This window comes from Salmo salar, chromosome ssa03, assembly GCF_905237065.1.
Source record: "Salmo salar chromosome ssa03, Ssal_v3.1, whole genome shotgun sequence".
Taxonomy (NCBI): domain Eukaryota; kingdom Metazoa; phylum Chordata; class Actinopteri; order Salmoniformes; family Salmonidae; genus Salmo; species Salmo salar.
The window spans coordinates 3,426,970-3,492,214 of record NC_059444.1 but is presented as its reverse complement, the minus strand read 5'-3'; the positions used below and the strand labels follow the sequence as shown (position 1 = coordinate 3,492,214).

The following is a 65,245-nucleotide window of genomic DNA, read 5'->3' as shown; positions in this document are numbered from 1 at the left end:
AGTCACACATAAGGAGCATGTTTTTCCTTTGGGTTTTGTGGGTAATTGTTTCTGTTTAGATATTTTCCTAACAGGACTGTTTTTGCTGTCGTGTTTTTGTTAATTTTTGTAGTGTTCTCTTTTGTTCTATTAAATTCCAAGATGAACACTAACTCCGCTGCACCTTGGTCAACTCTCTCTTCAGACAGCCGTTACACAGACATGGGTCAAATATCCTTGAAATCCTTGAGCTGTACTTGAGTTTGCCCGGTATAATAGAACCAATTGAATACTCCCAAAAAAGCACAACCTCCTAAATCAAGTATTCGGAAAGTATTGTGTATGTGATCTGTACAGTCATAGAATAACCATGCAGACTCTGTACCATGCAGGGGAAAAGGGGTTGCAAATCCTACATTGATGCTGCTCTAGTCAAACACTAAGTTCATGAGTCCAATAGCCCCATGTCAAGACGTCTGTCATATGGGACAGGTCAGTGGATTCGTCCTACGGGGGGAAAAAAATCTATGAAATGTCTGAAATGAAATTCACTACTGTAAGTCGCTCTGGATAAGAGCGTCTGCTAAATGACTAAAAATGTAAAAATGTTAAAAATGTCCTACAATGGCAAATCTGCTTTTTCCCCCCATCTGCTATTTGAACAGGTTATGATGCCTTCAGCTTGTAACATTATCCATATTGACATGTTCAATATTAATTCATGTAAATGACAGTAGCCTAAAGATAATACAATCTGACTTTTATTGTATTTCTGACCAGCCAACAGCCATGTGTACATATTACGCGCAGACCGATATGCCACCCTGACAACAGGGAAACATCTGCTTATTATCATAATTTATATGAATAAATAATAACGAGTGAAATGCTGTGGTCTCTTCAAACCAGTGTAGTTAAAATATCAATCTGTATGACTTGTATAATGGACAAGTCTATTACAACATGTTCTGTTGTTTGCTAAAGAATGGTGTGGATGAAATGACAAGAAACCCAGGCATTAATAAACATCTGAATGGGTGATATTATCCTACCTTCTTCTCCATACTGATCATATATCTCTCTTTTCTTCGGATCACTGAGGACATCATATGCCTCGGCGATCTCCTTGAATTTCTCCTCGGCGTTGGCCGCTTTGTTTTTGTCCGGGTGCCATTTCAGAGCCTGTTTTCTGTACGCTTTTTTAATATCCTCATCAGCCGCTCCTTTCACTATCCCCAGGATTTTATAATAATCTTTCCCCATAGTCCCCCCCCCCGCCAGAAGCGGTCCCTCGCAGTAGCTAGAGAGAAGCTGCAGCTGTTAGTCTGATGGGGGAAATGATATCCAGGAGAGGAGAGACAAGAGAGAAGTTAATATGGCGGAAAGAGAAAACCTGAACCTAACCTCTTCTCTCTGCCACTCTAAACAACAATAGCTAGTAGATAGACACGGAGACAGAGGAGGTTGAATCGTGAGAAGCTAGAGAAAGAGATGTGATGTAGCGATGTTTAGAGTGGTTACTCAGCGCTGTGGATCCTGGGTTATTTATCCACCACCCTCCCCCCCGGTTAGACCCCCTTTAAATAGCTGTGGCTCCCTGTCCTGCGTTCGACCCACCGGCTTGCGTTGCTCGCTGTAATCCAGGGGCTCTTCAACCTAAAATGCTGCTGAAGCACGTCATTTCCCATATTCAGCAAAGATTCCTTTTTTTTTTATTTCTGTTTAAACACCCATCCACATGGAATTGACATCTCAACTTGAGTGAAAAGAACATGGTAGCCTACATAAAACAGTAATTACACTGTAACAACCGTGACAGGTTATTATAGGTCCTGTAATTAAGGGCTGTGGTTTGGTTAGAGGAGGACATTTTACATTTAAATTCTTAGTCATTTTAGCAGACGCTCTTATCCAGAGCGACTTACAGTAGTGAATGCATACATTTCATTTCATGCATTCTTTTTTTTTTTTTTTTTTTGTACTGGCCCCCGTGGGAATCGAACCCACAACCCTGACGTTGCAAACACCATGCTCTACCAACTGAGCCACACAGAAGGCCAATTTGAATTGAGAAATAGCCTAAATTTGGTGCCTTCCTGGTCAAATGATCAGCTACGGCTCGGAGGGGATCCATAACCAGAGGATAGGCCTCCTGTCAAGGCTTATAGACCTCTGACCTGTACCTACTGAGACAGACACTAACCTCTGACCTGTACCTACTGAGACAGACACTAACCTCTGACCTGTACCTACTGAGACAGACGCTAACCTCTGACCTGTACCTACTGAGACAGACTCTAACCTCTGACCTGTACCTAGTGAGACAGACACTAACCTCTGACCTGTACCTACTGAGACAGACACTAACCTCTGACCTGTACCTACTGAGACAGACACTAACCTCTGACCTGTACCTACTGAGACAGACAGACACTAACCTCTGACCTGTACCTACTGAGACAGACACTAACCTCTGACCTGTACCTAGTGAGACAGACACTAACCTCTGACCTGTACCTACTGAGACAGACAGACACTAACCTCTGACCTGTACCTACTGAGACAGACACTGACCTCTGACCTGTACCTACTGAGACAGACACTAACCTCTGACCTGTACCTACTGAGACAGACACTAACCTCTGACCTGTACCTACTGAGACAGACACTAACCTCTGACCTGTACCTACTGAGACAGACAGACACTAACCTCTGACCTGTACCTACTGACAGACAGACACTAACCTCTGACCTGTACCTACTGAGACAGACACTGACCTCTGACCTGTACCTACTGAGACAGACAGACACTAACCTCTGACCTGTACCTACTGAGACAGACACTGACCTCTGACCTGTACCTACTGAGACAGACTCTAACCTCTGGGCCATAGGCCTACTAACCCTAAACTCTAACCCACACTGACCCACTGACTGTCCTTAAAATTATCAACTTGGATTAGCTAACACAACGTGCCAATGGAACACGGGACTGATGGTTGCTGATAATGGGCCTCTGTACGCCTATGTAGATATTCCATAAAAAAAATCAGCCGTTTCCAGCTACAATAGTCATTTAAAACATTAACAATGTCTACACTGTATTTCTGATCAATTTGATGTTATTTTAATGGACAAAAAAGTTGCTTTTCTTTCAAAAACAAAGGACATTTCTAAGTGACCCCAAACCTTTGAACGGAAGTGTATGTACTGTATTCTATCCTACTGTATTTAGTCTATGCCTCTCTGACATTGGTCATCCAAATATTTATATATACTTAATTCCATTCCTTTAGATTGTGTGTCTTGTTAGATATTACTGCACTGTCGGAGCTAGAAACACAAGCATTTCGCTACACCCACAATAACATCTGCTAAACACGTGTATGTGACAAATAAAATGGGATTTGATTTGATTTGATGGTAGCATCTGTTACAGAATGGGAGGCACTATCGAGGCACAGCACATTCTGGAAAGAAAAGATGTGTCAAATGTGGAGGGGAACATGATTACAGTGAATGTGGGAGCAATGTGAAGGTTAAGTGTTGTAATTGGTGGGGGGGGGAAACACAGCGCAGCATTTGGTGGATGCCAGGTGCAGAGAGAGAGAGAGACTGAGGAGAGGTTCACAGATATGAAACCAGTCATGATGTATCATATGCAGAGGCGGTAAGACAGATTGGTTGGCGCTACAGTGTGGAATGATGGGAGTTTACATGGACGCTCCTGTATAAAGTGGACCTTCTGTCTGACTGGTGCTTCTGCTGGTCCTGGTATTGTTTTCCGAGACCTGTTCCCGAAATCTTCAAGCTCAAGAACGTGAAGTGTCAAAGGAAACTTTGATAATGAAGTTGATAAGTTGACATCATAGCTTTTATTGGTAAGGTTATCAATTTGACTCGGGTTGTGAAAAGCAGAAATGTCAGGTTGAAGGTTATTGTGGAAACGACAAAAAAAAATATATATTGGGGGTAGCGTTTTTGGGGGGGGAGAGGGTGTGGTAGAAGTTAAGTAGGGATTTATTTTATTCATATTGTAGTATAGAATTGTGTAGATCATGATTAATCGTACATTCCAGCACAGTAGGTGGCGGCATGCACTTTAAACGTTTGTTTGCGGACCGCCGTGAAATCATCAAAGCTGTTCTACTGTGATATCAAGGTAGCAGCAAGCAGAATAATTCCGCCTTCTTCGTTTGACGGACGCATGACAGAGCCATTTCGGGAGATTTGTACGGCCTTTTTCTGCTGTGTCGCAGCACGCACAGCGACAGCAAATATAAGTCAACCAAGAGCACAGCCACAAGTCGTTTCCAACGGGAACACATGAGTCATAGTGGGCAGAACACGGAAGTGGGTGGGCAGAGCCAAGCACACGTTAGCGAGATCCTATTGGGCGCGTTCTAACATTGATCTGCATATTTCCGTTAGGGAACGCCTCCTTTGTGCAGTGCGCATGTGCGTTAACTCAATTCGCCTTTGCACTCCTTCTAAACAACGATTTAAAAATAAAACTTTTTTTTTTGCAATGGGTAAAGTCTACAAAACTTAATAAATTATGTTCATAACATATGATAGTTTTGAGAACAGAAAGCTATATTTAGATCAAATGTTTCATCGATGAGAAAATGTGTAGAATATCGGCCAAAATCAATCTTCTGCCACTACCGGCCAGTGGGCTTCCTCCCACTACCATATTTGGGAGTGGAAACGCTGAAGCCGGATGCTTCAAATTTATACATCCGGTGAAGAAAAAAAAAAGATCTGCATCCTTGTTCTATATATGTGACGTCAGGATCTTTTCCGTTGAGAACGGCCATTTTCTCTCTCCGGATTTAACAATTTGCTAACAGATATGGCTGACTATTCAAACGTGGCTCCGCCGTCGGGAAATGGCGCAGGAATGAACGACGCTTTTAAAGACGCACTTCAGCGAGCTAGACAGGTAAAACAAAAAATAAGATAAAATAATACATTTAACATTTGCTAGCTAAAAGGCGTCGAAATTGATAGTCGTCAAAGCAATCAACACTAGTCCAAAAACCTTTCAGCTCGGGAACTTACCAACGAACCCATATGCGGCCTTCTGGAAGTTGGTTGTCGGTACAAAGCCAAAGAAATGTAGCTAAGTGTATTTTAATCAGCTAATTAACCAGGTATTACTAACTAATTTAGCTATCTGGTTCAACGTGATTTCGTTCGTCTTTGAATTGATCAACTAACCACCTACTGTACATGTTGATAGCCTTTTCTATAAGGGGGAGGGGGGGGGGGGGGTTGTAAAATCTTATTAACAAAACTGTAAACCAAGTTAGCGTTAGCTAGCTACCATAACCATATTCCCTTTTTCAAAGTCTCCATTGTATTGGTAAGAAATGCTGTTGAAATCAGTGGAGTGTGATTTGTGTGTAAAATGAATCACAAAACTCATCCCATGCCCTCATAACTCTGCGTAGTTAGGTAAGTTGCGCGGAGTTAACTAATTAGTATATGCAGTTTATGCAAGTTTTGGCTAACCTAATTTGAAAACAGTTAACTAAAGAAGTTGTGGTGGTGTTGTCGAGGAGCCTAGTTAAGATTGGAACTGGAACTGAGTGTTTTTTTGTGTGTGTTTCCAGATTGCGGCTAAGATTGGGGGGGACGGCGTCCCCTCCGCGGCGCCCTCAGGCAATGAGTTTGGATATGGAGGCCAGAAGCGACCCCTTGAAGATGCCGGTGAGTACGGTAGGCTACCCCCCCCACTCATTTCATACGGTAGGCTACCCCCCCCCCCAACTCATTTCATACGGTAGGCTACCCCCCCCACTCATTTCATACGGTAGGCTACCCCCCCAACTCATTTCATACGGTAGGCTACCCCCCCTCCCAACTCATTTCATACGGTAGGCTACCCCCCCCAACTCATTTCATACGGTAGTCTACCCCCCAACTCATTTCATACGGTAGGCTACCCCCCCACTCATTTCATACGGTAGGCTACCCCCCCAACTCATTTCATACGGTAGGCTACCCCCCAACTCATTTCATACGGTAGGCTACCCCCCCACTCATTTCATACGGTAGGCTACCCCCCCAACTCATTTCATACGGTAGGCTACCCCCCTCCCAACTCATTTCATACGGTAGGCTACCCCCCCAACTCATTTCATACGGTAGTCTACCCCCCCAACTCATTTCATACGGTAGGCTACCCCCCACTCATTTCATACGGTAGGCTACCCCCCAACTCATTTCATACGGTAGGCTACCCCCCCAACTCATTTCATACGGTAGGCTACCCCCCCAACTCATTTCATACGGTAGGCTACCCCCCCAACTCATTTCATACGGTAGGCTACCCCCCCCAACTCATTTCATACAGTAGGCTACCCCCCCACTCATTTCATACGGTAGGCTACCCCCCCCACTCATTTCATACGGTAGGCTACCCCCCCCCACTCATTTCATACGGTAGGCTACCCCCCACTCATTTCATACGGTAGGCTACCCCCCAACTCATTTCATACGGTAGGCTACCCCCCAACTCATTTCATACGGTAGGCTACCCCCACACTCATTTCATACGGTAGGCTACCCCCCCACTCATTTCATACGGTAGGCTACCCCCCCACTCATTTCATACGGTAGGCTACCCCCCCACTCATTTCATACGGTAGGCTACCCCCCCACTCATTTCATACGGTAGGCTACCCCCCCACTCATTTCATACGGTAGGCTACCCCCCCCACTCATTTCATACGGTAGGCTACCCCCACACTCATTTCATACGGTAGGCTACCCCCCCACTCATTTCATACGGTAGGATACCCCCCCCACTCATTTCATACGGTAGGCTACCCCCCCACTCATTTCATACGGTAGACTACCCCCCCCACTCATTTCATACGGTAGGCTACCCCCCACTCATTTCATACGGTAGGCTACCCCCCCACTCATTTCATACGGTAGGCTACCCCCCCACTCATTTCATACGGTAGGCTACCCCCCCCACTCATTTCATACGGTAGGCTACCCCCACTCATTTCATACGGTAGGCTACCCCCCCACTCATTTCATACGGTAGGCTACCCCCCCACTCATTTCATACGGTAGTCTACCCCCCCACTCATTTCATACGGTAGTCTACCCCCCCACTCATTTCATACGGTAGGCTACCCCCCCACTCATTTCATACGGTAGGCTACCCCCCACTCATTTCATACGGTAGGCTACCCCCCCACTCATTTCATACGGTAGGCTACCCCCCCCACTCATTTCATACGGTAGGCTACCCCCCCACTCATTTCATACGGTAGGCTACCCCCCCCACTCATTTCATACGGTAGGCTACCCCCCCCACTCATTTCATACCTCCATATCTATATTGATCCATCACTTGCCTGTCTGATTGTGCTTTTGCCTACTCTATTGTCAAGACAGTTGGTGTGTAAAAGTAAACCAAACAAGTGGTTCAGTACCTATTGCTGTTTTGGGGTCTTTTGCTACAGAGGGGGAATATTTTGTTTAAGAAAATACAGTGTTAGTTATTCCCTTTTCCATATATGAGTCATATAATGTTTGATGAGAACACTATTCCTGAAAGACATACACAAGGGTCACTGCGAACAAGACAGTAATAAAGCCACTAATATACTGACAGACAAGGATTGTCACACAAATATGCATAGTTCATCTTTTTAAATGAGAAATCAAATCATTCTATTGGTCACATTCACATATTTTAGCAGATGTTATTGTAGGTGTAGGGAAATGCTTGTGTTCCTAGCTCAAACTGTTCAGTAATATCTAACAATTCATACCAATACACAAATCTAAAAGTAAAAAGAATGGAAAGAATAAGTATTAGGATGAACAATGTATGAGTGGCATTGACTAAATAGACTAGAATAGTGTTTATGTATGTGAACATTAAGTGACTACAGTTCCATTATTGAAGTGGCCAGTGATTCTGTGTATACAGGGCAGCAGCCTCTAATGTGCACGGTTGAGTAACCAGGTGGTGGCTGTTTAAGTCTGATGGCCTTGAGATAGAAGCTGTTTTTCACTCTCTCCCAGCTTTTATGCACCTGTACTGACCTCGCCTCCTGGATGGTAGCGGGGTGAACAGGCTGTGGCTCGGGTGGTTGTTGTCCTTGATGATCTTTTTGGCCTTCCTGTGATATCGGGTGGTGTATGTGCCCTGGAGGGCAGGTAGTTTGCCCCCGGTGAAGTGTTGGCCAGACCGCACCACCCTCTGGAGAGCCCTGCGGTTGCGGATGGTGCAATTGCTATTTCAGGCGGTGATACAGCCTGACAGGATGCTTGCAGTTGTGCATCTGTAAAAGTTTGTCAAGGTTTTAGGTGACAAGCCAAATTTCTTAGACCTCCTGAAGTCAACGATCAGTTTTGTTGAGGGAGAGGTTATTTTCCTGGCCCTACTCCAACAGGGCCCTCACCACCTCCCTGTAGGCACTCGTCATTGTTGGTAATCAGGCTGTTGTGTCGTCTGCAAACTTGATGATTGAGTTGGAGGCGTGCGTGGCCACGCAGTCATGGGTAAACAGGGAGTAAAGGAGGGGGCTGAGCACGCACCCTTGTGGGGCCCCAGTGTTGAGGATCAGCGGGGTGGAGATGTTGTTTCCTACCCTCACCACCTGGGGGCGGCACGTTAGGAAGTCCAGGAACCAATTGCAAAGGGCCGGGTTCAGACCTAGGGTCCCGAGCTTAATGATGACCTTGGAGGGCACTATGGTGTTGAATGCTGAGCTGTAGTCAATGAACCGCCTTCTGACGTAGGTATTCCTCTTGTCCGTTTGGGATAGGGCAGGGCAACGTCGGTTGCGTCGTCTGTGGATCTATTGAGGCGGTAAGCAAATTGAAGTGAGTCTAGGGTGTAAGGTAGAGGTGATATTAACTAGCCTCAACGCACTTCATGATGACAGAAGTGAGTGCCATGTGGCGATAGTCATTTAAGTTGAGTTACCTTCTGCTTTCTTGGGTACAGGAACAATAGTGGACGTTTTGAAGCATGTGGAGACAGCAGACTGGGATAAGGGAGAGATTGAATATGTCCGTAAACACTCCAGCCAGTCGGTCTGCACATGCTTTGAGGACGCGGCTTGGATTGCAGGCTGGGACAGCAGCCCTGCGAGGGTTAACACGCTTAAATGTCTTATTCACGTTGACCACGGAGAACGAGAGCCCACAATCCTTGGTAGCAGGCCGCGTTGGTGGCACTGTGTTATCCTCATAGCGGGCGCGTTCTGTTTTGGATTTTTTTATAATGGTTACTGTGGGAACAACATCCCCCTAAACACTTCCTGATGAACTCAGTCACTGTGTCCGTGTCAATGTTATTCTCAGAGGCTACCCGGAACACATCCTAGTCCGCGTGATCAAAACAATCTGGAAGCATGGATTCCGACCGGTCTGACCACCGTTGAATAGTCGTTTTTCCATAAAGCATACACTCCGCCTTCTTCCCGGAGAGTTCTTTATTCCTGTCTGTGCGACGTACTGAGAACCCAGCTGGCTGTATGGATGGGGACCGTATATCCCAAGAGCCATGTTTCCGTGAAACCGAGTATGTTACAGTCCCTGATGTCTCTCCGGAAGGAGATCCTCGCCCTGAGCTTGTCTACTTTATTATCCAGAGACTGAACATTTAGAGTGTAATATCTTCAGGAGCGGTGGATGGTGTGCGTGCCTCCTGAGTCGGACTAGAAGTCCACTCCGAATACCTCTCCTCCGCCAGCGGCGTCTTGGAGCAGCCTCTGGTTTAAGTTACATTTGCCCTCGGAGGTACGAACAAAGGATCCAATTCAGGACGGTTGTAATGCTGGTGCGTTACCGCCTCTCGAATATCCTGAAGTTATTTCCGGATGTATGTAATAACACAAACGTTCTGGGCTAATAATGTAAGAAATGCCACTTTTTAAAAACAAACGACAAAAAAACACTGCAAAGTTGCTTAGTAGCTCGAAGCAGCGCTGCCATCTTACCCAAAATCCAGAGACTTCGAAGGGATTCCTTACATTGAAACTAGTTCAGTGGAGTTCGCCCATCTCCGCTGTTGTGATAGTCGGATATATAAAATACTTATATATAAAAAATGTTTGCCTATGGGAAGGGATGAGCTCTGCTTTCTCAGGCCCTTTCTAGAAATAACCATTAGGCATTTAAGCCAAACTGAGTTGTTTAAACCTCGTGGTTCTGTATTTATATAGAATTGTGTATAGTAGGACGTGGGATATATACTGATGGTCGACAGGGCGATTATAGTCCGCTTAGCGGCGGGGAGATTGTAGTCCGCTTAGCGACGGGGAGATTGTAGTCCGGCGGGGAGATTGTAGTCCGGCGGGGAGATTGTAGTCCGGCGGGGAGATTGTAGTCCGCTTAGCGGCGGGGAGATTGTAGTCCGCTTAGCGGCGGGGAGATTGTAGTCCGCTTAGAAAGGATTTCCTGACTTTGCTTTAATTTCCTTCATTGTTATTCGTTGCTGTTAACAGACTTGGTTAAGTTCTATATTTCTTTTTTAGGCAGGATAAAATCCCATGTCGTTGTATTCAGATATGCCCCGTTTTGTTCTTCAGCAATGATCTGTTTAAATTCTATGGCTCGAAAGCTTTGCATTTAGCAGGGGGATTTTCACCTATGTCATAAACCGGGAACCCTTGCTTTTGCCCTTTAAAAAATATATATATATATATATATTTATTTATTTATTTTCAGTAGTTATGTTTCTAGAAAATACTATTTCTATACCATGTCGCACAGGTAGTGATGTCAAAAGGCTATTTTTCTTTCCAGAAGTATGAGCCCTCCCCAACTCTGCGGATGGTTGACAGGGCTTTAACTCTCTGTCTTCATCTCTATAAACGACAGTCTCCTCTTCTCCTTTCAGACCAACCGGAGACCAAGAAGGTGGCGCCTAACGACTGTGAGTAATCTGTTAAACCAGGGACCTACCACATTATCACCGTACTTCGCTACGCGATATCACATTTTATTCAGATTCACACAATTTCTGTATGTATCGCGATTCGATGTTCCAGACATCTTGTTCACCATGTGTCTGCAGCAGAGGGACAAAGGGAGAGACGATGAGAAAACAACAAGCTTTGACCAGTCATGGAACTAAAAGTGCTGAAATCAAACTGGCTTCCTATTTAAATAAAACAAGGAAAAATGTTAGTTTTCTGGTGCAGAAAACTAGCGACAAAATTATATTGTCAAAAATAATATCCTGTTAAGTGGCTATCGAATGTTGTCCCCTTATCTCTAGCTCGCTGTTAAAGGGCAGGTGTAGGGTGTCCTGTCTAGACTAACCATTAAGGACCAATGTATGGGTAAAGGAATCAGGACAGGTGTAGGGTGTCCTGTCTAGACTAACCATTTTTAAGTGTTTTTTAGTGTTTCAGTCTTTGGTAGCAGGATTACAAGATTGTGTTATATTTATCCACCAAATGGATGTTTTATTTAAGAGTAAAGTTCTTAGTAAAGTCCTGATGTCTGTGAGTTCTGTTATACTCTCAGACATCATTCAAACAGTTTTAGAAACTTTAGGGTGTTTTCTATCCAAATATACTAATAATATGCAAATATTTGACTCTGGGCCCGAGTATTAGGCAGTTTACTCTGGGCACGCTTTTCATCCGAAATCGAAAATACTGCCCCCTATACCCCAGAGGGTTTCTGTTGGTACACCTAGGCAGGGTCCTATTTTCAGCTTAGCTTCCTGTTCTACTTCCTGTCAGTTACGGTTATTTTACCTACAACACCAGGGTGTTTCTTCATCAGTGCGTCCTCTATCTGATTTTTAAAAAAATTTATTTTTGTCTTTTGGTTTCCTCATTGCAGCGTTCTCAGCAGCGATGGGTATGGGAGGAATGGGAGGTGGAGGAATGGGAGGTGGAGGAATGGGAGGTGGAGGAATGGGAGGTGGAGGAATGGGAGGTGGAGGAATGGGAGGTGGAGGAGGATCACGGTCGTCGTCAGAGGAGTTCAAGGTTCCTGATGGGATGGTTGGATTCAGTAAGTACAAACTAGAGTCTTGCATGAGTTTTAATTTGATTTTTTAATACCCAAACCCTACCCATTGCTCGCTATGTTATTTAAGCCCTACCCTGGTCTGATTCGCTTCTGCTAAATGTTAAGCTCGGAAAACCTGGAAATATTGGCATTTCCTTCCTTTAGTAAATCTATTAGCTGCTCATCTCTTATCATTTGCTCCCAGCTCGGCTCTGGGTCTGAGTATCCATAGCAACGGTTCCGGTTGGGCCTGCTCAGAACTCCCGACAAGAACATTTTACTTCTTCTGTGTTTTGACCTACCTTCCCCCTAAACCCAATGTAATTTAATATCAGGGTTCTGTTGGCTAGCAGAGCTTTTCTCACACACACACACACACACACACACACACACACACACACACACACACACCGTGCGGATGGACGTTGGGGGTTGACAAATCTTCTCTAACCCCAGTTATTGGAAGAGGAGGAGAACAGATATCGCGTATGCAACAGGAGTCAGGCTGCAAAATTCAGATCGCACCCGGTAAGGTTTCCTGTACATACTGATCTCATTTCCTGTAATAATGTTTACCATTTAGCAGGCACCTTTTTTCTCTTCCATATAACCTTGTGTTGTTTGTTACACCGACCTGTAAACTGAGTGTGTTTCCAGGTCGTTAGACTCGTGACCCCTTTGTCATAATTGGTTCATTTGAACTGTCCTGTTAATCTCTGTGTTGTAGACAGTGGAGGTATGCCTGATAGGTCGGTGACACTGACCGGATCCCCAGACTCCATACAGTACGTATAGTTCTCCTGCGGTCTCTCCTCTCCAGCCCCTCTGTTCTAGCCCCAGCCCCTCTGTTCTCCAGCCCCAGCCCCTCTGTTCTCCCAGCCCCTCTGTTCTCCAGCCCCCGCCCCTCTGTTCTCCAGCCCCAGCCCCTCTGTTCTCCCCAGCCCCTCTGTTCTCCAGCCCCAGCCCCTCTGTTCTCCAGCCCCAGCCCCTCTGTTCTCCCAGCCCCTCTGTTCTCCAGCCCCAGCCCCTCTGTTCTCCCCAGCCCCTCTGTTCTCAGCCCAGCCCCTCTGTTCTCCCAGCCCCTCTGTTCTCCAGCCCCAGCCCCTCTGTTCTCCAGCCCCAGCCCCTCTGTTCTCCAGCCCCCAGCCCCTCTGTTCTCCCAGCCCCCAGCCCCTCTGTTCTCCAGCCCCCGCCCCTCTGTTCTCAGCCCCAGCCCCTCTGTTCTCCAGCCCCAGCCCCTCTGTTCTCCAGCCCCAGCCCCTCTGTTCTCCAGCCCCAGCCCCTCTGTTCTCCAGCCCCAGCCCCTCTGTTCTCCAGCCCCAGCCCCTCTGTTCTCCAGCCCAGCCCCTCTGTTCTAGCCCAGCCCCTCTGTTCTCCAGCCCAGCCCCTCTGTTCTCCAGCCCCTCTGTTCTCCAGCCCCTCTGTTCTCCAGCCCCTCTGTTCTCCCAGCCCCTCTGTTCTCCAGCCCAGCCCCTCTGTTCTCCAGCCCCAGCCCCTCTGTTCTCAGCCCCAGCCCCTCTGTTCTCGCCCAGCCCCTCTGTTCTCCCAGCCCCTCTGTTCTGCCCCAGCCCCTCTGTTCTCCCAGCCCCTCTGTTCTCCCAGCCCCTCTGTTCTCCCAGCCCCTCTGTTCTCCCCGCCCCTCTGTTCTCCCCGCCCCTCTGTTCTCCCCGCCCCTCTGTTCCCCCGCCCCTCTGTTCCCCAGCCCCTCTGTTCTCCCCGCCCCTCTGTTCTCCCAGCCCCTCTGTTCCCCCGCCCGCCCCCCCGCCCCTCTGTTCTCCCCGCCCCCCCGCCCCTCTGTTCTCCCGCCCCCCCCCCGCCCCTCTGTTCTCCCCGCCCCCCCGCCCCTCTGTTCTCCCCCCCCCGCCCTCTGTTCTCCCCCGCCCCTCTGGTCCCCCCAGCCCCTCTGTTCCCCCCGCCCCTCTGTTCTCCCAGCCCCTCTGTTACCCCCGCCCCTCTGGTCCCCCCGCCCCTCTGGTCCCCCGCCCCCGCCTCTGTTCTCCCAGCCCCTCTGGTGACATTACATTAGTTGGTAGTTCCACTGCCGTAGTTGTGTCCCTCGTCAGACACCGTAGCTGACTGTCTTTGCCCCTGATGTGGTGTTACCCGGCTGTGTCTTTTCTAGTAGGGCCCATAGTCCCACTGTCCATGCAGATGGTTTTGTAGTAGGGCCCATAGTCCCACTGTCCATGCAGATGGTTTTGTAGTAGGGCCCATAGTCCCACTGTCCATGCAGATGGTTTTGTAGTAGGGCCCATAGTCCCACTGTCCATGCAGATGGTTTTGTAGTAAGGCCACCCACTGTCCATGCAGATGGTTTTGTAGTAAGGCCCATAGTCCCACTGTCCATGCAGATGGTTTTGTAGTAAGGCCCATAGTCCCACTGTCCATGCAGATGGTTTTCTAGTAGGGCCCATAGTCCCACTGTCCATGCAGATGGTTTTGTAGTAAGGCCCATAGTCCCACTGTCCATGCAGATGGTTTTGTAGTAAGGCCCATAGTCCCACTGTCCATGCAGATGGTTTTGTAGTAGGGCCCATAGTCCCACTGTCCATGCAGATGGTTTTGTAGTAGGGCCCATAGTCCCACTGTCCATGCAGATGGTTTTGTAGTAAGGCCCATAGTCCCACTGTCCATGCAGATGGTTTTGTAGTAGGGCTCATAGTCCCACTGTCCATGCAGATGGTTTTGTAGTAAGGCCCATAGTCCCACTGTCCATGCAGATGGTTTTGTAGTAAGGCCCATAGTCCCACTGTCCATGCAGATGGTTTTGTAGTAAGGCCCATAGTCCCACTGTCCATGCAGATGGTTTTGTAGTAAGGCCCATAGTCCCACTGTCCATGCAGATGGTTTTGTAGTAAGGCCCATAGTCCCACTGTCCATGCAGATGGTTTTGTAGTAAGGCCCATAGTCCCACTGTCCATGCAGATGGTTTTGTAGTAAGGCCCATAGTCCCACTGTCCATGCAGATGGTTTTGTAGTAAGGCCCATAGTCCCACTGTCCATGCAGATGGTTTTGTAGTAAGGCCCATAGTCCCACTGTCCATGCAGATGGTTTTGTAGTAGGGCCCATAGTCCCACTGTCCATGCAGATGGTTTTGTAGTAGGGCCCATAGTCCCACTGTCCATGCAGATGGTTTTGTAGTAGGGCCCATAGTCCCACTGTCCATGCAGATGGTTTTGTAGTAAGGCCCATAGTCCCACTGTCCATGCAGATGGTTTTGTAGTAAGGCCCATAGTCCCACTGTCCATGCAGATGGTTTTGTAGTAAGGCCCATAGTCCCACTGTCCATGCAGATGGTTTTGTAGTAGGGCCCATAGTCCCACTGTCCATGCAGATGGTTTTGTAGTAGGGCCCATAGTCCCACTGTCCATGCAGATGGTTTTGTAGTAGGGCCCATAGTCCCACTGTCCATGCAGATGGTTTTGTAGTAAGGCCCATAGTCCCACTGTCCATGCAGATGGTTTTGTAGTAGGGCCCATAGTCCCACTGTCCATGCAGATGGTTTTGTAGTAAGGCCCATAGTCCCACTGTCCATGCAGATGGTTTTGTAGTAGGGCCCATAGTCCCACTGTCCATGCAGATGGTTTTGTAGTAAGGCCCATAGTCCCACTGTCCATGCAGATGGTTTTGTAGTAGGGCCCATAGTCCCACTGTCCATGCAGATGGTTTTGTAGTAGGGCCCATAGTCCCACTGTCCATGCAGATGGTTTTGTAGTAAGGCCCATAGTCCCACTGTCCATGCAGATGGTTTTGTAGTAAGGCCCATAGTCCCACTGTCCATGCAGATGGTTTTGTAGTAGGGCCCATAGTCCCACTGTCCATGCAGATGGTTTTGTAGTAAGGCCCATAGTCCCACTGTCCATGCAGATGGTTTTGTAGTAGGGCCCATAGTCCCACTGTCCATGCAGATGGTTTTGTAGTAGGGCCCATAGTCCCACTGTCCATGCAGATGGTTTTGTAGTAAGGCCCATAGTCCCACTGTCCATGCAGATGGTTTTGTAGTAGGGCCCATAGTCCCACTGTCCATGCAGATGGTTTTGTAGTAAGGCCCATAGTCCCACTGTCCATGCAGATGGTTTTGTAGTAAGGCCCATAGTCCCACTGTCCATGCAGATGGTTTTGTAGTAAGGCCCATAGTCCCACTGTCCATGCAGATGGTTTTCTAGTAAGGCCCATAGTCCCACTGTCCATGCAGATGGTTTTGTAGTAAGGCCCATAGTCCCACTGTCCATGCAGATGGTTTTGTAGTAAGGCCCATAGTCCCACTGTCCATGCAGATGGTTTTGTAGTAGGGCCCATAGTCCCACTGTCCATGCAGATGGTTTTGTAGTAAGGCCCATAGTCCCACTGTCCATGCAGATGGTTTTGTAGTAGGGCCCATAGTCCCACTGTCCATGCAGATGGTTTTGTAGTAGGGCCCATAGTCCCACTGTCCATGCAGATGGTTTTGTAGTAGGGCCCATAGTCCCACTGTCCATGCAGATGGTTTTGTAGTAGGGCCCATAGTCCCACTGTCCATGCAGATGGTTTTGTAGTAGGGCCCATAGTCCCACTGTCCATGCAGATGGTTTTGTAGTAAGGCCCATAGTCCCACTGTCCATGCAGATGGTTTTGTAGTAGGGCCCATAGTCCCACTGTCCATGCAGATGGTTTTGTAGTAGGGCCCATAGTCCCACTGTCCATGCAGATGGTTTTGTAGTAGGGCCCATAGTCCCACTGTCCATGCAGATGGTTTTGTAGTAAGGGCCCATAGTCCCACTGTCCATGCAGATGGTTTTGTAGTAGGGCCCATAGTCCCACTGTCCATGCAGATGGTTTTGTAGTAGGGCCCATAGTCCCACTGTCCATGCAGATGGTTTTGTAGTAGGGCCCATAGTCCCACTGTCCATGCAGATGGTTTTGTAGTAGGGCCCATAGTCCCACTGTCCATGCAGATGGTTTTGTAGTAGGGCCCATAGTCCCACTGTCCATGCAGATGGTTTTGTAGTAGGGCCCATAGTCCCACTGTCCATGCAGATGGTTTTGTAGTAGGGCCCATAGTCCCACTGTCCATGCAGATGGTTTTGTAGTAGGGCCCATAGTCCCACTGTCCATGCAGATGGTTTTGTAGTAAGGGCCCATAGTCCCACTGTCCATGCAGATGGTTTTTTTTTTTGTCCCCAACCAGAGCTGCCAAGAGGCTGCTGACGGAGATCGTTGATAAGGGTCGTCCTGCACCAGCCTTCCACCACAACGACGACGACGGCGGCGGCGGCCCCGGCATGTCTGTTCAGGAGATGCTGGTTCCTGCCTCCAAGGCTGGCCTGGTCATCGGGAAGGGAGGAGAGACCATCAAACAGCTGCAGGAGCGAGCCGGAGTCAAAATGGTGATGATCCAGGAAGGACCTCAAAACACTGGCGCAGACAAACCTCTACGCATCTCAGGCGAACCTTTTAAAGTCCAGGTGAGTGGTGCTGAGAGGACTGGTGTTAGTGGTGCTGAGAGGACTGGTGTTAGTGGTGCAGAGAGGACTGGTGTTAGTGGTGCAGAGAGGACTGGTGTTGGTGGTGCAGAGAGGACTGGTGTTAGTGGTGCAGAGAGGACTGGTGTTAGTGGTGCTGAGAGGACTGGTGTTGGTGGTGCTGAGAGGACTGGTGTTAGTGGTGCAGAGAGGACTGGTGTTAGTGGTGCTGAGAGGACTGGTGTTAGTGGTGCAGAGAGGACTGGTGTTAGTGGTGCAGAGAGGACTGGTGTTAGTGGTGCAGAGAGGACTGGTGTTAGTGGTGCTGAGAGGACTGGTGTTAGTGGTGCAGAGAGGACTGGTGTTAGTGGTGCTGAGAGGACTGGTGTTGGTGGTGCTGAGAGGACTGGTGTTAGTGGTGCAGAGAGGACTGGTGTTAGTGGTGCAGAGAGGACTGGTGTTAGTGGTGCAGAGAGGACTGGTGTTAGTGGTGCAGAGAGGACTGGTGTTAGTGGTGCAGAGAGGACTGGTGTTAGTGGTGCAGAGAGGACTGGTGTTAGTGGTGCAGAGAGGACTGGTGTTAGTGGTGCAGAGAGGACTGGTGTTAGTGGTGCAGAGAGGACTGGTGTTAGTGGTGCTGAGAGGACTGGTGTTAGTGGTGCAGAGAGGACTGGTGTTGGTGGTGCAGAGAGGACTGGTGTTGGTGGTGCAGAGAGGACTGGTGTTGGTGGTGCAGAGAGGACTGGTGTTAGTGGTGCAGAGAGGACTGGTGTCAGTGGTGCAGAGAGGACTGGTGTTAGTGGTGCAGAGAGGACTGGTGTTGGTGGTGCTGAGAGGACTGGTGTTGGTGGTGCTGAGAGGACTGGTGTTGGTGGTGCAGAGAGGACTGGTGTTGGTGGTGCAGAGAGGACTGGTGTTGGTGGTGCAGAGAGGACTGGTGTTGGTGGTGCAGAGAGGACTGGTGTTGGTGGTGCAGAGAGGACTGGTGTTAGTGGTGCAGAGAGGACTGGATGCCCGTCGACCGGTTTGCTGGGCGCCTGGCGTATGCCTGCGTTTACACAAGCAGCTCAATTCGAATCTTTTGCCACTAATTAGGAAAACAGGTGTTGAGCTACCCATGATACCTGACTGGTGCTGTCACCTGAACGAGGTGCCTGTCATGTTGACTGGCCTCCTCTCTGCTCCTTCAGCAAGCCAAAGACATGGTGATGGAGCTGATCAGAGAACAGGGCTTCAGGGAGCAGAGAGGAGAGTACGGATCCAGGATGGGAGGAGGCGGAGGAGGAGGAGGAGGAGAGGGCCTGGATGTAAGTCTACAGTAACATTCACACTGACTTCACTGCCACACAATGTATTCAGTGGACTCTGCGACTCAACCAGCAGCACTGCAGGTATTAAGCTTGCAGCGTCTCGCCGTTTTTCAGTACGAACGTCAGTTTGTCAAGATTGGACCTGCCGTCTGTGTTGGGAGGGGACTATGTGACGGCATGCTTTAATTTTAATGTGTCCGTTTATCTGCCAGGGCCAGGGCTCGGTTTCCTGTTTGCGATGAAAATTAGATTTCGTGAGTGAATTTTTTTAAATTAACGATGCCTCTTTCCTACAACGGCCCCGAGGATGTAACATGTGTTTTCCCAGAACACCACACTGAGAGAAGGTTCACTAAGTGTGTCGTTGAGGCGTAGTGTTGATACTGACAGGATGGAAAGAAAAGCGATCGCTGTTCTCAGATCAGCTTTCACAGTTCAAAATCTGACCTTTTTTAACATTTAGAATTATTTCACATAAACTGACAATGGATCAGCTGCTAGAGAGAGATTACCAGCTATGGCTGCAAGTATTGAGGCGGCTTATTCTAATGCGTATCCAATTAAAATGCTCTAAATCCCTGATTTGGCACGTCATTGTGTTCACGTTAGGATACACATCATAAGATTGAGACTAATTACAGATAGTAGCCTACAAGTAACAAAGTAGAACTCAATTGAATGAACATGAAATGTATTTCGATATGATTTGAAATAGGAATATATAGCTTGCTGTGTATTTTAATGCAGTCATCTCGGGTTTTATTTGAAGCGTATTATTATTATTATTATAAAAATTTTTTAATGTTTTTTTGTTTATCAATTGCGAAGATATTGGCTTACTATGTTCTGCTTTTATCGACTGGTCACAGAGTCCCATGGTTCAGCCGTGTTTATCAGCCATCTGTTATGTATTTAGTGACGCACGAGCTACTAAAAGCATCTAACGACTCACTTCGTTGCTCTAGCGTGGTCTGATGCAGAAGTTGGATTACGAGTGTTTTCTCAGTGCGATGTTAACCATGGTTTTGGTTAACGGCTTGGGAGATTTCAATGATGTTCCTACGAAGTTGGAAACAATTAACTAAAGATGCTTTTGGGGAAACTGGTCCCTGCCTGTCCTCCCTCCCTCCCTCCCTCCCTCCCTCCCTCCCTCCCTCCCTCCCTCCCTCAGGTTCCTGTCCCCAGGTTTGCGGTAGGAATCGTGATCGGGAGAAACGGAGAGATGATCAAGAAGATCCAGAGTGACACAGGAGTCAGGATCCAGTTCAAACCAGGTGAGACGTCACTGACTGACAGTCTGTGCTTGTAAAGTGAAAGTTGGTTCAGTCGCAGGTCTCCAACCCTGTTCCTGGAGCGCTACCGTCCTCTAGGTTCAGTCCAACCCTCTTCCTGGAGATCTACTGTCCTCTAGGTTCAGTCCAACCCTCTTCCTGGAGCGCTACCGTCCTCTAGGTTCAGTCCAACCCTCTTCCTGGAGATCTACTGTCCTCTAGGTTCAGTCCAACCCTCTTCCTGGAGCGCTACCGTCCTCTAGGTTCAGTCCAACCCTCTTCCTGGAGCGCTACAGTCCTGTAGGTTCAGCCCAACCCTGTTCCTGGAGCGCTACAGTCCTGTAGGTTCAGCCCAACCCTGTTCCTGGAGCGCTACAGTCCTGTAGGTTCAGCCCAACCCTGTTCCTGGAGCGCTACAGTCCTCTAGGTTCAGCCCAACCCTGTTCCTGGAGCGCTACAGTCCTCTAGGTTCAGCCCAACCCTGTTCCTGGAGCGCTACAGTCCTGTAGGTTCAGCCCAACCCTGTTCCTGGAGCGCTACAGTCCTGTAGGTTCAGCCCAACCCTGTTCCTGGAGCGCTACAGTCCTGTAGGTTCAGCCCAACCCTGTTCCTGGAGCGCTACAGTCCTCTAGGTTCAGCCCAACCCTGTTCCTGGAGCGCTACAGTCCTCTAGGTTCAGTCCAACCCTGTTCCTGGAGCGCTACAGTCCTCTAGGTTCAGTCCAACCCTGTTCCTGGAGCGCTACTGTCCTGTAGGTTCAGTCCAACCCTCTTCCTGGAGCGCTACCGTCCTCTAGGTTCAGCCCAACCCTGTTCCTGGAGCGCTACAGTCCTGTAGGTTCAGCCCAACCCTGTTCCTGGAGCGCTACAGTCCTGTAGGTTCAGCCCAACCCTGTTCCTGGAGATCTACTGTCCTGTAGCCGTTAGCCTACTCAGCTGTGCTCTGCCGTCAGCGTCCCCCTAACCAGCGGTCAGCGTCCCCCTAGCCGGCGGCCAGCCTTCTCAGCCGCGCTGTGGTATCAGAATACTACTTTGTATTGTTAGCTTGGCGTGGTATTTCATCCTTAGTATTGACAACCACACTGTGAAAATAAGCACATTTTCGTGCAGTGTACAGATTGTCAGCGTGTTGCCGTGCGAAAAACTATTCAACTTTTATGGCCCTCAACGGTTTGCATCCGTCCGCTTTGACCCGACCTCGACCATGTTCAAGCCACCTGGGCCGACCATGTTCAAGCCACCTGGGCCGACCATGTTCAAGCCACCTGGGCCGTTTATATTGTACCGTGAACCCATCACAAGTTCTGCTGCTTTCATGAAGACGCGCTGGTGATTTTAGTCGGACCCAGTTTCAATGTACAGTTAAGTGTCTCACTAGAGGTAGACTTTACTGACAGTGCAGCTTACCGGGATTGAATTGCCTGACAATGGAAAGTACCAGAAACTAAACCCTTTACGGCTGGGGGCGGGCGGGCGCGCTAAGGGAAATGCTGACATTTCTTAATCTCCTTTTCTCTCATCTCTCACTTCTCTCCCTTTCTCCAGATGACGGCACTACCCCGGAGAGGATAGCCCAGATCATAGGTCCTCCAGACCAGTCCCAGCATGCAGCAGAGATCATCACTGACCTTCTGAGGAGTGTTCAGCAGGGAGGGCCTGGCGGTCCTAACGGAGGGGGCAGGGGGAGAGGCAGGGGAGGTAATGGTGGGGGTAACTGGAACATGGGTCCTCCTGGAGGACTGCAGGAGTTCACCTTCACCGTCCCGACCATGAAGACTGGACTCATCATCGGCAAAGGTAGACGACCTTAGATTGAGCTAGAGACACCTATGGGCTTTATAGGACCCTGTTATACCTTCTTGTTTTTAAAGATTGGAAGACTTAACAAAACATATGATACTTTCATACAGAAGGTAGAACACACACACACACACAGCTAAAACACTGTACTACACAGGCCTCGAACCAGGGTTGTAGTCATTTAAACTTAGTCCTTAACTGGAGTACTACAACACTGCCAAAATCTGATGCAGCCTAATCCATTAGATGCTTGTGAGGACAGGCGATACCCGTTTCACAGTAAATTTAACCACCTTAGAGGAAAGATGGTTTGCTATTATGCCTGCTTCAGTGAGAATATTGTAACTAATATAGTTGTTAATTGTGGGCAGCTGTGCCACCCTCCCAGCTCTCTCTGTAGTAGAGGGTCTGTTACCACAGCTGTCCCAGAGCAAAGCAGAGGGTTTCTGTCCCGCCACCAAAAGTAGCAGTGGCGGGTTCGTTCCCCTTCTCACACCCGTCCCATGTCTAAGTCTTGATCTCCTTCTGGAATGGGATTTTTCCCAGATTTTTTTAATTGAATCCTCCATTCTTATAAATAATAGTAACTGAAACTACGTCTCCTAGAAAACGTTGAGGGTTTTCTTACATTTCCATGTTGTTCTGATCATTTCTCTGTAGTTAAGACAGAGTCCTAACCTCTTCCGTTCTCTGCCACACCTCTGTAGGGGGTGAAACCATCAAGGGCATCAGCCAGCAATCTGGGGCTCGTATTGAGCTCCAGAGAAACCCTCCACCCAACTCCGACCCCAACATTAAAATGTTCACCGTCCGAGGATCACACCAACAGATAGACTACGCACGGCAGCTGGTCGAGGAGAAGATCGGGGTGAGTGGTTTTCACTGTTTTCACTGTTCCTGTGTCTGTAGTAGAAATCCTACATATCAATGTGATGCTCAGTCACTGGACGCTGGTGTACAAGTTTACTTTAACTAGTAGTAGTGGCTGGTCGGGGAGCACTAAGCCTAGTTTAACTAGTAGTAGTAGTAGTGGCTGGTCGGGGAGCACTAAGCCTAGTTTAACTAGTAGTAGTAGTAGTGGCTGGTCGGGGAGCACTAAGCCTAGTTTAACTAGTAGTAGTAGTAGTGGCTGGTCGGGGAGCACTAAGCCTAGTTTAACTAGTAGTAGTAGTAGTGGCTGGTCGGGGAGCACTAAGCCTAGTTTAACTAGTAGTAGTAGTAGTAGTGGCTGGTCGGGGAGCACTAAGCCTAGTTTAACTAGTAGTAGTAGTAGTAGTGGCTGGTCGGGGAGCACTAAGCCTAGTTTAACTAGTAGTAGTGGCTGGTCGGGGAGCACTAAGCCTAGTTTAACTAGTAGTAGTAGTGGCTGGTCGGGGAGCACTAAGCCTAGTTTAACTAGTAGTAGTGGCTGGTCGGGGAGCACTAAGCCTAGTTTAACTAGTAGTAGTAGTGGCTGGTCGGGGAGCACTAAGCCTAGTTTAACTAGTAGTAGTGGCTGGTCGGGGAGCACTAAGCCTAGTTTAACTAGTAGTAGTAGTGGCTGGTCGGGGAGCACTAAGCCTAGTTTAACTAGTAGTAGTAGTGGCTGGTCGGGGGAGCACTAAGCCTAGTTTAACTAGTAGTAGTAGTGGCTGGTCGGGGAGCACTAAGCCTAGTTTAACTAGTAGTAGTAGTGGCTGGTCGGGGAGCACTAAGCCTAGTTTAACTAGTAGTAGTAGTGGCTGGTCGGGGAGCACTAAGCCTAGTTTAACTAGTAGTAGTAGTGGCTGGTCGGGGAGCACTAAGCCTAGTTTAACTAGTAGTGGCTGGTCGGGGGGAGCACTAAGCCTAGTTTAACTAGTAGTAGTAGTGGCTGGTCGGGGAGCACTAAGCCTAGTTTAACTAGTAGTAGTAGTGGCTGGTCGGGGAGCACTAAGCCTAGTTTAACTAGTAGTAGTAGTGGCTGGTCGGGGAGCACTAAGCCTAGTTTAACTAGTAGTAGTAGTGGCTGGTCGGGGGGAGCACTAAGCCTAGTTTAACTAGTAGTAATAGTGGCTGGTCGGGGGGAGCACTAAGCCTAGTTTAACTAGTAGTAGTGGCTGGTCGGGGAGCACGAAGCCTAGTTTAACTAGTAGTAGTAGTGGCTGGTCGGGGGGAGCACTAAGCCTAGTTTAACTAGTAGTAAGAGTGGCTGGTCGGGGGGAGCACTAAGCCTAGTTTAACTAGTAGTAGTAGTGGCTGGTCGGGGGGAGCACTAAGCCTAGTTTAACTAGTAGTAATAGTGGCTGGTCGGGGAGCACTAAGCCTAGTTTAACTAGTAGTGGTGGCTGGTCGGGGAGCACGAAGCCTAGTTTAACTAGTAGTGGTGGCTGGTCGGGGAGCACTAAGCCTAGTTTAACTAGTAGTAGTAGTGGCTGGTCGGGGAGCACTAAGCCTAGTTTAACTAGTAGTGGTGGCTGGTCGGGGAGCACTAAGCCTAGTTTAACTAGTAGTAATAGTGGCTGGTCGGGGAGCACTAAGCCTAGTTTAACTAGTAGTAATAGTGGCTGGTCGGGGGGAGCACTAAGCCTAGTTTAACTAGTAGTGGTGGCTGGTCGGGGGAGCACTAAGCCTAGTTTAACTAGTAGTAGTAGTGGTGGCTGGTCGGGGAGCACTAAGCCTAGTTTAACTAGTAGTAGTAGTGGCTGGTCGGGGGGCACTAAGCCTAGTTTAACTAGTAGTAGTGGCTGGTCGGGGGGAGCACTAAGCCTAGTTTAACTAGTAGTAGTAGTGGCTGGTCGGGGAGCACTAAGCCTAGTTTAACTAGTAGTAGTAGTGGCTGGTCGGGGAGCACTAAGCCTAGTTTAACTAGTAGTAGTAGTGGCTGGTCGGGGAGCACTAAGCCTAGTTTAACTAGTAGTAGTAGTGGCTGGTCGGGGAGCACTAAGCCTAGTTTAACTAGTAGTAGTAGTGGCTGGTCGGGGAGCACTAAGCCTAGTTTAACTAGTAGTGGCTGGTCGGGGGAGCACTAAGCCTAGTTTAACTAGTAGTAGTAGTGGCTGGTCGGGGAGCACTAAGCCTAGTTTAACTAGTAGTAGTAGTGGCTGGTCGGGGAGCACTAAGCCTAGTTTAACTAGTAGTAGTAGTGGCTGGTCGGGGAGCACTAAGCCTAGTTTAACTAGTAGTAGTGGCTGGTCGGGGAGCACTAAGCCTAGTTTAACTAGTAGTAGTAGTGGCTGGTCGGGGGAGCACTAAGCCTAGTTTAACTAGTAGTAATAGTGGCTGGTCGGGGGGAGCACTAAGCCTAGTTTAACTAGTAGTAGTGGCTGGTCGGGGAGCACTAAGCCTAGTTTAACTAGTAGTAGTAGTGGCTGGTCGGGGGAGCACTAAGCCTAGTTTAACTAGTAGTAATAGTGGCTGGTCGGGGAGCACGAAGCCTAGTTTAACTAGTAGTAGTAGTGGCTGGTCGGGGGGAGCACTAAGCCTAGTTTAACTAGTAGTAATAGTGGCTGGTCGGGGAGCACTAAGCCTAGTTTAACTAGTAGTGGTGGCTGGTCGGGGAGCACGAAGCCTAGTTTAACTAGTAGTGGTGGCTGGTCGGGGAGCACTAAGCCTAGTTTAACTAGTAGTAGTAGTGGCTGGTCGGGGAGCACTAAGCCTAGTTTAACTAGTAGTGGTGGCTGGTCGGGGAGCACTAAGCCTAGTTTAACTAGTAGTAATAGTGGCTGGTCGGGGAGCACTAAGCCTAGTTTAACTAGTAGTAATAGTGGCTGGTCGGTGGGAGCACTAAGCCTAGTTTAACTAGTAGTGGTGGCTGGTCGGGGAGCACTAAGCCTAGTTTAACTAGTAGTAGTAGTGGTGGCTGGTCGGGGAGCACTAAGCCTAGTTTAACTAGTAGTAGTAGTGGCTGGTCGGGGGGAGCACTAAGCCTAGTTTAACTAGTAGTAGTAGTGGCTGGTCGGGGGGAGCACTAAGCCTAGTTTAACTAGTAGTAGTGGCTGGTCGGGGAGCACTAAGCCTAGTTTAACTAGTAGTGGTGGCTGGTCGGGGAGCACTAAGCCTAGTTTAACTAGTAGTAGTAGTGGCTGGTCGGGGAGCACTAAGCCTAGTTTAACTAGTAGTAGTAGTGGCTGGTCGGGGGGAGCACTAAGCCTAGTTTAACTAGTAGTAGTGGCTGGTCGGGGAGCACTAAGCCTAGTTTAACTAGTAGTAGTGGCTGGTCGGGGAGCACTAAGCCTAGTTTAACTAGTAGTAGTGGCTGGTCGGGGGGAGCACTAAGCCTAGTTTAACTAGTAGTAGTAGTGGCTGGTCGGGGAGCACGAAGCCTAGTTTAGTGGCTGGTCAGTCTAGTACATTGACACCCCTGTCCGTCTCTCCAGGGTCCAGTCAGTCCAATGGGTGGTCCTCACGGCCCACCAGGCCCCCACGGAGGTCCCTCTCCCCACGGGCCCCCCGGCCCACCAGGACCCCCTGCTCAAATGGGCCCTTACAACCCCGGCCCCTACAACCAGGGACCCCCAGGACCACAGTAAGAGAACTTCTACTGGCGGCTTGCCATTCTACTTTCCTACTTAACATATCTTGGTTGATCTTAAGTTAATTTTAGATCATTTGCACATGATTCATTAACGATAAAATCGGAGTGGAAAGCAATATTTTCTTTCAATCTAAATGATTGAGTTAAACAGCCCGACACAGGCTTGTAATGGTTCTCTACTTCTTCTCTCAGTGGTCCTCCTGCTCCCTACCAGCCTCAGGGTTGGGGCAACGGATTCCCCCACTGGCAGCAGGGACAGCCGGATCCTGGTAAGATTTTATAGCCTTAAGATGGTGCTGGTTTGAGCACTTTGTACCCATTGGGTTTTTGTACGGATCTGCGGTGTGAATACATGTACTGGTTAAAATAGATGTTAAACAAAATGGTCCTTTTCCTAGAGAAGACATTTGCTAGTGTGCTTTAGCCCTTAGCTTTAGCCCTTAGCATGTTGATTTGCACCATTTTCTGTGTTACAAGGCCATAAAATAAATCTGATTTTTAACCTGTGTGTAGGATTATGCAACCGGAGAGATATCTAACGTTTGTTTTGGTTGTAGGTAAAGCCGCAGCTGACGCCAACGCGGCGGCCTGGGCAGCGTATTACTCCCAGTACCAGCAGCAACCCCAGGCCCCCATGACACAGGCCGGCGGCGCCCCCGGCAACACGCAGGCCAACGGGCAAGGTAGCTACCACCTCCTCCGATCTCTACCTGCAGCCTGCGGTTTTCTGCTGGGGGTGTGGTTCGCTAGGAACCCGAATGGAGAGGGACCTACCTCAATTTGTCCTTTGGGAAGCTTTGCGTAGTGTTCCTGTGTCCCAAATCTGTCTGGCCTACTACTTACTAAAAACTATATACTGTGTTCTAATCATACTGGGTACTATTTACAATGTACTGTTTGAGTAGAAAGATATGTATTTAGCAACACATATCAACATACCACTCGTTCATACTGAGAAGGCGGCGTCGATTACGCAATCGCACTTGTCCCCCGGACATTCATTCATTTAAAAACAAAATAATAATAATAATTTAGTCGAGCTTGTTTGTCCCCTATTCTGATTTTATCAAATGTTGTCGCACACACGTCTGGGGGTTGAAGTTAGTTGTCATCTGATTACATGGCGTCCATCTTGACTGCATCAAACCCGCAGAGAGCTAGCCCGCGAGGCTAATTGAGACTACAGTTAACTCAACTACCTGTTGGCTCTTGGTGATGTAGCCTGTCCTTCTCGTTGAAACTTTTATTTTTTTTTCTGTCATTTTTTTAATGCCGTCTTCCATTGACTAAGATACCTCTTAGTAACTTGCCACACGGAGACTGTATAACTGTAGCTTCGTGCCGGTTTGATCAAATCAAATTTCAAATCAAATGTATTTATATAGCCCTTCTTACATCAGCTGATATCTGAAAGTTGTACAGAAACCCCCAGCCTAAAACCCCCCAAACAGCAAGCAATGCAGGTGTAGAAGCACGAGACGACACCGAGAACAAGGCTTCACGCACTCTTCTCGTGTAACGCAAGACCAGCAGTAGCAAAAAATAATACCATTTCTCTCTTTCTCCTCGGGAAGCACGATGTAGTCCATCTGCGTTGTTGTTTTTTTCTTCTTGTCGTTTTAATGGAACACCTGTTAATGTGCTTAAACGTTAAGTATTTTGCCATTCGTCACCCGTAGTATTAACATAAATCAATGTTTTGCTAAAGTAAAGCGGCTTGAGTTAGATTTGTTTATTTTTTTAGCAGGACTAACCAGGGATCAGTGTTTTACACAGCCACTGCGCTTTGAAAGTCTTCAGTACGTTTTTTTTTCCCCACCCGTTGCGAGTCTGGTGAATGTCGGCGTGATTAGCTGGTGACCAAGGTGACCAGCTACGGTTGCATTACACTACTGTTTATGTTTATAGCCCATGCTGTTTAGACCGCTGTTTGTCTACCCGTCTGTCTTGCGCTCCACAGACGGGGTGCAGGTTATCCAGGGAATACAGAGGATCTTTCTTTCAAGAGTAGATAACCAGCCGTATGGATTTGTTATTGGGCCCATACCGATTTTTTTTCTTTTTTTTTTTTCTTCTGTGGGTCAATTGAGCTGAATCGGTGTTTTGTGTTGTAATTTCAGGTCAACAACCACAGGACTACACTAAGGCCTGGGAAGAGTACTACAAGAAACAAGGTGAGAACCTACAAATATCAGCCTTTCCTGTAGCTCAGTTGGTAGAGCATGGTGTTTGCAACGCCAGGGTTGTGGGTTCGATTCCCACGGGGGGGCCAGTACAGAAAAATAATGAAATGTATGCATTCACTACTGTAAGTCGCTCTGGATAAGAGCGTCTGCTAAAATGACTAAAATGTAAATGTAAAAAAAAAAATGAAACTTAAGTTTATATTTAGTTGAGTTAGGCCAGCTGTCATTGGTCATTGGTCATGTTGTGGGCAGCTGTGCCACCCTCCCAGCTCTCTCTGTAGTAGAGGGTCTGTTACCACAGCTGTCCCAGAGCAAAGCAGAGGGTTTCTGTCCCGCCACCCAAAGTAGCAGTGGCGGGTTCGTTCCCCTTCTCACACTCACAAGAAAATATAAATGCAACAATTTAAAAAAATAATGTTACAGTTCAAAGCATTCAATTAAAATAAATAAATAAATGATTCACTAATCTATGGATTTCACATGACTGAGTTCAGATATGCATCTGTTGGTCACAGATGTCTTAAAAAGGTAGGGGGTGTGGATCAGAAAACCAGTCAGTATCTGGTGTGACCACCATTTTTTTAGCTTCCAGGAATTGTGTACAGATCGTTATGACACGGGGCTGTGTATTATCATGCTGAAACATGAGGTGATGGCGGTGGATGAATGGCACGACAACGAGCCTTAGGATCTCGTCACGGTATTTCTGTACATTCAAATTGCTATGGATAAAATTTAAACTGTGTTAGTTGTCCGTAGCTTATGCCTGCCGATACCATAACCCCACCTCCACCATGGGGCCCTATACCATAACCCCACCACCACCACGGGGCCCTATACCATAACCCCACCACCACCACGGGGCCCTATACCATAACCCCACCTCCACCATGGGGCCCCATACCATAACCCCACCTCCACCACGGGGCCCTATACCATAACCCCACCTCCACCACGGGGCCCTATACCATAACCCCACCACCACCACGGGGCCCTATACCATAACCCCACCTCCACCACGGGGCCCTATACCATAACCCCACCTCCACCACGGGGCCCTATACCATAACCCCACCACCACCACGGGGCCCTATACCATAACCCCACCTCCACCACGGGGCCCTATACCATAACCCCACCACCACCACGGGGCCCTATACCATAACCCCACCGCCACCATGGGTCCACTCTGTTCACCACGTTGACATCAGCAAACCGCACACCCAAACGACGCCGTACACTTGGTCTGCGGTTGTGAGGCCGGTTGGACGTACTGCCAAATTCTCTGAAAACGACGTTGGAGGCGGCTTATGGTAGAGAAATGAACAAAATTCTCTGGCAACAGCCCTGGTGGACATTCCTATAGTCAGCGTGCCAATTCCTCCCTGAACTGGAGACATCAGCACATTTTAGTTTCTTTTTTTTTAATTGTCCCAAGCACAAGGTGCACCTGTGTAATGATTATACTGTTTAATCAGCTTGTTGAAATGCCACATCTGTCAGGTGGATGGATTATCTTGGCAAAGGAGAAATGTTAACTAACAGGGATATAAACAAATTGAGAGAAATTCACATTTTTTTTTTGCTTATGGATAATGTAGGTGTTAATTTTATTTCAACTCATTAAACATGGGACTGACACTTTACATGTTGCGTTTTTTTTAAATTATTTTTTTTGTTCAGTGTTTCACACACCTCTCCTCCAGTACCGTTTTCCTCCAGAAGTAGTTCAGCTCCTCAACTATTCGTTAAATGATCTCCTCTGGTCCAATTTGGTTGCCTTGGGTACAGATTATAATCCCAAAGTTTTAACATTGACTATTAGTCAATTCTTATTGTTTCTGTTTTAATCCTTATTGACATTAACATTAACCTTGTCATTTGTCCCCCATAAATCATATTGAATTAGTGTTAACGCTGTTACCTACCTCCCCCCCAGGTCAAGCTGCCCCCCAGGCGGCAGCAGCAGCAGCAGGTGGTCAGCCAGACTACAGTGCTGCCTGGGCAGAGTACTACCGCCAACAGGCTGCGTACTACGGACAGGGAAGCCCACAGGCCATGGGGGCCCAGCCACAAGCACCTCAGGTACTCCACCAATAAGACCTATACCGTCCACCTGTACCGTCCCCCCCCCCCTCGTTCGAACGTCTCGACTATCGGTTTCTATTTACTGTTTTGTCCCATTTTCATTTGTCAGAGCTATTTTGATGCTTGTGCTGTGACTTTTTTTTTTTTTTTTTTTAACCCTAATTTCCCCAGCTGCCTTTTCTAAAGCGTCTTATCTATCTGTGGCCCTGACCCACTTCCTTCCTCTAGGTGTTTTAGGGGAGAGGAGTCGTCGGAAGAAGAAACTAACGCTACTTTTCCCTCCTTTTAAACAGGGTTAATATTATATATATATATATATATACACATACAGTCCAGTCAAATGTTTTGACACACCTATTCATTCAAGTGTTCTTTATTTATTTTTTTACCATTGTAGAATAATAGTGAAGACTTCAAAACTATGAAATAAAACATATGGAATCATGTAGTAACCCAAAAAATATATTTTAGATTCTTTAAATTAGCCACCTTTTGCCTTGATGACAGCTTTGCACATTCTTGGCATTCTCTCAACCAGCTTCACCTGGAATGCTTTTCCAATTGTCTTGAAGGAGTTCCCACATATATGCTGAGCACTTGTTGGCTGCTTTTCCTTCACTCCGCGTTCCAACTCATCCCAAACCATCTCAATTTAGTTGAGGTCAGGGGGATTGTGGAGGCCAGGTCATCTGATACAGCTCTCCATCACTCTCCTTGGTCAAATAGCCCTTATACAGCCTGGAGGTGTGTTGGGTCATTGTCCTGTTGAAAAACAAATGATAGTCCCACTAAGTGCAAACCAGATGGGATGGCGTATCACTGCAGAATGCTGTGGTAGCCTTGCTGGTGAAGTGTGCCTTGAATTCTAAATAAATCACAGACAGTGTCACCAGCAAAGCACCCCCACACCATCACACCACCTCCTCCTCCATGCTTCACGGTGGGAACCACACATGCGGAGATAATCTGTTCACTGCGGTTGGAACCTAAAATCTCAAATTTAGACTCATCAGACCAAAGGACAGATTTCCACCAGTCTAATGTCCATTGCTCGTGTTTCTTGGCCCAAGCAAGTCTCTTCTTATTGGTGTCCTTTAGTTGTGGTTTCTTTGCAGCAATTCGACCACGAAGCCCTGATTCACACAGTCTCCTCTGAACAGTTGATGTTAAGATGAGTCTGTTACTTGAACTCTGTGACGCATTTATTTGGGCTGCAATTTCTGAGGCTGGTATCTCTAATGAACTTGTCCTGTGCAGCAGAGGTAACTCTGGGTCTTCCTTTCCTGTGGCGGTCCTCATGAGAGCCAGTTTCATCATAGCGCTTGATGGTTTTTGCAAATGCACTTCAAATAATGGACTTTCTTTTCTTATTTGAGCTATTCTTGCCATATTATGGACTCAGCCCTGTTTGGTAAAAGACCTGTTTACCACCCCTAATTTGTCACAACACAACCGATTGGCTCAAATGAATTAAGAAGGAAAGAAATTCCACAAATTAACTTTTAACAAGGCACACCTGTTAATTGAAATGCATTCCAGGTGACTACCTCATGAAGCTGGTTGAGAGAATGCCAAGAGTGTGCAACACTGTCAAGGCAAAGGGTGGCTACTTTGAAGAATCTCATATAAAATCTATTTTGATTTGTTTAACCTGAGGGTATGTGGGACGAAATCGTCAGTGGAATCCCGTGGCGCGTTATTCAAATACTTCAATTTTACAAACATATGACTATTTTACACCATTTTAAAGACAAGACTCTCGTTAATCTAACCACACTGTCCGATTTCAAAAAGGCTTTACAACGAAGGCAAAACATTAGATTATGTCAGCAGAGTACCCAGCCAGAAATAATCAGACACCCATTTTTCAAGCTAGCATATAATGTCACATAAACCCAAACCACAGCTAAATGCAGCACTAACCTTTGATCTTCATCAGATGACACTCCTAGGACATTATGTTATACAATACATGCATGTTTTGTTCAAACAAGTTTATATTTATATCAAAAAACAGCTTTTTACATTAGCATGTGACGTTCAGAACTAGCATACCCACCGCAAACTTCCGGTGAATTTACTAAATTACTCACGATAAATGTTCACAAAAAACATAATTATTTTAAGAATTATAGATACAGAACTCCTTTATGCAATCGCTATGTCCGATTTTAAAATAGTTTTTCGGCAAAAGCACATTTTGCAATATTCTGAGTAGATAGCCCAGCCATCACGGCTAGCTAATTTGACTTCCACCAAGGTTGGCCCTCACCAAACTCCGATTTACTATTAGAAAAATTGTATTACCTTTGCTGTTCTTTGTCAGAATGCACTCCCAGGACTTCTACTTCAATAACAAATGTTGGTTTGGTTAAAAATAATCCATAGTTATGTTCAAATATCCTCTGTTTTGTTAGTGCGTTCAAGACACTATCCGAAGGGTGACGCGCCCGACGTGTTTCGTGACAAAAAACATCTAAATATTCCATTACCGTACTTTGAAGCATGTCAACCGCTGTTTAAAATCAATTTTTATGCGATTTTTCTCGTAAAAAAAGCGATAATATTCCGACCGGGAAACCCTGTTTTAGTTCAAAGACGAAAAATAAAAACATGGTGTCGCCTCGTGCACACGCCACAGTCTCATGGTTCTCTGATCGACCACTATCCAAATGCGCTACTGTTTTTTAGCCAGGGCCTGCAAAGACATCATTCAGCGTTTTGCCGCCTTCTGAGAGCCTATGGGAGCCGTAGGAAGTGTCACGTTACAGCAGAGATCCTCAGTTTTCAATAAAGAGAGTGTAGAAGGCCAAGAAATGGTCAGAGAGGGCACTTCCTGTAAGGAATCTTCTCAGGTTTTTGCCTGCCATATGAGTTCTGTTATACTCACAGACACCATTCAAACAGTTTTAGAAACTTTAGGGTGTTTTCTATCCAAAGCCAATAATTATATGCATATTCTAGTTTCTGGGCAGTAGTAATAACCAAATTTTAAATCGGGTACGTTTTTTATCCGGCCGTGCAAATACTGCCCCCTACCCTAGAAAGGTTAACACTTTTTTTCTGGTTACTACATGATTCCATATGTGTTATTTCATAGTTTTGATGTCTTCACTATTATTCTACAATGTAGAAAATAGTAAAAAAATAAAGAATGAGTAGGTGTGTCCAAACTTCTGACTGGTACTTCCTATACAAATATGTGTGTGTGTGTGTATATATATACATAGGTATCTGGAGAGAGAAGCTCTGTCTGTGTGTTCTGCTGTTAACATGGCCTGTATGTTCTATGTATTCTGCACAGGGCCAGTAATGTGAAGTGGACATAAAGTAAATGCTACATTGTCGAAAAAAAAACAAACAAAAAGCCCTTTTTTGTTAAATGTGTTGGATGGTGCAGATGACGTCTTGATGAAGACCTTAATTTCCTTGTTCTTGGTTGGTTGGTTGGTTGGTTGGTTAAAAAAAAAAAGAAATAAAAAGTGTTTCACAATAGATGTGATGACCACGAAATCTACCCGGAGACACGACGCAAACACCACCACGTCCTTTGCTATTTATCTATTTTTTTTTATTTTTTTTTTGATTATTATAAAAAAAAATTCTTGTAAATGAAAGGTTTTTTTTTTTTCAGTGAGGTAATATGGTGTTTCTATTCTTCTGTCATGTGGTTAGAGTTCCTGTTATTATCTTTAATCGTCTACCATGTGATATCAGCTCCATTTTTAAATAATATGCCTGTGTTTTGCAATAAACTAAAGTGAAACCTAATGTGTTGGTAAGTTGGGTCGGTAATAGATGTGACTAAATATGAACTCAACTTAAAAATCATGTACCCTTTTTATCTTTGTTTTGACCGTTATGGAAAATTGAAAAAGGAAAAAAACGAAATGCTTCTCTCTCTCTACTCTCGCTCTCCTTTCACTGTCAAAATGATTTTTTCTGACTGCCTGAAAGTTGTTGTTGTCCTGTCTCTCTCTCTCCAACGGTCTACACATCTCCTGGTAAAAGTACGGTGGTTTATTTAGATGTGAGTTGATTGTTCTGCCTGTCTTTGACTGGGGGTCCGGTTTTCGGTGTTCCACAAGGTTCTGTTCTAGGACCAATTTTTTTTTTGTTGAATTATTACTCTTGTCTTGACTTTTGTTAATATTTAATAGTATCTTTGTTTTTCCACTGCTCTGCCTGTTCTGTATGATCTGGTCGATGTCTCCTTATACCATAATGTAGAGTTGGAGGCTTAACGTTCTGATCTACATGTCTCATTACCTGCAGTGTTCTGGCATCTCTGTCAAACTCAACGGATGTAATCTGACTGTCCCGCGTCCCAAATGTTACCCTATTCCAGTTATAGTGCATTGGGCTCCCTATGGCTCTGGTCTAAAAGTAGTGCACTATATTGGGAATAGGGCTCTGGTCTAAAGTAGTGCACATATTGGGAATGGGGTGCCATTTGGGGGGACGCAGCCTGAACGAAGAGGCTGAGTTTTACACATGCAGCCCAATTTCAGATTATCGTTTCTTCTCACTAACTGGTCTTTTTTTTTTGACCAATTGTTTTTTGGATCAGCGTTGAAAAAATATCTGATGTGATTGGTCCAAAGACTTATTTAGTGGACAAAATATTGGGTTTGGGCTGCCTGTGTAAACACAGCCTTCGTGTGATTTACTGTTTTTATATAATGAGAGCTACTTCCTCCCTCACAGTCAAGCTTAGACAAGCGGTAAGCAAAGAAAGTGTATATAATACTACTTTTTTTAAATCCAAAATGTTCCTCAGAAAGAAATGTTGCGTTTAGTGTATTTTTTTTGTTCTGCTCCCTCTGTCTTCCAGGACAGGTAACTGGTCTGTTATGCTGGATTGAGACATGCCCTGCATTCAAACGTTTGTTCTCTTCCCCCCCCCTAAAATGTATACATTTGCTGGCATTTTCTAAACTCTTTTTGATACTATTAAAAAAAATGCAAAAGACGTGTATATATAGAAATTTGCTCTACCCCTGCATTGTTCTGTTAGTCTAGTCGACGTGAGAGCGTAGGTTGTTTGTAGGGCCGAGGGTTTGGCTGGTCTGAGCGGTGCCAACTGTTGATCTATAACTCTGTAAGTACAATACTGTGACTATATAACACCCCAGTGACTGAGCACTACTGCTGTGACTATATAACAAACCCAGTGACTGAGCACTACTGCTGTGACCTATATAACAAACCCAGTGACTGAGCACTACTGCTGTGACCTATATAACAGTGACTGAGCACTACTGCTGTGACCTGTATAACAGTGACTGAGCACTACTGCTGTGACTATATAACAAACCCAGTGACTGAGCACTACTGCTGTGACTATATAACAGTGACTGAGCACTACTGCTGTGACCTATATAACAAACCCTGTGACTGAGCACTACTGCTGTGACCTATATAACAAACCCAGTGACTGAGCACTACTGCTGTGACCTATATAACAGTGACTGAGCACTACTGCTGTGACCTATATAACAAACCCAGTGACTGAGCACTACTGCTGTGACTATATAACAGTGACTGAGCACTACTGCTGTGACCTATATAACAAACCCAGTGACTGAGCACTACTGCTGTGACCTATATAACAAACCCAGTGACTGAGCACTACTGCTGTGACCTATATAACAGTGACTGAGCACTACTGCTGTGACTATATAACAAACCCAGTGACTGAGCACTACTGCTGTGACCTATATAACAGTGACTGAGCACTACTGCTGTGACCTATATAACAAACCCAGTGACTGAGCACTACTGCTGTGACCTATATAACACCCCAGTGACTGAGCACTACTGCTGTGACCTGTATAACACCCCAGTGACTGAGCACTACTGCTGTGACCTATATAACAGTGACTGAGCACTACTGCTGTGACTATAACAAACCCAGTGACTGAGCACTACTGCTGTGACTATATAACAGTGACTGAGCACTACTGCTGTGACTATATAAGTGACTGAGCACTACTGCTGTGACCTATATAACAAACCCAGTGACTGAGCACTACTGCTGTGACCTGTATAACAAACCCAGTGACTGAGCACTACTGCTGTGACCTATATAACAGTGACTGAGCACTACTGCTGTGACCTATATAACAGTGACTGAGCACTACTGCTGTGACCTATATAACAGTGACTGAGCACTACTGCTGTGACCTGTATAACAAACCCAGTGACTGAGCACTACTGCTGTGACCTGTATAACAAACCCCAGTTATTGTCTTGCTGTCAATGTATTTCTTTGACTGATTTGCGAAACATACAAAACTGTAGTGTTTCTGTCAAATTGCAAATGTTTTCCTTAAATACTGGGTAAGTATCAAGTTCTGGTAGAGGAAGTACAGTACTTTGGAGTTTTGTCCTTCCTGAACTAAAGTTACAATTTTTTTTGTTGTTGAGTATTTGGACTGGTTTGTGTCTCCCCCCCCCCTGCAATTACTCCATGACTGCATTTAGAGTATATTGAATTATTGAATTGTAGCTTGTTCTCAACGTAGGAACCTGTTTATATCATAATACCAGTCAGACTGTTCTGTTTTTGAACTCTGAACTGAAGCGTAAGCGTCGTTTTCCTGTCAGCTTTAGTACATGTACTATTGACAGACTCCTTTTTGCAGATCTTCATCGTGTAGGAATTTGAGAATTCTTTGGTAATATAACAAGTTTTTTTTTTTGTGCTTAGTCAGAATATAGAGATGGTAATTATTGATGCATTATTTGAAGAAAAATGGGAGAGAAAAAAATCCTATTTAATTGTCCAAAATGTAATTTGCTATTAGAAATGCCATATTTTCTCTGACATGTTCTAGTCCGATTTTTTTAAGTAGCATGTCGAAGTTGTTTCAATGCTGTTTATTGATGTCTGCTATCATCAGCATGTGGGTTATTGGTTCAAGTACAATGTTCTTTCAACAAGTGACGCAGATATTCCATTGATTGATTTTTATATCTCCGATGTGACGTGCTGTTCTGTTAAATATTCAGCGCTGTAGCCGAAACTGAACTAAGGCTGGTATTTTGAACTGGAGTGAGTGCGTACAGTTTGCAATATCATCTGTGTGATCGTTGCAGTGTCACTGTCACCCCAGACCTTGCCCCTTAGGTTCTGCTGCTGGCAGTGAGTCACACAGGTAAGGAAAACACCCGATCCTGTCATATACATTCTGTATACACCCAGATACGATATATATTTTTGCTCACCTGAAAGTACCTGATTAAAAGTATATATTTTTTTAACTGCCTAGCATACCATGTTTAATCTAGTTATGCTGAGGATCTTAATTAGCTAGGTAGGATTTGTAGTGATATCAACAGTCGTTTTTTTTTGTTCATTTTATATTAAGATGTGATGGTAATGAATGACTTGCATGGAACATGTGTGATTTGTTAAGGAGCAGCACCATTACCCCCCTCCTTAAGCCCAATGCAATGTCCTTTATGATGGCTTTTCCCACTTGACTTGACTTTAGTACAATTTCCAATTTCTTCCTATATGTTGCGTTTAGTTGTAGGATTTTTTTGTTTCATTAGTAGTTTTATTGAAAGTGTGTTACATAGCGTAGTGTCCCCCATGGTAAGCCCTACTAATAATGCATTACTGTCCCGGTAAGTCCTGCAGTGTGAATGAAGCATAGCTCTCTGGCTCTGGTCTACTTTTAACATTTTAGCCTGGGTAACCAGTCTGTTTTCGCTATCGTTCCTCTCGTTGCCTTTCCTTGGTAGGACTTAGGGGTGGCCAGGAGTGGAATGTTAGCACGAAATGTCCCAACTTTTTTTAACATGACTGTAATATAACAGACTGGATGGAGTGCTACTGTTGTCAGAAAGCCAGACTTAATGTGCATGTTTATAAAAGTACATGATGCTGTAATCTTATGACGCTCGTGCTGTTAAACTGACTGATCATTGGTGTGATGCAAAGCTTTCATTATCTATAATATAATGCCCCAACAATGCAATGATGCAGTGTTGTTTTAAAATATATATATATATTTATATATAAACCCCCTGCTGCCTTGCCTGCCTCCTTCCCACCTCTCACTCAGATGCTGTTGGAAGACTGAGGTTCCACATTCTAGATCTGGTTCTTCATCTAGTAATGTTCTACATTCAGGAAAAGGAACAGGCCCCTAGTTGTCCTGTAGAGGGGACTACTGAGAGAGGCGTCACACCTTTTTCAGTCTGTCCGATGATCGAGGTGTAGGTGGCCATTTGAGAGCGAGCTCCAGATAAGGTAAACTAAAACAAAGCAATGCAATGAAATGGGGGAGGTGGGGAGAATTCTGGGATTTGATAAATTGACCATGATGCTCTTTGTTAGGGATGTCCTTTTTTTTTTTTTTTTCCTTTGTAAACCATCTCCTTTGTCTAAAACGTAAACGTTTTAAAAACAAAAAAAATGACATGTCATTGCATTTCTGCTACTTTTCTGATGACCGGACCTGGTGACGTATTTTTCCTTATGATGATTCTCTGCCACTTCCTTCCTGCATCCCGAATGGCACCCAATTCCCTATGTGTGTTACTTTTCTGCCCTGGTAAATAGTGCATTATATAGGGAATAGGGTGCTATTTCAGGATGCTGCTATTGTCATGAGCTAGGGCGTGTTACTTAGTTGTGCTGAAACCACCAATGCTTTAGAGAGTTGGATGAGAAATAACCAGGAAGTGCTGTTGTGTTTTTGACTTTCATATGTCAGGGTTGTTTAAAACTTTTTGGCAGTAAATTGGAGAGTTTCCTTCTGTTTTTGTCTTCATTCATTAGAACTCTTATGTCCTCTTGCTAGTCATTTTGCTCCTAGCGTATTCTCCTAAATTGCTGTGTATTTAATTCTCTGCTCAGAGAACATCTCACACATATAAAGTTTGAGGGCAGGTTGTGGGGGGGGGTAGAAGACTCAGAAGGAGGGAGAAATATGGAGCACGCCTTATAGGTAAACAAATGAAAGGTTTTAATGTGATGTTATGTTGATCGAATGAAACTTTATTTTGTTTATTTATTCGTTCTTTTTCTGGCTGAATGTTCTGCATCTTTGTTGCCCTGTCTAGTAATAAAGGTGGAACACAATTTAGCTATGGTGTTTTATCTGTTTTTTTTTTTTTGAGTCTCTTCCAATGCCTCACTCTCTAGATCTGAGAAGGAGAAAACCAGTCTTTCTCTACAATATATACCTCTAGTTAACAAGTATAACCACATACTAATTGACTGTCTAGTAATGTTTTGCTTGCTTAGGCTGAGGGGGGGGGGGTCACCTGTTTAGAGGGAAGAAAGTAAAACGGTGATGGTGAGGCCCTTGGCACTGACACGTTGGAAGTGAGATGTGTGTGTTTCTCACCCCTCTCGTGGTCAGCTCCAACTCTGTGTTCCAGGAAGGACTAATCTCCTCAAACCTTTTTTTGGGGCTCAGTCGACTTATCACATACCTCCATTAAAAAAAATATATATATATATTAGCCAATCACACACCTCCGTTACACTAACTCCTTATCAACAGTCAACTTGTCTATTTACGTAACCCCAGGTCTCATTTTATGACTGATACGGGAACATCCTGTAAACTTAAATCACAAATGTCTGTCAGAGACGAGTTAATATTTACTGATCTTCCTTTCCTCTTAGGAGGAGGGGGATTTGAGGTGTCGTCGTCTCGCCAATATCAGAGAACCAGGGTTATGTTCTTTTTTCAATTACTCGTTTTAACGATTCACATGTGTATGAAACTCTCGTATCGCAGGCACGCTCCAAAACAGTCTCCAGACTACGCCTCAGAGGCCCCTGACAGAACAGTATGAGCCTGGGAAGGTGCTGTGTGAGCCTGGGAAGGTGCTGTGTGAGCCTGGGAAGGTGCTGTGTGAGCCTGGGAAGGTGCTGTGTGAGCCTGGGAAGGTGCTGTGTGAGCCTGGGAAGGTGCTGTGACATCCAGTCACCTCATGAAAGTATGAGGGGATGCTTGTTGCCGTGTTACAAATCTCCTGCAAGGAGAGATGCCCAAGAGGGCAGCCATATCTCTGGTGGAGTGAGCCCTCGTGCCCCTCAGAGGCTGTAACCCCTTGGTGTTAGAAGATTGGATAGTGGATGCTATTATCCAATGTGACAACCGTTGACGAGAGAGAGGTGCCTGGTCGCCTCGTGTAAATCTCTAGTTCTATCCATGTAGTCGTGGGAAGCTGTAGGCTGTACCTGCCCCAGTCCTACTGACCTTAGGCATGAAGGTGGGGTTAGGCATAAAGGTGGGGTTAGGCATAAAGGTGGGGTTAGGCATGAAGGTGGGGTTAGGCATGAAGGTGGGGTTAGGCATGAAGGTGGGGTTAGGCATGAAGGTGGGGTTAGGCATAAAGGTTAGGCATGAAGGTGGGGTTAGGCATGAAGGTGGGGTTAGGCATGAAGGTGGGGTTAACTTGGTTAAAAACCCGCTCTAGGAGAGCATAACCATAATATTGTGAAGAACTGTGGTCGTTGTATGTTTTTTTTGCTATGAGAAAAGATCTACTATGGATGCCCATCTGTAAAATATCTCCCAGACTCCCTCCACTACTAGGAGGTGGAGTTTCCAACTGGACAACAAGACGAAGCCGACGTTTAGGATGCCCGTGTGCATGGGCTTCCACTCCACAGAATGATAGCGTTGGCTAGGCTGTCGAGTTTAAAGGAGTGGTTGGCTAGGCTGTCGAGTTTAAAGGAGTGGTTGGCTAGGCTGTCGAGTTTAAAGGAGTGGTTGGCCACCCCTGTCTGTCCTGACAAGGATGTGTTTCAGAGAGAGAATGTCAGCATTTTGACGTAGTTGCTATGGGTAAGGCGGAGTCGTGGTTAGGGCTGTTGTCATGACCACAGTAAAATTCCACGTGACCGTTGAGTCAAGGTAACACTCGGGTCAACACTTTTATCCAATCTTTCTCTGTCCAGTCTCTGTTTTTTTTCTTCTTTTGCCCATCTTAATCTATTTTTATTGGCCAGTCTGAGATATGACATTTTCTTTGCAACTGAAGCTGCCAGTTGAAGACTTGTGAGGCGTCTGTTTCTCAAACTAGACATTCTAATGTACTTGTCCTCTTGCTCAGTTGTGCACCGGGGCCTCCCACTCCTCTTTCTATTCTGGTTAGAGCCAGTTTGCGCTGTTCTGTGAAGGGAGTAGTACACAGCGTTGAACCAGATCTTCAGTTTCTTGGCAATTTCTCACATGGAATAGCCTTCAATTCTCAGAACAAGAATAGACTGACGAGTTTCAGAAGAAAGGTCTTTGTTTCTGGACATTTTGAGCCTGTAATCGAACCCACAAATGCTGATGCTCCAGATACTAAACTAGTCCAGTTTAAATGCTAATTTAATCAGCACAACAGTTGTCAGCTGTGCTAACATTGCAAAGGGGTTTTCTAATGATCAATTAGCCTTTTATAATGATAAACTTGGATTAGCTAACACAACGTGCCATTGGAACACAGGAGTGATGGTTGCTGATAATGGGCCTCTGTACGCCTATGTAGATATTTCATTAAAAAATCTGCCGTTTCCAGCTACAATAGTCATTTACAACATTAACAATGTCTACACTGTATTTCTGATTAATTTGATGTAATTTTAATGGACGAAAAATGTGCTTTTCTTTCAAAAACAAGGACATTTCTAAGTGACCTCTGAATTTTGAACAGTGGTGTGTGTGTGTGTGTATATTATTCAATCAATGCGTGCCAACGAGCGTCTGCGTTGCCAGGTGCTAAAATAGAAGTTGATTCTATTTGTGGCGTGCTGCATGTCCTGCCTCTCCCATCTCCTCATTGGCTTTTAGAAGCATATACCCACATGCCATCTCATTGGTTATACCCACGTGGGTGATTTGAAAGATGAACTGAGGTCGTTTGTGGTAATAAACCTTATTATGAAAGTTAGTTGCCAATCGCCATATAAAGTCCAAAGAAGAACAGACCTGGAAGGAGGAGAGATAACTAGAAACGATTCGGTTGGCCGTTTCATGTGTTGGGTTATGTTGAAGTGGGAAGTTTACATAGACCTTAGCCAAATACATTTAAACTCAGTTCTTCACAATTCCTGACATTTAATCCTAGTAAAAAAAATACCTGTTTTAGATCAGTTAGGATCACCACTTTATTTTAAGAATGTGACATGTCAGAATAATATTAGTGATTTCATTTCAGCTTTTATTTCTTTCATCACGTTCCCAGTGGGTCAGAAGTTTACATACACTCAGTATTTGGTAGCATTGCCTTTAAATTGTTTAACTTGGGTCAAACATTTCGGGTAGCCTTCCACAAGCTTCCCACAATAAGTTGGGTGAATTTTGGCCCATTCCTCCTGACAGAGCTGGTGTAACTGAGTCAGGTTTGTAGGCCTCCTTGCTCGCACACACTTTCAGTTCTGCCCACAAATTTTCTATGGGATTGAGGTCAGGGCTTTGTGATGGCCACTCTAATACCTTGACTTTGTTGTCCTTAAGCCATTTTGCCACAACTTTGGAAGAATGCTTGGGGTCATTGTCCATTTGGAAGACCCATTTGTGACCAAGCTTTAACTTGGTTCTTCGGCTTGCAAGCCTCCCCCTTTTTCCTCCAAACATAACGATGGTCATTATGGCCAAACAGTTCTGTTTTTGTTTCATCAGACCAGAGGACATTTCTCCAAAAAGTACGATCTTTGTCCCCATGTGCAGTTTCAAACCGAAGTCTGGCTCTTTTATGGCGGTTTTGGAGCAGTGGATTCTTTCTTGCTGAGCGGCCTTTCAGGTTATGTCGATATAGGACTCGTTTTACTGTGGATATAGATACTTTTGTGCCTGTTTCCTCCAGCATCTTCAAGGTCCTTTGCTGTTGTTCTGGGATTGATTTGCACTTTTCGCACCCACAGTACTTTCATCTCTAGGAGACAGAATGCATCTCCTTCTTGAGCGGTATGACGGCTGCGTGGTCCCATGGTGTTTATACTTGCGTACTATTGTTTGTACAGATGAACGTTGTACCTTCAGGCATTTGGAAATTGCTCCCAAGGATGAACCAGACTTGTATAGGTCTACAATTTTTTTTCTGAGGTCTTGGCTGATTTCTTTTGATTTTCCCATGATGTCAAGCAAAGAGGCATTGAGTTTGAAGGTAGGCCTTGAAATACATCCACAGGTACACCTCCAATTGACTAAAAAGATTTCAATTAGCCTATCAGAAGCTTCTAAAGCCATGACATCATTTTTCTGGAATTTTCCAAGCTGTTTAAAGGCACAGTCAATTTATTGTATGTAAACTTCTGACCCACTGGAATTGTGATTAAGTGAAATAATCTGGTAACAATTGTTGTAAAAATTACTTGTGTCATGCACAAAGTAGATGTCCTAACCGACTTGCTAAAACTATAGTTTGTTACCAAGAAATTTGTTGAGTGGATGAACACTTAGGTTGGAGTCATTAAAACTCGTTTATGTACATTTCCGACTTCAACTGTATGTATATGCGCTCAAGCCTGAAAAATGGCCTGATTTTTAAAAGGATTGTGCTCTTATACTATGGCTTATTACGCGCGCAGACAAACATGAAACAAAACGTATTTGATGTCTTTGGTACATCATTCGTCTAGCCTATACGCCAAAATGTAAAGAAATTCAGTTGGCCTACAATTAGTCCATTTAATTAGATTTTGTAATAGCCTAGTGATGGGGTTATTTTTAAAAAATATTAATAGATAGGCTAACATTGTGTTTTTTAGCTACAGAATCTCTCAGCACTGCGTTTCAATCTCCAACCCCTCTCCTTAATTCCTTTCACGAGTGCGCAGAGAGGGGCTGGCAACAGTTAAATAAAACGTTTCATTGTAAATAAAAACATGTTTCTCTCGATGTTCCCGAACATATTTAACTTTCTTTACATTTTAGTCATTTTAGCAGACGCTCTTATCCAGAGCGACTTACAGTAGTGAATACATACATTTCATTTGGGCGTAATATCACCTGTTGCGCAGCAGAAGGCGGCGTGCTCCGTAAACAGTGGTTAACGTGTGGAGTGAAAACTACATGAATGAAAAACTAACCGGCAGGTAAGTGGCCGCCCTTCGCTATCGGAGTGCATACGGATTAAATCATCTCTTTCACCTGAACATCGGCCATTCTATATCTAAACTAATTTGACATCTTGGTAAATAATTAAAATGAGAATAGTCTGATGTAGGGTGAGAACATTTAGTTAAATATCCAAATGCGTGACAACAGGATTTTTGTGGGACCTTGTACATGATTTTAAAAAACATTTGGCAGCATTTGCATACCCATTTATAAATCTGGATTGACTGTTGTGAGCAGATGGTGTTAAACTACACTGAACCAAAAATATAAATGCAACAATTAACGTTTTTTTACGGAGTTACACTTCTTATAAAGTAATCAGTCAATTGAAAAATATTAGGCCTTAGTCTATGGATTAAACAGGATTGAGAATAGTAATACATCTGTTGGTCACAGATTAAGGTAGGGGCCTGGATAAAGACTATCTGGTGTCTGGTGTGACCATTTGCCTCGTGTAGCGCGACACCTCCTTTTAGAATAGAGTTGATCAGGCGGATTTGCTGAATATTTTCAGGAACTGGAACAGGCTGGCGATCCAGAACATTCTCAATGGGTGACATGTCTGGTGAGTACGCAGGCCACGGAAGAACTGGGACATGTTCATCTTCCAGGAATTGTGTACAGATCGTTATGACACGGGGCTGTATATTATCATGCTGAAACGAGGTGATGGAGGAGGATGAATGGCACAACAACGGGCCTCGGGATTTCGTCACGGTATCTCTATGCATTCAAATTGCCATCAATAAAAAAACAATTGTTCTTTGTCTGTAGTTTATGCCTGCCCAAACCATAACTCCACAGTTTGTACAGAAATTATTTGGTTGTGCAAAACCCACAGTTTTATCAGCCGTCCAAGGGGCTGGTGTAAGACGATCCCGCAGGTGAAGAAGCCGGATGTGGAGGTCCTGGGCTGGAATGGTTTACACGTGGTCTGCGGTCGTGAGGCGGGTTGGGTATGCTGCCAAATTCTCTAAAACGAAGTTGTAGGCAGTTTATGGTAGAGAAATGTAACATTTAAATATCCAACAAAAAGCTCTGGTGGACATAATTGCGGTCAGCATGCCTATTGCACGCTCCCTCAGAACTTGAGACATCTTTGCCATTGTGACAACTGCACATTTTTAGTGGAATTTAATTGTCCCCAGTACAAGGTGCACCTGTGTAATGATTATACTGTTTAATCAGCTTCTTGATATGCCTCAGATGGATGGGACACCTTATCTCAGCTCACTGGTCACCATAGCAACACCCACCCATAGCACGCGCTCCAGCAGGTATATTTCACTGGTCATCCCCAAAGCCAACACTTACTTTGTCCGCCTTTCCTTCCAGTTCTCTGCTGCCAATTACTGGAACGAATTGCAAAAATCACTGAAGTTGGAGGCTTATATCTCCCTCACTAACTTTAAGCATCAGCTGTCAGAGCAGCTCACCGATCACTGTACCTGTACACAGCCCATCTGTAAATAGCCCACCCAACTACCTCATCCCCATATTATTACTTACCTTCTTGCTCTTTTGCACCCCAGTATCTCTACTTGCACATCTTCATCTGCACATCTATCACTCCAATGTTGATGCTAAATTGTAATTATTTTCGCCTCTATGGCCTTTTTATTGCTTTACCTCCCTACTCTTCTACATTTGCACACACTGTACATAGACTTTTTCTATTGTGTTAATGACTGTACGTTTGTTTGTTTGTTTGTAACTCTGTGTTTGTCGCACTGCTTTGCCAGATCTTTTCCAGGTCGCAGTTGTAAATGAGAACTTCTTAACTAGCCTACCTGGTTAAATAAAGGACTTGTTCTCTACTAGCCTACCTGGTTAAATAAAGGACTTGTTCTCTACTGGCCTACCTGGTTAAATAAAGGACTTGTTCTCAACTTGCCTACCTGGTTAAATAAAGGACTTGTTCTCAACTTGCCTACCTGGTTAAATAAAGGACTTGTTCTCAACTTGCCTACCTGGTTAAATAAAGGACTTGTTCTCAACTTGCCTACCTGGTTAAATAAAGGACTTGTTCTCAACTTGCCGACCGGGTTAAATAAAGGACTTGTTCTCAACTGGCCTTCCTGGTTAAATAAAGGTGAAATTTAAAAAAGGAGAAATGCTCACTAACAGCGATGTAAACAATTGTTAAATATTTGTTTGTCTGCTTATGGAAGATTTCTGGGTTCTCTTATTTCAGCTCATAAAACATGGGACCAACACAGAGAGGTTCAGGCAAGGCAGAACAGTGTTTACATTTACATTTTAGTCATTTAGCAGACGCTCTTATCCAGAGCGACTTACAAATTGGTGCATTCACCTAAATATCCAGTGGAACAACCACTTTACAATAGTGCATCTAAATCATCTAAATGTGTTGCGTTAATGCTTTTGTTCAGCAGGCAAAAGAAACGTGAAAATGATAATGCATTAGTGCAGTAAACTGATTTAAAATGCTGGAATTAAATGAACTAGTTTCGTTGCACCTGGGCTACTGTTCAGTCGTGGGGGTGAGGTACTACAGAGGGACTTGGGGAAATTACCGCTGGCCCAGAACAGGGCAGCACGGCTGGCCCGTAAATGTACCCAGAAAGCCAACATTAATATGCATGTCAGTCTCAGATCAAAGTGGAGGAGAGATTGACTTCATCGCTACTTGTTTTTGTAAGCAGTATTGACATGTTGAATACACTGAGCTGTCTGTTTAAACTACTGGCACACAGCTCAGACACCCATCCATACCCCACAAGACATGCCACCAGAGGTCTGTTTAAACTACTGGCACACAGCTCAGACACCCATCCATACCCCACAAGACATGCCACCAGAGGTCTGTTTAAACTACTGGCACACAGCTCAGACACCCATCCATACCCCACAAGACATGCCACCAGAGGTCTGTTTAAACTACTGGCACACAGCTCAGACACCCATCCATACCCCACAAGACATGCCACCAGAGGTCTGTTTAAACTACTGGCACACAGCTCAGACACCCCATACATACCCCACAAGACATGCCACCAGAGGTCTCTTCACTGTCCCCAAGTCCAGAACAGACTATGGGAGGCAGACAGTACTACATAGAGCCATGACTACATGGAACTCTATTCCACATCAGGTAACTGACGCAGCAGTAGAATCAGATTTAAAAAGCAGGTAAAAATACACCTTATGGAACAACAGGGACTGTGAAGAGACACACATACGTACACGTGTATGGTGTAGTAGTAGAGTAGTGGCCTGAGGTCACACTTCATGTATTGTGAAATCTTTTGGAAAATGTATTTTAATGTTTAAAAATATAATGTATATTACTGCCTTAATTTTTACTGGACCCCAGGAAGAGTAGCTGCTGCCTTGGCAGGAACTAATGGGGATCCATAATAAACCCCAGGAAGAGTAGCTGCTGCCTTTACAGGAACTAATGGGGATCCATAATAAACCCCAGGAAGAGTAGCTGCTGCCTTGGCAGGAACTAATGGGGATCCATAATAAACCCCAGGAAGAGTAGCTGCTGCCTTTACAGGAACTAATGGGGATCCATAATAAACCCCAGGAAGAGTAGCTGCTGCCTTGGCAGGAACTAATGGGGATCCATAATAAACCCCAGGAAGAGTAGCTGCTGCCTGGGCAGGAACTAATGGGGATCCATAATAAACCCCAGGAAGAGTAGCTGCTGCCTTGACAGGAACTAATGTTGATCCATAATAAACCCCAGGAAGAGTAGCTGCTGCCTTGGCAGGAACTAATGTTGATCCATAATAAACCCCAGGAAGAGTAGCTGCTGCCTTGGCAGGAACTAATGGGGATCCATAATAAACCCCAGGAAGAGTAGCTGCTGCCTGGGCAGGAACTAATGGGGATCCATAATAAACCCCAGGAAGAGTAGCTGCTGCCTTGACAGGAACTAATGTTGATCCATAATAAACCCCAGGAAGAGTAGCTGCTGCCTTGGCAGGAACTAATGTTGATCCATAATAAACCCCAGGAAGAGTAGCTGCTGCCTTGGCAGGAACTAATGGGGATCCATAATAAACCCCAGGAAGAGTAGCTGCTGTCTTGGCAGGAACTAATGGGGATCCATAATAAACCCCAGGAAGAGTAGCTGCTGCCTTGGCAGGAACTAATGGGGATCCATAATAAACCCCAGGAAGAGTAGCTGCTGCCTGGGCAGGAACTAATGGGGATCCATAATAAACCCCAGGAAGAGTAGCTGCTGCCTTGGCAGGAACTAATGGGGATCCATAATAAACCCCAGGAAGAGTAGCTGCTGCCTTGGCAGGAACTAATGGGGATCCATAATAAACCCCAGGAAGAGTAGCTGCTGCCTTGGCAGGAACTAATGGGGATCCATAATAAACCCCAGGAAGAGTAGCTGCTGCCTGGGCAGGAACTAATGGGGATCCATAATAAACCCCAGGAAGAGTAGCTGCTGCCTTGGCAGGAACTAATGGGGATCCATAATAAACCCCAGGAAGAGTAGCTGCTGCCTGGGCAGGAACTAATGGGGATCCATAATAAACCCCAGGAAGAGTAGCTACTGCCTTGGCAGGAACTAATGGGGATCCATAATAAACCCCAGGAAGAGTAGCTGCTGCCTTGGCAGGAACTAATGGGGATCCATAATAAACCCCAGGAAGAGTAGCTGCTGCCTTGGCAGGAACTAATGGGGATCCATAATAAACCCCAGGAAGAGTAGCTGCTGCCTTGGCAGGAACTAATGGGGATCCATAATAAACCCCAGGAAGAGTAGCCGCTGCCTTGGCAGGAACTAATGGGGATCCATAATAAACCCCAGGAAGAGTAGCTGCTGCCTTGGCAGGAACTAATGGGGATCCATAATAAACCCCAGGAAGAGTAGCTGCTGCCTGGGCAGGAACTAATGGGGATCCATAATAAACCCCAGGAAGAGTAGCTGCTGCCTTGACAGGAACTAATGGGGATCCATAATAAACCCCAGGAAGAGTAGCTGCTGCCTTGGCAGGAACTAATGGGGATCCATAATAAACCCCAGGAAGAGTAGCTGCTGCCTGGGCAGGAACTAATGGGGATCCATAATAAACCCCAGGAAGAGTAGCTGCTGCCTTGGCAGGAACTAATGGGGATCCATAATAAACCCCAGGAAGAGTAGCTGCTGCCTTGGCAGGAACTAATGGGGATCCATAATAAACCCCAGGAAGAGTAGCCGCTGCCTGGGCAGGAACTAATGGGGATCCATAATAAACCCCAGGAAGAGTAGCCGCTGCCTTGGCAGGAACTAATGGGGATCCATAATAAACCCCAGGAAGAGTAGCCGCTGCCTTGGCAGGAACTAATGGGGATCCATAATAAATACAACAGCAGTAACCAAATGGGTCGTTTTCCTCTCCAGCGTTTTTCAGCAGATGGTGCAAAGAGTCAAAGTGAAAAATAAGGAACAGAAACTAGAAGAAAAGACTGGAACCAACTGACTGCAAAGTAAACATGATGTATTAAACAGCTTGACTTGGGATGGAAGAAGTGCAGCAGCCGTCTATTATTTTATCAAGTGTGGGGCGGCAGGTCGCCTAGAGGTTAGAGCGGTGGGCCAGTGACCAGCAGGTAGCCTAGAGGTTAGAGCGGTGGGCCAGTGACCAGCAGGTAGCCTAGAGGTTAGAGCGGTGGGCCAGTGACCAGCAGGTAGCCTAGAGGTTAGAGCGGTGGGCCAGTGACCAGCAGGTAGCCTAGAGGTTAGAGCGTTGGGCCAGTGACCAGCAGGTAGCCTAGAGGTTAGAGCGGTGGGCCAGTGACCAGCAGGTAGCCTAGAGGTTAGAGCGTTGGGCCAGTGACCAGCAGGTAGCCTAGAGGTTAGAGCGGTGGGCCAGTGACCAGCAGGTCGCCTAGAGGTTAGAGCGGTGGGCCAGTGACCAGCAGGTAGCCTAGAGGTTAGAGCGGTGGGCCAGTGACCAGCAGGTCGCCTAGAGGTTAGAGCGGTGGGCCAGTGACCAGCAGGTAGCCTAGAGGTTAGAGCGGTGGGCCAGTGACCAGCAGGTAGCCTAGTGGTTAGAGCGGTGGGCCAGTGACCAGCAGGTAGCCTAGAGGTTAGAGCGGTGGGCCAGTGACCAGCAGGTAGCCTAGAGGTTAGAGCGTTGGGCCAGTGACCAGCAGGTAGCCTAGAGGTTAGAGCGGTGGGCCAGTGACCAGCAGGTAGCCTAGAGGTTAGAGCGTTGGGCCAGTGACCAGCAGGTAGCCTAGAGGTTAGAGCGGTGGGCCAGTGACCAGCAGGTCGCCTAGAGGTTAGAGCGGTGGGCCAGTGACCAGCAGGTAGCCTAGAGGTTAGAGCGGTGGGCCAGTGACCAGCAGGTCGCCTAGAGGTTAGAGCGGTGGGCCAGTGACCAGCAGGTAGCCTAGAGGTTAGAGCGGTGGGCCAGTGACCAGCAGGTAGCCTAGTGGTTAGAGCGGTGGGCCAGTGACCAGCAGGTAGCCTAGAGGTTAGAGCGTTGGGCCAGTGACCAGCAGGTAGCCTAGAGGTTAGAGCGTTGGGCCAGTGACCAGCAGGTAGCCTAGAGGTTAGAGCGGTGGGCCAGTGACCAGCAGGTAGCCTAGAGGTTAGAGCGGTGGGCCAGTAACCAGCAGGTAGCCTAGAGGTTAGAGCGGTGGGCCAGTAACCAGCAGGTCGCCTAGAGGTTAGAGCGGTGGGCCAGTAACCAGCAGGTAGCCTAGAGGTTAGAGCGTTGGGCCAGTGACCAGCAGGTCGCCTAGAGGTTAGAGCGGTGGGCCAGTAACCAGCAGGTCGCCTAGAGGTTAGAGCGGTGGGCCAGTAACCAGCAGGTAGCCTAGAGGTTAGAGCGGTGGGCCAGTAACCAGCAGGTAGCCTAGAGGTTAGAGCGTTGGGCCAGTAACTGAAAGGTTGCTGGATCAGATCCCCAGAGCTGACAAGTCAGGTCAGTTAGGAACAAATTCTTATTTACAATGACAGCCTAGGAACAGTGGGTTAACTGCCTTGTTCAGGGGCAGAACGACAGATTTTTACTTTGTCAGCTCAGGGATTCAATCCAGCAACCTTTCGGTTACCAGTCCAACACTCTAACCACTAGGCTACCTGCCGCCCCTCTAACCACGAGGCTACCTGCCTCCCCCTCTAACCACTAGGCTACCTGCCTCCCCCTCTAACCACTAGGCTACCTGCCTCCCCCTCTAACCACTAGGCTACCTGCCTCCCCCTCTAACCACTAGGCTACCTGCCTCCCCCTCTAACCACTAGGCTACCTGCCTCCCCCTCTAACCACTAGGCTACCTGCCTCCCCCTCTAACCACTAGGCTACCTGCCTCCCCCTCTAACCACTAGGCTACATGCCTCCCCCTCTAACCACTAGGCTACCTGCCTCCCCCTCTAACCACTAGGCTACCTGCCGCCCCTCTAACCACTAGGTTACCTGCCTCCCCCCTCTAACCACTAGGCTACCTGCCTCCCCCTCTAACCACTAGGCTACCTGCCTCCCCCTCTAACCACTAGGCTACCTGCCTCCCCCTCTAACCACTAGGCTACCTGCCTCCCCCTCTAACCACTAGGCTACCTGCCTCCCCCTCTAACCACTAGGCTACCTGCCCCCCCTCTAACCACTAGGCTACCTGCCTCCCCCTCTAACCACGAGGCTACCTGCCTCCCCCTCTAACCACTAGGCTACCTGCCTCCCCCTCTAACCACTAGGCTACCTGCCTCCCCCTCTAACCACTAGGCTACCTGCCTCCCCCTCTAACCACTAGGCTACCTGCCGCCCCTCTAACCACTAGGTTACCTGCCTCCCCCTCTAACCACTAGGCTACCTGTCTCCCCCTCTAACCACTAGGCTACCTGTCTCCCCCTCTAACCACTAGGCTACCTGCCTCCCCCTCTAACCACTAGGCTACCTGCCGCCTCTCTAACCACTAGGCTACCTGCCTCCCCCTCTAACCACTAGGCTACCTGCCTCCCCCTCTAACCACTAGGCTACCTGCCTCCCCCTCTAACCACTAGGCTACCTGCCGCCTCTCTAACCACTAGGCTACCTGCCGCCTCTCTAACCACTAGACTACCTGCCTCCCCCTCTAACCACTAGGCTACCTGTCTCCCCCTCTAACCACTAGGCTACCTGCCGCCTCTCTAACCACTAGACTACCTGCCTCCCCCTCTAACCACTAGGCTACCTGCCTCCCCCTCTAACCACTAGGCTACCTGCCTCCCCTCTAACCACTAGGCTACCTGCCTCCCCCTCTAACCACTAGGCTACCTGCCGCCTCTCTAACCACTAGGCTACCTGCCGCCTCTCTAACCACTAGGCTACCTGCCGCCTCTCTAACCACTAGACTACCTGCCTCCCCAGGAATAAAGGTTAAATTAAATCTAAGAAGTCGGTCCATTAGACTATGTTCACCGAAATTCACAAATTACATTATGCTCTAGAGACCTGATTATTCACTGTTAATTGTTTATACACATTTTCCGATGACTATTATTATAGCTTACATGAAAAGGTGGGCATTATTGACACTGGAAAGCTGCTGTCTGATCCCATGTAGACCAACCACCACCTGCCATTGTTCCCTTGATCAAGGCTCTTAGCCCCCCCCCACATAGAACTGTTAGTCACATGTTGTCAACATGTTGTCAACCCTCCATCAGCTTCTGGGCATGCAGGCCTGGCTTTTTCAACATTACAGCCAAAATACTTTTGTTTTTATAAAAGTATTCCCTCATTCAATAAATCAGTAATCAAATTGATAAGGTAGACATGCTACTTCAAAGCAAGGTATCTACATACATTTGTTTATATATATATATATAAGGCTAAAATATTAATGTTTCGGGGGAAGAGTTATTTTTTAATTAGGATGGAACATTTTTTAATGTTGTTACAATTGCATGGCTACTGTTTAATTGAAGGGAATCCCAGTTTTCTAACGGTGAAGATTTATTTAGGCTCTACAGTGCCGGTGGAAAGGCGACAAGGAAATGAATGTTTAGTTGGCTGTATTTAACTAGCTAGAACTGTAACAAGTTATGCTTTGAATTGGGGATCTAATTAGTCGGTCATTTATTTTATACCTGCTGGTGAAATGTCGTAGTCTCTCTCCTCCAACGGCCCCTCGAACAGAGACACACGCAGCACCACAGACTGAAGCGATATGCCGGTAATGGCTGATATGTCGTTTAAAAAAAATTTGATTGATCAAATTTGTGTGCTTTCATGAATTACATTAACAACAATTATGAAACTAATTTCCATGATTTTATCATGACCTTACAAACCCTCATTTGACAACTTGGAACAAATCAAATGTATTTATAAAGCCCCCCCCCCCCCCCCTTTTTTTTTTGTACATCATCCGATGTCACAAAGGGATTATACAGAAACCCAGCCTAAAACCACAAACAACCCATCATGCTTCAGGCTGGCACATTTTTCAATCTGAGCAATCTGGAACAACCTACTGTCACTCACAGATTCACAGACTAGCGGCAAATTAATCTGAACAAATCAGAATCAGGAAATTAATGCCCCTGTCTTCATTCCGTGTTTTATCAACATTTCTTTGCCTCGGTGTGTGAATCTGGACCAGCAATAGGCAACTTTAATTTTATAGAAGAGCCGGTAAGCAATTCCCCAAAAACTAGAAGCGCTGGTTTGTCGTTCCAGACAGCTTCTGCCCAAATCAAGCACTGGTATTAAACATTACTTCCGACATAGTGACTCGGAGATAACCATAGGGATTCGTGACTCGACTCGGAGTTAACCATAGGGATTCGTGACTCGACTCGGAGTTAACCATAGGGATTCGTGACTCGACTCGGACTCAAGGTTTAGTGAGTCGACTACAACACTGTCCTGAACATGTGAAAGTTGGTTTGGTGTCTCTATAAATTGAACGGTTTGAGTTACTGTTGGTTAGGGGCCTGAGAGATGAGGTCTTCAGTAGGTAGCGATATAGAGATGGTCCTGATAGATGTCTGCTGCTGGAGTCTATACCAGGAAATCTTCAATCACTAAGGACATGCTGCTCCAGTGTTGCAAAGGGGTTGCTTTCAAAAATAAAAACCAGGTGGAGCGCTTGGGAATCTGATTTTGAAATACAAGGTGAAAATAAAATCCACCTTTTTATTATTATTATAATTTTTTTTAGCATAAAAAAAAAATACAAAATCGAAACACGATTGTGACAGATAAAAAAAAAACTTGCAGATGTTCATTTGAAATGTAAGTAAATGTGTTTATTGTTCAGTAGGGGGACGCTTGGGCTGGGATGGTACAGAATCAGATATATGTTATTCCAGTGTTGGCCGCCAGGTGGCGCAGCGACACCCCGTTCCGGTCACAAGGCGGATCCACAAAACCTGGAAGTTTTGCGTTCCTCATTCAACTGTGACATTACGAAGGTTTACCGTTTGAAATAATGTCACAGATATACATATTTAATAACTACCGTGTTTAGCTTTCAAAGATAACAGGATCAGTTCTTTCTGAACTGTAAATAAAGTGCAAGGTAAGAGCCAAGAGGTTATTTTATTGTTCGGTTTGTTGTATACTGCAGAGATGAGAAGAAGTAGCCGTTTGTTTTTTAACGTTTTATTACAGTGACTAGCTAGCTAATGTTAGCATGACAGCTCAATCCATCTGTCAAATCTATTCTGTTACCATCAAGAAAACTATTATTGGTTAACACGATTTGATCTGAGAAACTTTTCTTAATTCACATCGGGATTGAATTGGATCGAGAACATATTTCATATCAACCGGTTAGCCTCTTGGCTAGCTAGCTAGGTGCCATCTGCCTTTACCCGTTATCGTTAGCTAGCTAACGTTAGTTAGCCTCTTGGCTAACTAGGTGCCATCTGCCTTTACCCGTTAGCGTTAGCTAGCCTCTTGGCTAGCTAGGTGCCATCTGCCTTTACCCGTTAGCTAGTTAACGTTAGTTGGCCTCTTGGCTAGCTAGGTGCCATCCCGTTAGTTAGCTAACGTTAGTTAGCCTCTTGACTAGCTAGGTGCCATCTCGTTAGCGTTAGCTAGCTAACGTTAGTTAGCCTCTTGACTAGCTAGGTGCCATCTCGTTAGCGTTAGCTAGCTAACGTTAGTTAGCCTCTTGACTAGCTAGGTGCCATCTCGTTAGCGTTAGCTAGCTAACGTTAGTTAGCCTCTTGACTAGCTAGGTGCCATCTCGTTAGCGTTAGCTAGCTAACGTTAGTTAGCCTCTTGACTAGCTAGGTGCCATCTCGTTAGCGTTAGCTAGCTAACGTTAGTTAGCCTCTTGACTAGCTAGGTGCCATCTCGTTAGCGTTAGCTAGCTAGCGTTAGTTAGCCTCTTGTCAGTGAGTGTCGCACCGACTGAACTGGATGTGATGTCCTCCCTGTGTGCCTTTTTTTTGTTGATGATTGAATAGTATCTACCTTTATTAACTAAAATACATTACATCCACATTGTTAGTAACGGTTTTGTTGGTAGTTAACCCATTCATTAGATCAACCATCACCCGGAGACAGTACAGTAGGTTTATAAAACTCTGTTCCTCAGCGCCTGTTGATGAAGGATAGTTACCTGATCTGGCCTTGTTTTTTCCATCAATGCTCATTATGAAATACTAGGGGACATGACTGAAGACAAACAGGGGTTGTCTTGGGGAACCAAATTACTAATCATTTTGTAGACATCAAGAAGCCCAAAACGGATGTTGTTTCAATATGGTTTGTGTTGTTTGTAGTCCACGACAGACAAAGATAATAGTTAAGTAAACTTTCCAATGTGTATGTTGTCAACCATCACATCCAACTACTGTCGTTAACGTTTGGTTTCTGTTTCCTCTGTAGCATCAATATTGTTATGACTGTCCGTTACATTAATATACAGTATCTCACAAAAGTGAGTCTTTTTGGTGCGCTGAGGAGAGGCTTTGTCATGATGCTCTCTAGAGGTCTTGTGATCTGACTGCACTTCCACAGTTCGTCCTTATGTGAATTGGTGGAACCTCTCCATGCCGAACACCACTGCAAGCAGCTCCTTCTCTATCTGTGCATATCCTGTCACGAGAATTTTCAATCCCGATGATGATGATGATGATAACTAAACAATTTATTTAAGCTTTGACCAATCCCAGAGGTTTGTAAGACCCTGGGTTTAATAATAATTAGGCAAAGACTCAGCTTCTGCAAAATGGTCTGTAAGGTTTTATTCAGAGAACGTTCTAAAGTAAAAAAATACAAAGACATGTCATTTTATAACTTCCACCTACTTTCACACACACACACACACACACACACACAGTAGGTGGGCTGTATCACATTCTTCGCATATCACTACCAAGCTGGCGGTTCCATACCGTTCTCTCCCTCCCGAGATTAGAGGGACCTTGACAGTGTCTCTTTCCTGTCGTACGTTTTTCGAAGTTCCAACCAGGTCATGTATAGTTTAATTGTCCTCTGTGTTTTCTTAGTCACACACACATTTCTCTCCCTTACTTGTCTCTACCAAAACCTTATTGGACTTAAGTTTATCACTATAATAAAATTTTAACTTAGTCTAATAATTCCGTTAGTCTAATTATACATGTTACATCATCTAATAATTATGTTTCAGGGTGGAATTCTTTAGTCATTACCTTAAACATATAAATTCCATTATCAATACCCTTTTTCAGTCTCTGTCAGGGCTCTGCTGGCGTATGCTATTGGTTATCCTCCCTGCATCAAGGCTGCTCCTAACCCGCTCAGTTATTCTGCGCTTTTGCATACTCAGACTGAATTTACGAACACACCCGAAATGGTAACTTGCCTTTTGTTAAGACATGTAGCTAGCTACCTAGCTAGCTAAACGATGAACCTAGCTAGGTAAACAACATGTATGATCATACACGTCACCTAACATTAGCTAGAGAGCCAGCTAGCATTAGCTAGTTAAACAACAATGAACATTGTGCCAAATCATGTCATTACTACCCTGCATGAATCTGCTGGGAGCTAACCAACCAAGTTCAATGTTGGCTAGCTAACATTAGGCTCTAACTAGCCAATAAAATATCTCTTGGATATGAATAATAACATCATACACGTAACGTTCGCTAGGGAGCCAGCCAGCTAACGTCAGGTAGCTAGCTAACAGTACACTTTAGCTTGAAATGAAAACACTTTCTGTCAAAATTAGAAATGTGTAATATCTGAAAATGTAGCTAGCTATCTTACCTGTATACATCATCATGCATGATGGACGCGTCTTCCTGTCACGGATGCCATGCCATGGTTGCCCTTAGTTTGAAGATGTAATCCGAAGACAAGTGTTTTCTCCGTCTCTTTAGCTATCATACTCTAATTCCACTGATTTCAAAACTCGATCCTCCAGAAAGTGGAGATCAACACTTATGCAGCATCACTACACGATACATTAAAAAAAGCTACGTTAGACAGGGTTACCGACACAGACTGACCAGGCCTCTCTATTGGCGCAGTGGTTTAAGGCTAGCTGTGCCACTAGAGATTCTGGGTTCGAGTCCAGGCTCTGTCGCAGCCGGCCGAGACCGGGAGACCCATGGGGCGGTACACAATTGGCCTAGTGTTGTCCGGGTTTGGCTGGCAGGGATGTCCTTGTCCCATCGCGCTCTCTAGCGACTCCTGTGGCGGGCCGGGCGCAGTGCACGCTGACACGTTCGCCAGGTGTACGGTGTTTCCTCCGACACATTGGTGCGGCTGGCTTCCGGGTTAAGTGGGAATTGTGTCAAGAAGCAGTGCGGCTTGGTTGGGTTGTGTTTCGGAGGACGCACGGCTCTCGACCTTCGCCTCTCCCGAGTCCGTACGGGAGTTGCAGTGACGAGACAAAACTAGCACACAGGAGGACATTTTTCTCTGTTGTGGTCAGTTCCTTTTTAATTTCTACCATGTTGTGATATGCTCCTGTTTTAATTGCATTGAAAAAAATAAAAATAAAGGCATGTAAAGCGCTGGTCCCATGAGAGCTGTTTCCAGATCATTTAATGTTAATTTCTCTACCATAAGCTGCCTCCCAACATCGTTTTAGACCGCAGACCATGACCTCCACGTTCAGCTTCTTCACCTGTTGAATTATCAGTGAGGAGGGTGTTTGTCTGCTCTATACCAAATTTCCCTGTTTCACACCTGATCGTTTGGTGTATGGGACTACCAGCTACAGTTGAAGTCTGAAGTTTACATACACCTTAGCCAAATACATTTAAAATTCAGTTCTTCACAATTCCTGACATTTTAATCCTAGTAAAAATTCCCTGTCTTAGGTCAGTTAGGATCACCACATTATTTTAAGAATGTGAAATGCCAGAATAATAGAGTGATTTATTTCAGCTTTAATTTATTTCATTACATTCCCAGTGGGTCAGAAGTTTACATACACTCAATTAGTATTTGGTAGCATTGCCTTTAAATTGTGTAACTTGGGTCAAACGTTTCGGGTAGCCTTATACAAAAGCTTCCCACAATAAGTTGGGTGAATTTTGGCCCATTCCTCCTGACAGAGCTTGTGTAACTGAGTCAGGTTTGTAGGCCTCCTTGCTCACACACGCTTTTTCAGTTCTGCTCTCAAATTTTCTATGGGATTGAGGTCAGCGCTTTGTGATGGCCACTCCAATAGCTTGACTTTGTTGTCCTTAAGCCATTTTGCCACAACTTCGGAAGTATGCTTGGGGTCATTGTCCATTTGGAAGACCCATTTGCGACAAAGCTTTAACTTCCTGACTGATGTCTTGAGATGTTGCTTCAATATATCCACATCATTTTCCGTCCTCATGATGCCATCTATTTTGGGAAGTGCACCAGTCCCTCCTGCAGCAAAGCACCCCCACAACATGATGCTGCCATCCCCGTGCTTCACGGTTGGGATGGTGTTCTTCGGCTTGCAAGCCTCCCCCTTTTTCCTTCAAACAAAACGATGGTCATTATGGCCAAACAGTTCTATTTTTGTTTCATCAGACCAGAGGACATTTCTCCAAAAAGTACGATCTCTGTCCCCATGTGCAGTTGAAAACCGTAGTCTGGCTTTTTTATGCCGGTTTTGGAGCAGTGGCTTCTTCCTTGCTGAGCGGCCTTTCAGGTTATGTCGATATAGGACTCGTTTTACTGTGGATACATACTTTTGTACCTGTTTCCTCCAGCATCTTCACAAGGTCCTTTGCTGTTGTTCTGGGATTTATTTGCACTTTTTGCATCAAAGTACGTTCATCTCTAGGAGACAGAACGCACCTCCTTCCTGAGCGGTATGACGGCTGCGTGGTCCCATGGTGTTTATACTTGCGTACTATTGTTTGTACAGATGAACGTGGTACCTTTAGGCATTTGGAAATTGCTCCCAAGGATGAACCAGACTTGTATAGGTCTACAATTTTTTTTCTGAGGTCTTGGCTGATTTCTTTAGATTTTCCCATGATGTCAAGCTAAGAGGCACTGTGTTTGAAGGTAGGCCTTGAAATACATCCACAGGTACACCTCCAATTGACTCAAATGATGTCAATTAGCCTATCAGAAGCTTCTAAAGCCATGACATCATTTTCTGGAATTTTCCAAGCTGTTTAAAGGCACAGTCAACTTAGTGTATGTAAACTTCTGACCCACTGGAATTGTGATGCAGTGAATTATAAGTGAAATAATCTGTCTGTAAACAATTGTTTAAAAAATGACTTGTGTCATGCACAAAGTAGATGTCTTAACCGACTTGCCAAAACTATAGTTTGATAACAAGAAATTTGTGGAGTTTTTGAAAAACAAGTTTTAATGACTCCAACCTAAGTGTATGTAAACTTCCGACTTCAACTGTAACTGTAACCTTGAGGGCAACCAGTGGGTCCATCTCCTCTATACCATGTTTCTTGTAGAATAACAATGTCTGTATTTCCATTTAATGGGTTCCTTCTATTTAGGCCAAAGGCAGATCACCTATAAAGGGTGTGGCCAGTGTTTATGTGAGGGGGTCTAGGTTGGTAGGGATGTGGCCTGACCCTCTTGGTGCAGGTCCTCTTGGTGCAGGTCCTCTTGGTGCGGGTCCTCCTGTTGCGGGTCCTCTTGGTGCGGGTCCTCCGGGAGGGGGTCTAGGTTGGTAGGGATGTGGCCTGACCCTCTTGGTGCGGGTCCTCTTGGTGCGGGTCCTCTTGGTGCGGGTCCTCCGGGAGGGGGTCTAGGTTGGTAGGGATGTGGCCTGACCCTCTTGGTGCGGGTCCTCTTGGTGCGGGTCCTCTTGGTGCGGGTCCTCTTGGTGCGGGTCCTCTTGGTGCGGGTCCTCTTGGTGCGGGTCCTCTTGGTGCGGGTCCTCTTGGTGCAGGTCCTCTTGGTGCAGGTCCTCTTGGTGCAGGTCCTCTTGGTGCGGGTCCTCCGGGAGGGGGTCTAGGTTGGTAGGGATGTGGCCTGACCCTCTTGGTGCGGCTCCTCTTGGTGCGGCTCCTCTTGGTGCGGCTCCTCCGGGAGGGGGTCTAGGTTGGTAGGGATGTGGCCTGACCCTCTTGGTGCAGCTCCTCTTGGTGCGGCTCCTCTTGGTGCGGGTCCTCTTGGTGCGGCTCCTCTTGGTGCGGCTCCTCTTGGTGCGGCTCCTCTTGGTGCGGGTCCTCTTGGTGCAGGTCCTCTTGGTGCAGGTCCTCTTGGTGCGGGTCCTCTTGGTGCAGGTCCTCCGGGGGGCTAGTTGGATGTGGCTGACCTCTTGGTGCGGCTCCTCTTGGTGCGGCTCCTCTTGGTGCGGCTCCTCCGGGAGGGGGTCTAGGTTGGTAGGGATGTGGCCTGACCCTCTTGGTGCGGGTCCTCTTGGTGCGGCTCCTCTTGGTGCGGCTCCTCTTGGTGCGGCTCCTCTTGGTGCGGGTCCTCGGGATTGGTAGGGATGGCCTGACCCTCTTGGTGCGGGTCCTCTTGGTGCGGGTCCTCTTGGTGCGGGTCCTCTTGGTGCGGCTCCTCTTGGTGCAGGTCCTCCGGGAGGGGGTCTAGGTTGGTAGGGATGTGGCCTGACCCTCTTGGTGCGGGTCCTCTTGGTGCGGCTCCTCTTGGTGCAGGTCCTCCGGGAGGGGGTCTAGCAGTTCTAGGAGGAGTGTCTTGCTGGTCTGTCTAAGGATATGTTATACTGTAGGGATTGGTTGACCTCGATTCAGTGGAGTATTGCTTCTTCCTATATCTTGGCCTCAATCTTCTTTTTAACTATTGAGCCAAAATGTTTTCAGCCCTTTTTTTTCCCCCCCATGATTGATGAAAACTAATTTGCTCATGCTGATATGTGTATTTTGGACTGTATCTTTAGTCCTCACAACTAGTCAGAGATTAAGGTTGTCAGGCCTCTAGCCCCATTAGTACTACCGGGAGATCATCGGCCCACGGATAATATCTCTCTCTGAGAGATGAGAAGAGGAAGTTTGTTTTGGGTTGATTACTATGCGGTACGACGAACACAGAGCAGACCTGGAAAAACCAGTTATGCTGTCTGGAGCCTCCGCTTCCAACGGTGACAAGCAGGCAGACAGACGGCTTGGTGTTTGACTGGCAGGCAGGCAGGCAGACAGACAGACAGACGGCTTGGTGTTTGACTGGCAGGCAGGCAGACAGACAGACAGACAGACGGCTTGGTGTTTGACTGGCAGGCAGGCAGGCAGACAGACAGACAGACGGCTTGGTGTTTGACTGGCAGGCAGGCAGGCAGACAGACAGACAGACGGCTTGGTGTTTGACTGGCAGGCAGGCAGACAGACAGACAGACGGCTTGGTGTTTGACTGGCAGGCAGGCAGACAGACAGACAGACGGCTTGGTGTTTGACTGGCAGGCAGGCAGACAGACAGACAGACGGCTTGGTGTTTGACTGGCAGGCAGGCAGACAGACAGACAGACGGCTTGGTGTTTGACTGGCAGGCAGGCAGACAGACAGACAGACGGCTTGGTGTTTGACTGGCAGGCAGGCAGACAGACAGACAGACGGCTTGGTGTTTGACTGGCAGGCAGGCAGACAGACAGACAGACGGCTTGGTGTTTGACTGGCAGGCAGGCAGACAGACAGACAGACGGCTTGGTGTTTGACTGGCAGGCAGGCAGACAGACAGACAGACGGCTTGGTGTTTGACTGGCAGGCAGGCAGACAGACAGACAGACGGCTTGGTGTTTGACTGGCAGGCAGGCAGACAGACAGACAGACGGCTTGGTGTTTGACTGGCAGGCAGGCAGACAGACAGACAGACGGCTTGGTGTTTGACTGGCAGGCAGGCAGACAGACAGACAGACGGCTTGGTGTTTGACTGGCAGGCAGGCAGACAGACAGACAGACGGCTTGGTGTTTGACTGGCAGGCAGGCAGACAGACAGACAGACGGCTTGGTGTTTGACTGGCAGGCAGGCAGACAGACAGACAGACAGACGGCTTGGTGTTTGACTGGCAGGCAGACAGACAGACAGACGGCTTGGTGTTTGACTGGCAGGCAGGCAGACGGCTTGGTGTTTGACTGGCAGGCAGGCAGACAGACAGACAGACAGACGGCTTGGTGTTTGACTGGCTGGCAGGCAGGCAGACAGACGGCTTGGTGTTTGACTGGCTGGCAGGCAGGCAGACAGACGGCTTGGTGTTTGACTGGCTGGCAGGCAGGCAGACAGACGGCTTGGTGTTTGACTGGCAGGCAGGCAGGCAGACAGACGGCTTGGTGTTTGACTGGCAGGCAGGCAGGCAGACAGACGGCTTGGTGTTTGACTGGCAGGCAGGCAGACAGACAGACGGCTTGGTGTTTGACTGGCAGGCAGGCAGGCAGGCGGACGGACAGACGGCTTGGTGTTTGACTGGCAGGCAGGCAGGCAGGCGGACGGACAGACTGCTTGGTGTTTGACTGGCAGGCAGGCAGGCAGGCAGACAGACGGCTTGGTGTTTGACTGGCAGGCAGACAGGCAGGCAGACAGACGGCTTGGTGTTTGACTGGCAGGCAGACAGACGGCTTGGTGTTTGACTGGCAGGCAGACAGACGGCTTGGTGTTTGCTTGGTTCATTAACAGTATTACACCTGTCCTTGGGTTTCCTGTTGTCCTCCTAAACCAGCTTGTATCACATTAACAATAGTGGATTTTTCTATTGTTGTCCACATCTGCACTCCTTTTTCCTTGTTGATCTTACTAACATCACTGTTGCTTGAATGCCCATGACTGTGTTTTTACCCCTCTCTCTTTCTCTCCCCCTCTCTCTTTCTCTCCCCCTCTCTTTCTCTCCCCCTCTCTTTCCCCCTCTCTCTTTCTCTCCCCCCCTCTCTCTTTCTCTCCCCCCCTCTCTCTTTCTCTCCCCCTCTCTCTTTCTCTCCCCCTCTCTCTTTCTCTCCCCCTCTCTCTTTCTCTCCCCCCTCTCTTTCTCTCCCCCCTCTCTCTTTCTCTCCCCCTCTCTCTTTCTCTCCCCCTCTCTCTTTCTCTCCCCCTCTCTCTTTCTCTCCCCCTCTCTTTCTCTCCCCCCTCTCTTTCTCTCCCCCCTCTCTTTCTCTCCCCCCCTCTCTTTCTCTCCCCCTCTCTCTTTCTCTCCCCCTCTCTCTTTCTCTCCCCCTCTCTCTTTCTCTCCCCCTCTCTCTTTTTCTCCCCCTCTCTTTTTCTCCCCCTCTTTCTCTCTTTCTCCCCCTCTCTTTCTCCCCCTCTCTTTCTCCCCCTCTCTTTCTCTCCCCCTCTCTTTCTCTCCCCCTCTTTCTCTCCCGCTTTCTCCTCTCTCTTTCTCTCCCTTTCTCTCCCCCTTTCTCCTCTCTCTTTCTCTCCCTCTCTCTTTCTCTCCCTCTCTTTCTCTCCCTCTCTCTTTCTCTCCCTCTCTCTTTCTCTCTCTTTCTCTCCCCCTCTCTCTTTCTCTCCCCCTCTCTCTTTCTCTCCCCCTCTCTCTTTCTCTCCCCCTCTCTTTCTCTCCCCCTCTCTTTCTCTCCCCCTTTCTCCTCTCTCTTTCTCTCCCCCTCTCTCTCTTTCTCTCCCTTTCTCTCCCCCTTTCTCCTCTCTCTTTCTCTCCCTCTCTCTTTCTCTCCCTCTCTTTCTCTCCCTCTCTCTTTCTCTCCCTCTCTCTTTCTCTCCCCCTCTTTCTCTCCCTCTCTCTTTCTCTCCCTCCCTCTCTCTCTCTTTCTCTCCCTCCCTCTTTCTCTCTTTCTCTCCCTCCCCTTCTCTCTCTTTCTCCCCCTCTTTCTCTCTCTTTCTCCCCCTCCCTCCTCTTTCTCCCCCCTCAGACAGGTGAGGTACAGGTTCAGGTGAGTGATGCCTGTGTGTTCTAGCACTGACTGTCCCCATCTACAGTGTGTAGGCGAGATCACCAAGGAAGAACTCATCCACAAGTCACATGTGAGTCCCCCTCCGTAGTCCTGTTCTGACTTTATACTACATTTCCATGTAATGTAATATCCACTTTGTTCACTCTGCTACTATCACACTAATAGCAGTTATCTAATAGATGTTAACTAGGCTAGCTAATTATCATGATCTAATAGACGTTAACTAGGCTAGCTAATTATCATTATCTAATAGATGTTAACTAGGCTAGCTAATTATCATGATCTAATAGACGTTAACTAGGCTAGCTAATTATCATTATCTAATAGATGTTAACTAGGCTAGCTATCTTTATCATTATCTAATAGATGTTAACTAGGCTAGCTATCTTTATCATTATCTAATAGATGTTAACTAGGC

General features: G+C 46.5%; 2 protein-coding genes, 1 long non-coding RNA gene and 1 pseudogene across 5 annotated transcripts in view; 2 read left to right on the top strand and 2 right to left on the bottom strand.

Moving 5' to 3' along the window:
• The window catches only part of dnajb4 (DnaJ heat shock protein family (Hsp40) member B4), a 4,752-nt gene extending 3,060 nt beyond the window's left edge, over window positions 1–1,692 (bottom strand). The window contains exon 1 of the mRNA XM_014187671.2: window positions 1,032–1,692. Coding sequence (XP_014043146.1) covers window positions 1,032–1,242 — 211 coding nt within the window. The 5' untranslated portion in view covers window positions 1,243–1,692. The remainder of the gene's footprint in view (window positions 1–1,031) is intronic.
• Window positions 1,693–4,755: 3,063 nt separating this feature from the next.
• Window positions 4,756–34,350, top strand: LOC106596389 (far upstream element-binding protein 1). Of its 2 annotated transcripts, none has more exons than XM_014187694.2 (17): window positions 4,756–4,924; window positions 5,598–5,694; window positions 10,862–10,897; window positions 11,818–11,991; window positions 12,445–12,516; window positions 12,716–12,773; window positions 17,157–17,433; window positions 18,621–18,737; window positions 19,912–20,014; window positions 21,556–21,807; window positions 22,518–22,678; window positions 26,148–26,296; window positions 26,498–26,574; window positions 26,863–26,988; window positions 28,426–28,479; window positions 30,431–30,576; window positions 33,884–34,350. In XM_014187694.2, the coding sequence occupies exons 1-17, from the start codon at window positions 4,835–4,837 to the stop codon at window positions 33,890–33,892; spliced, it is 1,998 nt and encodes a 665-aa protein (XP_014043169.2). In that variant the 5' UTR covers window positions 4,756–4,834; the 3' UTR covers window positions 33,893–34,350. The 2 variants fall into 2 exon arrangements, with proteins under 2 accessions (XP_014043169.2, XP_014043162.2); XM_014187687.2 differs by having other exon boundaries at window positions 4,760–4,924; window positions 5,598–5,703.
• Window positions 34,351–35,636: 1,286 nt separating this feature from the next.
• Window positions 35,637–36,618, bottom strand: LOC106596405 (uncharacterized). The gene is made up of 4 exons (XR_006769037.1): window positions 36,584–36,618; window positions 36,071–36,143; window positions 35,777–35,883; window positions 35,637–35,736 (listed from the first exon to the last, which is right to left on the bottom strand). It is a non-coding gene; the product is annotated as an uncharacterized lncRNA (long non-coding RNA).
• An 18,344-nt stretch (window positions 36,619–54,962) lies between these two features.
• LOC106596347 (ubiquitin carboxyl-terminal hydrolase 33-like) overlaps window positions 54,963–65,245 on the top strand; it is a 58,068-nt pseudogene continuing 47,785 nt past the window's right edge. The window contains exons 1-2 of the transcript XR_006769036.1: window positions 54,963–55,139; window positions 64,786–64,897. The product of XR_006769036.1 is annotated as a ubiquitin carboxyl-terminal hydrolase 33-like (transcript). The remainder of the gene's footprint in view (window positions 55,140–64,785; window positions 64,898–65,245) is intronic.

Excerpts from the sequence above, each read along its gene's own strand:
- LOC106596389 (XM_014187687.2), top strand. The coding sequence starts at position 4,835 with ATGGCTGACTATTCAAACGTGGCTCCGCCGTCGGGAAATGGCGCAGGA. Across the intron at positions 26,575-26,862 it reads GCAGGGACAGCCGGATCCTG|GTAAAGCCGCAGCTGACGCC; the intron begins GTAAGATTTTAT and ends TTTTGGTTGTAG. Across the intron at positions 28,480-30,430 it reads AGAGTACTACAAGAAACAAG|GTCAAGCTGCCCCCCAGGCG; the intron begins GTGAGAACCTAC and ends CCTCCCCCCCAG.